Source organism: Hibiscus syriacus, unplaced genomic scaffold, assembly GCF_006381635.1.
Source record: "Hibiscus syriacus cultivar Baekdansim isolate YM2019G1 unplaced genomic scaffold, ASM638163v2 tig00014626_pilon, whole genome shotgun sequence".
Taxonomy (NCBI): domain Eukaryota; kingdom Viridiplantae; phylum Streptophyta; class Magnoliopsida; order Malvales; family Malvaceae; genus Hibiscus; species Hibiscus syriacus.
Genome location: NW_024062330.1, coordinates 21,293 through 93,381, shown reverse-complemented (window position 1 = coordinate 93,381; position 72,089 = coordinate 21,293). Strand labels below are relative to the sequence as shown.

General features: G+C 35.4%; 2 protein-coding genes and 1 pseudogene across 2 annotated transcripts; 1 reads left to right on the top strand and 2 right to left on the bottom strand.

Annotated features, from left to right (window-relative positions):
- Nucleotides 1-22,487: 22,487 nt before the first annotated feature.
- LOC120207364 lies at nt 22,488-26,107 on the top strand (annotated as a pseudogene).
- Nucleotides 26,108-26,373: 266 nt separating this feature from the next.
- Nucleotides 26,374-30,164, bottom strand: LOC120207366. Its single transcript, XM_039206841.1, has 6 exons — nt 29,968-30,164; nt 29,658-29,843; nt 29,151-29,285; nt 28,468-28,890; nt 27,785-27,917; nt 26,374-27,686 (listed from the first exon to the last, which is right to left on the bottom strand). The coding sequence occupies exons 1-6, from the start codon at nt 30,133-30,135 to the stop codon at nt 26,503-26,505; spliced, it is 2,229 nt and encodes a 742-aa protein (XP_039062772.1). The 5' UTR covers nt 30,136-30,164; the 3' UTR covers nt 26,374-26,502.
- Nucleotides 30,165-30,411: 247 nt separating this feature from the next.
- Nucleotides 30,412-31,236, bottom strand: LOC120207365. The gene has a single exon (XM_039206840.1). The coding sequence runs from the start codon at nt 31,195-31,197 to the stop codon at nt 30,412-30,414; it is 786 nt and encodes a 261-aa protein (XP_039062771.1). The 5' UTR covers nt 31,198-31,236.
- Nucleotides 31,237-72,089: the final 40,853 nt, after the last annotated feature.

Genomic DNA, 72,089 nt, shown 5'->3' with positions numbered 1-72,089 from the left:
ATTTCTTGCGTTGATTCCCTTTATGTTTTCCTTGCATGCATTGATGACATCCTTGTGTGGCCAAGGGAATCTTCTCTCCCTTCACCCTGGTTGTTATTTTTTTATTGCAGGTATAACCGAGGCAGTTGAGGCATTGGCATGTGCGTGGACGATTTGGAGGGTCGTGCATGCATCTTACGTGTGGGATCTGAACGTTCGTCATCCTCAAGTGAAGTTGGGTCGTTGGATCGCTTATCAGATCCAACGATTAGGCTCTTCAGGTGGAAACGACTGATATCCTTTAGGGTAAAACCCTAATGTTCACTGTATCTGGACCGTCGAATCTTTGGGGCCAAATCTAAAGGCCAAAATTCGGCTGCACGAGATTTATGGTATAAAACCCTAATTATCTATTAATTGAGTTTAATCTGAACCATCAAATTGGTAATAGATCTGACAGTTCAGATCTTTTGGTTGCGCTGAACATAGAAGCTAGGGTTTCCTCAACTACTTTGGACTCATTTCGATCAGCCTCTCAACCGGGCTCCAAGTAATTAATTTTTTTGTAACTTGGGCCTGCAATTGGTTCGGCCTTGTTTTATTTAATTTTTGTAATTTGGGTCTGCAAAAATAAAATATTTAATTAGTATTTTACTACTTATTTTATTATAATAATAATAATAATAATAATGGTTATATACCCATAATAATAATATATATGACCGCATGTATCACTAATATAGATAATTAAATAAGTAGTTCATATGTAATCAAACACACACATATAACTACAAATATACCTAACTAATGACAATATATATATATATATAAAGAGTCACATGCAACACTTGGTAATGATAAATAATTAATAAATCCTAGTAATATACATATAAACCCAAATAAAGTTCGAGTGAAATCCCCGGACAAAACGAGCATCTACAACTCTCCATCTTTGCTCATCATCGTGTAACGAAAATAGAGAAAAGATCCAAGGATGGTCATATTTGTCCGGTTATGAGGAACTTGAAAGGTTAATCCGCTCCACTACAACTTCAAGGTAGGTCGGACTTGATCTGTTCCACTCTTTCGGGTAATCAGATCTCGTAAGAATTTGATTCACTTCACTGCTCTTCAGGGAAGACAGAATTACACTTGATTTGCTTCACTGCTCTTCAAGAAGACCAACTCTGAAAGAAGAAGAATATGCTCCGTTATTCTTTATGAGAGGCCATACTCGAGAAAATTTTGATTCACTTCGCTGCTTTTCAAGAAAGATTGAATCGAATGTGATTTGCTTCACTGCTCTTCAGGAAGACCAAATTTGAAAGAAAAATAATATGCTCCACTACTCTTTAGGGGAGGTCAGACTTGAGAAAAACTTTGATCCACTTCACTTCTCTTCAGGGAAGATTGAATCGAATGTGATTTTCTTCACTATTCTTCAGGAAGACCAAATCTGAAAGAAAAAAAGAATATGCTCCACTACTCTTTAGGGGAGGTCAGACTCGAGAAAATTTTGATTCACCTCACTGTTCTTCAGGGAAGATTGAATCGAATGTGATTTGCTTCACTATTCTTCAGGAAGACCAAATCTAAAAGAAAAAGAGTATGCTCTGCTACTCTTTAGGGGAGGTCAGACTCGAGAAAATGTTGATGCACCTTAATGCTCTTCAGGGAAGATTGAATCGAATGTGATTTGCTTCACTGCTCTTTAGGAAGACCAAATTTGAAAGAAAAAGAATCTGCTCCGCTACTCTTTAAAGGAGGTCAGACTCAATGAAAACTTTGATTCACCTCACTACTCTTCAGGGAAGATTAAATCGAATGTGATTTGCTTCACTGCTCTTCAAAAAGACCAAATCTGAAAGAAAAAAGAATATGCTCCACTACTCTTTAGGGAAGGTCAGACTCGAGAAAATTTTGATTCACTCCACCACTCTTTAGGAGAAACTAAACCGGGATCGATTTGTTTCGAAGATAGAACCTGAAAATCAAACATTACCAATCATTAGTGTTATGCTTGAAAATTTGAAAATATTACACCCGAAGGTTTAGGATTTAAGAGAATTTTTTAAAATCAATCTCTCTTGTGGGAACTTGTTTCGTAACCACCAGATATGGAAATTTTCCTTGGTTCGAGTGTTAGTTGAACATCCCTCTTTTTAGGATTTTGAATTGGTTACTCATATCTTGAGGTTTCAATGTCTTCAATCTTCGGCTTTCTTTTGGGAAACCTGTAAATACTTAATTCATCATGCATTTATGAATGTCATGGCCCTACTTATGCCTAAAATGAGTGTAATGATACAATTTTAGTGTATTTTCTTTTTCAATTAAGAACCCTCTCTCTTTAACCTCCTTATGATTCGGTTTCATCTTGGGCACAGAAAACACGACCGGTTCACCCCAGCTGACAATCTTAATCCCATAGTCTTCAGTCATTCATGACCATAATTTTCTTCCTTCTTGAAACCAGCTAGTACCCATGCCCAACTACTCGATTAGTGACGAATATTTTGGGTCATCCTCTAATGGCTGAGACTTTCTGTGTACTCCAAGGTTTTAGTTTCTCGTAACCATGCAAACTTACATGTTAAAACCATTGTCAGCTTCAGAACACCTGCACTTTTCAAAAACCTTTTGCATAATAATGCACAATGATCTCATGTACTTCAAGTTAAACTATATGTTTTTACTCTTCAAAGTAATATGCTTGCAAAAGGGAAATTAACAAGAAAATACCTCTTTTTATTTATATAAATATAGAGAGTTTTTTAGTAACGACATGGCAAACTTTTAACTGGAAAAATCAAAAGAAAGAGGAAGTAGGGTCCTCAGACATCACTAATACAAATGCTTTTGAACTGGCACGCCGCAAAGTAACTCAAGTGTAGCTTCTGTTAAAAGGATCTCAAAAGTTGTGACAATGTGTAAGGGTGTGAAACTCCTTCTAAACTACCAAATCTCCATATGTTGGATGCTATAAACTAGTATTGAATCTCATATGCATTCAATTTCTTTCCTGGATGTTTCAATCGAGACTCATTAATCTTTAGTCACAACCTTAATCACCACCTGACACTGTTACTACCCATATCATGACCTATTTTGCCTTAAAATCCATTCAGAACCTCCACCATGCACACATTATGAATTTAAACAAAACTCAAGTCACTCTTTGCGGGTTTTCAACTTGAGACCTCATTTGGTTTCAAGACGACCTTTTCAGATTTTCATCTTGAACGCCCCTTTTATTATTTTTTTCTTTTTATTTTCTCTTCAGGAAAAATATCTCTTAACCGTATTGGAATTCACTGTGTAGGGTAATTCTGACCCGTCCATCACAGTAAGAACCAGAGCTCCTCCAGAAAAGGTTTTGTTTACAATATAAGGTTATTCCCAGTTTAGCATCCATTTTCCTCAAAAAAATCTTTTTGAATAGGTAGGATCCTTCTAAGCACCAGATTCCCTTCGTGGAATTCTCGTGTCCCAAAAATTTAACCTATGACTAAAATGTAAGTTTTGAAAGTTTAGTGGCTAAAGTATAAACTTTGAAAAGTGTAGGGACTGAAATTTGTAATTTTTAAAAGTTATATATTTTAGCCCGTAAATGAACAGTTTGTCTGAAAACAATGATTTTAGTGGGAATCATATTTTCGGTATGAGATTTGTGTTAAAGGCTATAAAGCGGTAAAGTTCGGTATTAAATCGAATAATCAGATCGAATCAAAATTTCACAAAAATGTGAATGATGCTAGATAAAGGTTGGAAATATTATTTATATATTTTAGAAAAGTGATATTTAACATGGATCAATGGAATTAAGGTCGATTTTCCATGTTAAGCCAAAATTTTGGAATTAGGTGACTAAATTGTAAATTTCAAAAATTACAAGGACAAACATGAAAAATTAGAATTAAGATATTTTCTGAATTTGATGAGGTAAGGGATGATGTCATGGACTGGCGTGGGTGTAATTTTGAGAATTCATTAATGGTAAGTTAGTTTTTTAGCCTAAAATGAAAAAAAATAGTTATAATTGATTTTTTAAGGGTTAAAGTAAGAGATTTTTTTTAGAATGCTCGTGAACTTCTCTTCTCTCCTCCAGCAGGTTGCTGAAACCCATAGCCAAGGTAAGCAAATTTATTTTCTTCCATTTTTGACCAAATTTAGTGAGTTTTTGGGACTAAAACGTGAAATAAGAAATTCACCTACACTAATTTATGTGGATGAAGGGGAAGTGTGATTTTTGACCAAATGTTTGAATGGTGGTAATGGGTGATTTATGTGGATGAAGGGGAAGTGTGATTTTTATGATTAAAGATTGATTCTTGATATTAGAAGTGTTGTAAGAATTGATGAAGAACCTAAGGATGCAAATTAATGAAAACTGTTTAGATGTTTGAATTTAGCAGTAAGTTTGAAAAATCACCAGAAATTCTATAAAAATGATTATCAGGTAAATTTTATATATTGTGTTCGTATATCAATCTAGTTTCGTTTAAAACAAACGGGGATCAGTTTCAAGGTGTATAAAAAAAGATATGAATTTTTAACCGAGGAAATGTCATAAAAACAGGCAGCAGATTCTGCACAAAACAGATTCCGTCAGTCAACTTTAAAAATTCACCATAAATTGTACAGATTGAATTAGAAGGAGTTATTTATATGGATAGATTCTTATTCGAGTCTAGTTTTCAATGGAATAAAAGAAATCAAATTCCAGTGTGTACATCAATACAGAATATTGATTCTTTAAAGATAGCACAAGTTGTCTGAATATGGAAATTTGTAGAATTTAAGTTTAAATGGATTAGAAGATGAAGAATAATGTTTAAATGTTGAGTATATTTTTGGATTCTTGGAATTGAAGTTAAATGGCAAGAGACCATTTTGAATAAATTGGAAATGTTGAGAAGAATTCTAAAAGAATTCATTTTAATGGTTAGATGGTGGAATTCGAAAGGTTCCAAAACTTTGGGGACTTGTTTACAAGTTCTTAAATGAAGAAGTATTATTTGGGTATTTTATTCAAGTTATGGAATTTTAGTAATTAATGTAAAATTATCATAATGGCGAAGGACCATTATGAATTAAAAGTTGAGTTGAATTTTATAAAGAATTCAAAATATGTGGTTTGAAGTTATAATGGAGTTATGATTTAGGTTGATATCGATTTAGTTATCGATTTTATTTTATAGATTCTCAAATGTCAAAAATGAGCTTATGTTAGAACGATACTAATATGCAGTTTAAACATTTTGTGTTATAATTTCGTATTGTTAGATTTCAGTAAAACTAGCAATCCGAACAATCTGAAAGGAAAGGACAAAGCTTGTGACTAGTATTATTGTATACAAGTTCTTAAGTGAGGCAAAGGTGAGTGCAATTTATTTATTTAATTATTTTGATCGAGGACGACTTGCGATAAGTCAACCTCACCTTATTTATTTCAAAGATATGAATTATGTTTTGATTATGAAATTATATCCATAATTTCTTTAATAAGTTTTATGAAAGTTTTTGGACATGAACTGTCCATGTCACATTTTAAGAATGTGAATTAAATATATTTTTGACTCTGATATGATGTTTATCAAATGGTTAAGAAATGAACTAAAAGCCCACTGTATGTTATATTGAGAGTCAAAGGTACAATTGGCATGCCATGAGGTGGAGTGATTATCTGTTCTGATTTTGATATACTGTGGTGTACCGGAGTGTACACTAGTATATATATATTCTTATATGAATGCACCTGGTGTGCATATTGTTATTTCTGATGTGATAGCACTATGTGTGCTTATCTGTTCCGACTGATGATATGATATACGTATTGCGCACACTCGTCTGACTCACGTATCTTATATTCTCTTAAAATATACTTTGGGCTATAAAAATGAAATAAGAAAGTTCTGAAAAGTGTCTGACTACAAAGAATTATGAATTTATTATTCTTTCTGATCTGATTATTTATGATCTTGTAAAAATTATCAGATGATTATTTTCAGGTTTATTATAAAGTTCAACATGAGATATCTGGTTTGAATGTTCTGAAGAATTTCAGTATGTTTTATTTTAATGATTTTATATATTTTGATATTGTATTTAATTATTCTCACCTTTAGTATTACTGCCTCACTAAGTTATACTTAGCGCGTTATGATTTTCATGCGTAGGTTCTAATAAGGATAAGTACGATCAGTAAGGAGCTATCGGAACATCTTTTGGAAAGACATACATATCATCAGTATCAGTAAGACATCTATGATGTTTCTTTTCACTTATAGTGGCATGTATAATTATGTTAATAGTTTCTAATTATCGTATTTATTTTAAATAAATTGTAATAGTAAACTAGAACTATTTTAGTTTATTTTATTTAGTTTAGTTTTATTGGTAACTATGTATGACAAGAATTTATTACATTATTATGTTTTTAAAATGTTTTACGAAAAGACATGGATTAGTAAAATTACTGAATAAATAATGATTTTATTTTCCTGTAATAAAGAAATAAATCATAATTTGAAATATACTTTAAAATAGTTTTTTTTAAAGTTAGAACAAGAGTATTTTCAAAGAAACAATTTTTTACGGAAATTTTAGTTTAGTAAATGTTTTCAGTTTGATGTGACATCTTTAACTCATATATCGAGTCATATATGGGTTAAGGGTGTTACATCTCGGAGGTGAACTTTCTTATCGTGTGCTCGTATTATGCGTTTTTGGTACATCTGAACATGACAAATAGCTTTCAATCTCTTTTCTTCAATCAAATTCAATTGGTTATATCTGCCTTGTACCCATTCTGCCTAATCTAGCTTCACCACTGGAAAAACTCGACGTGAGAGGATTTCTAGCTCAATGGGTAGGACAGCTTCTATCCCATAGACTAAAGAAAACAGAGTTGCTCTAGTCGGTGTCTGAACTGAAGTTCGATGAGAAAACAAAGAAAATGGCAACTTCTCATGCCAGTCCTTATAAGTTTCAGTCATCTTCTCTATAAGCCTCTTGATGTTCTTATTAGCCGCCTCTATTGCCCCATTCATCTTCGGGCAATAAGTGATGGAATTATGATATTTTATTTTGAACTGCTCACAGACCAAGTCCATCATATTATTATTTAGATTCAATGCATTATCGAAGATATTCCTCTCTGGTAAACCATGTCGACAGATGATTTCCTTTTTCAAGAATTTACATAATGTTGACTGGGTGACATTTTCATAGGAAACCGCTTCTACCCATTTGGTAAAGTAGTCTATTGCTACCAAAATGAAGCGATGGCCATTTGAAGCCTTGGGCGAAATTTATCCAATAACATCCATACCCCACATAGAGAATGGCCACGGAGTTGTCATCACGTGCAACGGATGAGGAGGGGTATGTATCATGTCTCCATAAATCTAACACTTATGATATTTTCGGGCATAATTGATGCAATCAGTTTCTATGGTTGACTAATAATACTCAAATCTCATAATTTGTCTAGCCATTGCATGTCCGTTAGCATGGGTACCACATACTCCTTCATGCACTTCTTCGAGAATTATTCTAGATTCTTTGGTGTCCACACACCTTAATAGGACCTAATTCGGGCTTTTCTTATATAGGATCTCACCATCGAGCACATACCCTGATGATATTCTTCTAATAGTTCTCTTGTCATTCTCACTCACCTATTTGGGATAAATTTGATATATGATGTATTGTAGATATCATAATACCAGGGGTTTTCATCTTCCTCTTCTTCAATGTTAAAGCAATGAGTTGGATACTCATAAACCTGCATTTCAATGAGCATCATATTCGAGTGCTCATTTACCTTAAATGCTACTGCCAAAGTGGCCAAAGTATATGTCATTTGAATCTTTTCTCTGGGGAGGTAATTGAAAGTTACATCTTCAAATTATTCGATAAGTTCCATGACCAATTTATGGTGTTCTACAAGCTTGGTATCTTTTGTCTCCCATTCTCCCTTGAGTTGATAAATTACCAGAGCTGAATCCCCATATACCTTGAGCATTTTTACCTTACAGTTGATAGTAACTCTAAGCCCCATAACACAAGCCTCATACTCAGCCATATTGTTTGTACAATCAAAATTGAGCCAACTGGTGAAAGGATAATGTTCTCCATTTGGTGAGACCAAGATTGCCCTAAGGTATTTGAAGCACCATAAAAGTTCAAATTCCAATGTTTATCAGTGGATGTAACTGTTTCTTCCTTCTGAAATAGCTATTAAATCTTCATTAGGGAAATCAAATCTCAACAGCTCATATTCTTTAGAAGCCCAACTTGTAATAAATTCTGCTATGGCACTCCCTTTAACCGCTTTCTGGCTTACATTCTGGATATCAAACTCTGACAACAAGATTTTCCAACGAGCTAATCTTTCAGATAGTGCAGGTACACCCATCAAATACTTCAAAGGATCAAGTCTGGATATAAGCCAAGTGGTGTGATATAGCACATACTGTTTGTGCCTTCGGGTAGCCCATACTAAAGCACAACACAATTTTTTGATTAGCGCGTATCTGGCCTCACATTCAGTGAACTTCTTACTGATATAGTAAATAGATCTCTCTTTCTTCTCAGTTTGGTCATGCTGTCCTAGTACACCCCCATTGAGTTTTCATAAACTGATAAGTAAAGAATTAAGGGTTTACTTGATATGGGTGGTATTAAGATTGGGGTATTTGATAAATATCGCTTAACCACTTCGAAATCTTCTTGGAAATCATCACTATATTCCTCTAAGTTATTCTAGTGAAAGAGGCGAAATATATGATCACATTTTCCAGTCAACTGTGAGATAAATCGAGCTATATAATTCAATCTCCCCAAGAATCCTTAAACCTATTTTTTTGTTCGTGGGGATGGTAAATCTTGAATGGATTTGACTTTATCTGGATCTATTTCAATTCCTTTTTTGCTTACTACAAATCCCAAGAGCTTCCCCGAAAGTACACTTATTTGGGTTAAGTTTCAGCTGGCATTTTCTTAGCTTTTGGAAGAGCTTTCTTAAATTATCAATGTGTTCTTTCTCTTTCTTGTCTCTGAAAATTATATCATAAACCTCTATTTCTTTATGTATCATGTCATGAAACAATATTACCATGGCCCTTTGATATGTTACCCATGCGTTCTTCAGTCCAAACGGCATCACTTTATAGCAAAACGTTCCCCATATAGTGACAAACGTTGTTTTTTTCATATCTTCAAGGTGCATTTTAATTTGATTGTAGCAAGAGAAACCATCCATGAATGAGAACAAAGAATTTCCAGCAGTGTTATCCACCAAGGTATTTATGTGTGGCAAAGGAAAATTATCCTTCGGACTGGCTCTATGAGATATTTGTAGTCCACACATATATTGACTTTCCCATCCTTCTTTGGTACTGGGACAATATTTTCCACCTACTCAGGATACTTGACCACTTTAAGAAATTTGAAATAAAATTGTTTCTTCACTTCTTATTTAATTTTTAGAAGCATCTCGGGTCTCATTCTTCTCAGTTTTTGTTGCACAGACTTATATTCAGGCTTTATCGGCAATCTGTGTACCACCAATTCTATATCCAAACCTGGCATGTCTTCATATGACCAAGCAAATACGTCCTTGTATTCTTGAAGCAGTTCAATCAAATTCTATCGTTCTTCAGCATATAGAGTGGTTTCAATCTTTACTTCTTTCTTATCCTCATAAGACCCCAAATTCAAGATCTCAGTAAGCTTCTCATGAGGCAGAATCTGTTTATCCTCCTTTTCCACCATTTTTAGCAGCTCAGAAGGTAGGCTATATCCCTCATCATCATCACAATCCTCGGCTTCCACTTGACATATAGGCAGCTATAAATCAATTTTTGGGTCAGTGTCATCAGCATTCATGTTATTGATATCTGAGTTCCTGAAAAAATAACGAACGACATGATATATATACATATAGACATATAGGAGAATCTTATCCCATATTGAAATAGAAAGAAATAATATATACATATAACAAAGAATGAAAAAATGCATAGGAGAATGTTTGCCATTTTGAATTAATAAGAATGCATCTTTCATTGAAAGTAAGAAAAATAGATAGCTCAACCCTTTAAATAAAATCACCAATTACCCATGGTATAAAAAATAGGGAAAGTTTTCGTGTATTTCTCTGTAAAAGCCTTGTAAACTACAGGTAATTCCTCTGCAGTCTAATTGTTCAACACAAAGCCTGGTGGTGCAAATGCACACATCTTTTTTTTCCTTCAGATTCGCCATCCACTATAACATTAATACCTGGCTCCCCTAAGGCATTATCAATAGTCATCCCCTTGTTTCATTGAATTCCTTAGAACATATGTCCTCCGGACACAAAAGTGCTACACAATGGTGGGAAGGTAATGGGCTCCCAGCTAAGGTCTTCACCAGCTAGCCTTGTTTTCCTCATTTCCTGATTCTTCTTGATGCCTCTCAGTTTCTCCCTTAGAGTTGGTTGATACCCCAAACCGAAGCGATCTCTTTTAACAATAGATAAAACTGGATTAATCGGTCCCTTCAAACAACTTCCTAACCCTTTTCCAACTTTTACTTATCTTCCGAAGGTCAACTTGAGTTCCATTTTAGTGCAATTTGACAATCTAGGCTTAGGTATCTTTTTGCCTTCGGCCACGAATATAGCATTAACAAACTCCAGTGATCTAAAAGAGTATTCAATAGCTTGCTCATCCATTTCAACATATGGAGCAGTGGTAGAGATAAAAGTGATGATGTCCTCTTCAGTGTTAACACATATCAGTCTTCCATCAATTACAAATTTTAGCTTTTGGTGCAATGTGGATGGAACTGCCCCTGTATGGTGAATTCAAGGCCTCCCCAATAAGCAATTATAAGTGGGCATGATATCCATCACAAGGAATTCCACCTTATATGTAGTTGAGCCAATAGTTAAAGGAATGTCGATTTTTCCTAACACCTCTCTTTTGGTTCCATCAAAAGCTCAAACAACGTTCTGACAGATTCTTATGAATACACTATCAACTAGAAGCTTCTTCAAAGTTACCAATGGCATTACGTTTAAAACAGAGCCATTATCAACTAACACTCTAGACATAAAATGTCATTTGTACCTAATTGTGATGTGTAAGGCTTTATGGTTGTTGACCATACCAACGGGCAACTCTTTCGGCACAAAACTTTGATTCAAAACTTTTAGCAGGGCATTTCGATGTGCCTCGGAGCTCAAAACAAATGCCAAGACCGAGATATGGGTGGGCAACTTGTGCAATTACTCAACAATATTATACTCGATGTGTTTCATAAATTTTAGGAATTCCACAACTTCACTCTCAGTTACTGGCTGATTGATGACATGTTCATATTCTCTTATATGTAGGTCAACATTCTTTCCTTTGTCAACGGTAGCCTTCTTCTCAGACTTTTTAGGTTGGTTAAGAGAGCAACATCTTCCACTTCTAGTAAAATGTCCAACTTCATCTATTTCTTCATTTTCTTTTACTGCCTCTTCCATCTTGCAGTCATATTTCCATGGTACCTGCTTGTTATCTTTATACAGGAACGGGGATGGAGGTGTGATGACCACCTTTGGAGCTATTTTCTCTGAAATACGAGTCCTTGGAGTAATGATTAGAGGGTAGTTAGCGTTGTAAATCCCTCTAGAGGAACCCTCAGAGGTATAAATTTCTACTTCCTCTTCTTCTGCAACTTCTTTGAAAAACTTTATATCTTTATCATCCATCATCTTTTGTACCAGTGCTCAAAAATTAGGACACTGTTGTATAATATGTCCTTCGTAGTTGTGGTAATGGCATGTATTTCCACTGTTGAGTTGTTCAGCTGACAGACTGGAATTAATAGACCGACCTTTATCATTTAACACCACACCCAATACATAAGTGATTCTACCTCGTTAACCTTTGTTATAATTTTCTTCCCCTTCTCATCAGTAACTACATTAATCCCTGTTCCTGTGATTTGGCAGTGGGTTTTGGACCATATTTGGCTACTCTTTGTTACCAAAATTGATGACATTCTTTGTTCTTAGGCTTTGGATGACCTTCTTGAATGCATTGCAGTTCTCAATAGAATGTCCGAGAACCCCTGCATGATACTCACATTGAGCACTGGCATCATACCACTTAGAGTAGGGAGGTTGCAGAGGTGACACATGATAAGGTGACACTACATGTCTGTCATACAATATCTGGAACAACTCCTTATAGGTCATAGGTATCGGATCGAATTAAGGCCTCTCTCTCTCTTTCCTCGGCTCCATTACCCCTTGCATATTGGTATTTTGTGTTGACGACCCTATACCTTGAGGCCGAGACACAGTGATGTTATTAGAGTCATATTGCCTCACATTATTGACTTTATTTTCCTTATCGGTAGTCTCCTGTTAGACTCACCTCCATCTAGCGTTCCACTTTTGATTGCCATTTCAATCATTTTCCCAACTATAACCAAATTAGCAAAACTTTTAGAAGAATTTCCTATAAGGTGAGTGATAAAAGGAGCCCTCAAAGTGTTAATCAGAAGCATGTTTGTCTTCTCTTCTTCTAGTAGCGGGTGAACTTGCACAGCCACGTCCCTCCATCTTTGAGCTTATTGTCTAAAGCTCTCGTTAGATCTCTTTTTCATACTCTGTAGCATAATTTGGTTGGGCCTTACGTCATTCACATGTTTATACTGCTCAAGGAAGGCTTTGGCCAAATTCTTCCATGACCTGATATTAGTCCTGCTCAGTTGATTATACCATCGGATTGCCAACCCTGTCAAACTTTCCTGGAAGCAGTGTATCAACAACTGGTCATCTCCTATGTATCCAGTCATTTTTCTACAAAACATCGTAATATGAGCAGAGGGACACCTAGTACCATCGAATTTCTCAAAGTCAGAAATTTTGAATTTTGGGGGCAGCACCAAGTCAGGAACTAAACTCAATTCTTTGGAATCGAGTCCATACAAACCGGTATCTTCATTCATAGCTCTGATTTCCCCTTCTAGTTGTTTCCACTTCTCCTTCATTTGTTTGTTTTGCTCTAACCTACCTTCTTCATCAAGATTTGGAACCTGGTGATGTTGATGTTCTTCCTGATGCGAACTAGATCCGGGATATAAGTTCGTAGAGGCACCAGTTGGGTTAATGTATACTTTCCCAGTATGAATAAGTGTTTCTTGAACGGTCTGAGATCGAGTTGGGGTGAACCCTGGTGGGTAGAGTGGTCCCTCAGTTACAGTTTCAGGCACAAGGCTCTTTCCATGCATAGGATTTCTTCCTTCAAGTAGACTAGTGAACTTAGCAAACATCTTTTTCTGAGCATTCAGTATATCTTCTTGCATCTTTTTCATATTTTCTTGTATCTCTAGCTGAGTTTTCTCAATTTAGGTAATTTTGTCATCCATGGCTTTCTTCCTAGTGTTATACGGATGTTTAGAAGTTTCAGTATTCTGTCACACAGTCTTTTTTGTTAATGTTGATATTTTATTAATGAATATGAAATATATAACTATGAATGAATAAAGATGCAGTGCAGAAATTAAGATGCATTGCGAAAAGTAAAAATGCGTATGCAAAATCTAAAAGAATAAGAATCGCCTGCTTGGCACTTTCAGAAACACAGAGGCGAGATAGGGGTCTAATTAGGGTAAAGCCTGCTTGGCACTTTTAGAAACGTAATAGGTAAAATTACCCTTGTAGTCCTTTATATGTTTTAAGCTTAATGGATATTTTAGTCCCTAAACTATTACTGCAATTCTCACCCTGCAGTTTGCCTCATGAAAAGGCAAATTATTGATTAATTCCATCTTGAAAAAATAAAGCGTCAAATCTCAGTCCAAAATTCCACCATCTAAACCTTTACATCAAAGTCCATTTCTAGTACACTTGAGAGTGGAAGGTGATTATTCCATTCAAGTTGAAAAGTGGATCTTTCTTTTTCGTCACCCCTACAAGTTTGATCATCAGGGAAAAGATTTTGGAATATTTAAAATAATATTATCTGATTTGATGGAAACTTACAAAAAAATTTATTATGGGTATCAAATATGGAGATGAAACTATTATTTTATAAAAGTAATAGAGAAAAAAATATAAAATGGTAATTATCTACACTTTATAATTTTCACGTTTATTTTTCTAAAATATTCTTAACTTTTTGCATTATTCACATCAATTATATTTAAATTAGTTACTCCTAATACAAAATCTTAGTAAAGAAACATCAAAAAAAATTATTCCTCCATTCCCAATTCATACAAAGTTTAATAAATATATGTCTTGAAGGGAAAGACGGCAGGTTTAAGCCCAGCTTGAAGACAGGGACAAGCCAACAATAACAAGTTGAGCGATCCAACTCCCAACACCAAAAAAAGCAGAGAACAGTGTTCAAATCACTTGGAGTCAGATCGGTAAGCGGTGACGCTTGGAGTGTAAGACAAGTCAGTAACCAATTACAACCCTAAATTTAACAAATCATTTCATGAAAAAGTGAACAGCCCAACTACTGTCATCTTTTTCTCATCTAAGATGATCATTGGTTGCGACTTTTATATGATTCAATAAAAAAAGGGGTTAAGCAACAATCATGATGACCGTCAATGATGTCTAAGACAACAAATGTTCCTCGAGAAAGAAAGAAAAAAAAAAGCTCGTTTATTTGGTCTTTTATTTCCTTTTTGATGTTTTTTGAGGATGAATCATGTCTTTTCATGCGTTAATTGCACGCAAAACCCCATATGCTTTGACCTGATGACATTTCAAGATGCTTATATTTGCACATCAAGTGATATGTTTTTTCTTTTATCAGTTTCGTATAATATTATGTATATTGCTTAATTTTCTTTTCACTTAAGAAATGAAAATTATTTAATGTTTTTTTCTGTTTTATATATTATATTAACAGTTTATCTATTGAATTAAACTAAATCCATAAATCATTTGTCATATTAAATGAAAAGAGAATGAAAACTAAAATTCATATTTTATTTTAAAAAATATTATCACAAAAAAAGTTATAAAATTATATTTTAAAAAAATTGGTATAATCTTATAGCATATAATTTATTAAATGATTGTTTTTTAAATAGTTTAGAAAAGTTATAAGATAATATGTATATGTCCAAATTTTCTTAATTTATTTACAACACACGCCTTACAAAGGTTTTTTTACAACACACACCTTACAAAGGTTGTTATTCGAACTCATAACCTTTAGGAATACTAACTTTCTCTTTTACCACTTATCCATCAAAGTTAAATATTATAAAAAAATATTACAAGAAGATTACCCCAAATCAAATTACTCCATTCACAATACTAAAATGCAACTATTAAATATTTGTATTATTTAAAAAAAACTAATATTTTATTTATTTAAATTAATAGAAATAACCAATAAGATTGGTTGAAGTAGTAAGTAACTTGAAATTGCTTAAGTAATGTCTCGAATTCGAATCCTTGTATACGCAAAAAAAAATTGTTGAGAGGTTCACCTACAGAAATCAGATGTGCAACATAAATTAAGATTAATCAAGATAAAGCCTTAGAAGACAATTAAATAAATTGATAGTAATTAATAAACTAGATGTGCAACATAAATTAAGATTAATCAAGACAAAACCTTAAAAAATAATTAAATAAATTAAAAGTAATTATATAAATTAATCGTAATTAAGTGTCAGTGGTTCGAATCCTGACGTTTGCGAATAGAGCAAACTGGGTTGGGAGGGTCGCCCTCGCCTCTGCAGTACCCAATCTGGATTAGTCGGTCAATAGATCGGATACCAGTGATTATTTCAAAAAAAAAATAATATATATTTATGTTTATTTCATTTTACATGAATGCGTATCAAACATGGTATTTTTTTCCTTTCACAAAATAAATGTAATTGTAAAACATTAAAAAGAGAATTCATTAAGAATGACAGCGCCATCTTTTCAAATTTTCTATTAACATTATCGACAACCGATGTTCTTACAGTGACCACGTGAATATAAACCATATTGAAAATTATATTTCAACGACAACCACATTGGTACATTTAGTCATAGTCTACATCACCGCAGGTGAATCCAAGATATTTTTTTACAGTATTGCGGATTTGGCAACATTAATTTATCTTTCACTTCGAAACTATCGCCACTTTCAACTTTCAGGAAGTGCAAGCTACTGTCCGGACCTGTGGTTCATTCGTGTAATGTAAACATGTGAATACAACATATTAATATTCTAAATATATACTAAATATTAAAAATTGTATATTATTAATTGAACGTAAATTGAAATTAAAGGTGTTAGGTAGACCAAAATTCCCCAATCAGCTGCAAAGATAGTTGGGCAAGGACTTCTTATCCATAGTGGATTTTGGTTGAGGGGCTTACAAAACATTATCCATAGCGGATTTGTACTGCTGTACTATAACAATGTCCATGGCTGTCAATACACAAGCATTTATTGAATCCATATTCATAAAGTTAAAACTTCATGAATGTGATCAAAAGGAAGATATTTTATGTGCTGTCAATTTCTCTTTTTGTTATCCAATGTGGAATTTACGGTTTTATAATAAATGTTCCCCTCTGAGCTTGTAATGTATGTAATTTATAAAATATTAAATTATTACATTATTTGTATTAAAATTTATTAATCAAAATAGTTTATGTAAAAATAATATATTTTTAAAATACTATATTAATAAATTACTTCATATCACACAAATTAAGATTTATTTTGAGATTTACTTTTTAAAAGACGTGTAATTAACGAACTTAAATAGGGAAGAAAATAATTAACAGTGGGACTTCTGTTTGGGTCACGGGGCAGGGTTCTCAGTTAAATCGCAAAACGACGATATTGGGTAGCCATTGCGGCATTTTTATCAAAGCCATCTTAAATAAAAACCTCAAAACAATCAAATTGGTTCAAAGGCATTTGCTGCTGCCTCTCTGTCTCCCCTGCACGTGACTCTCATTTCACCTAATTCCTTTTCCATCTCTATTTTCCAAAGGCATCCACGCTCAAAATATAATACAAACGAGTTCAACTTTTAACTTTATCCCCAATTTCTGGAAATAACTGCTAAATTTTATAATTATTGGAAATATTAACGCCGTCCATTTAGTCAACATTAAGTCACAAACCATTTACCCAATAATTTTTTCAGACAAGATATTTGTATTCTCAAATTCCTAAATTAAAATGATGTGCACATTATATATATCAACTATGAAGACAAGCCTTTGAATTTATTTATTTTCTCGATAGTCCTCTCAAGAAATTGTCGGTGCACTCGTGCCACGTCGGACTTCCATGGAATTTTCGGGTAATCCAGTTTGAGTACGCTGTTTTGCACTTTCTTTCGTTGGGAACGCCAGATGCCACCAGTTAAATCAGCCCGGTTGGTTACTCAAGTTATCACACGGACCAATGCGACATTGCCACGTTGCTAATCGAGTATCTTTGACTTTCTTCTCATTTTCCTATTGGCTTTCCGACCATCGTGACCCCACCCCATACCATTTAAAACTAGAGGTGACAAACTCGGATTAAGTTTGGGTCGAGTCATTTCGGGTTTAGATTAAATTATGTTTAATTTTGTACGGTGAATCGTATCGGGTCGGGTGATTATTTGATAGGTTGTTTTTCGGTTCGGATCTATATCAGATCGGTTGATTTTTGGATCGGGTCGAGTCAATACCTGATCGGTTAGAGTTCGGGTCGGGTCAATATCGGATCGGTTGATTTTCTGTTTAGGTCAATTCGGGTTAAGTTAGTTATGAGTCTAATCAAAATCAAGTATATATAGAATAATTGATATATACTTGTAAAACATATCTTCTTATTTGTTAATTTTATCATTTAGGTTTAATTTCAATTCTAAATCGTTTTGTTGAGTTAATCGATCGATGGAATCGGCTAAGAGGAGGGTGAATTGGCAATTAAAATTTTGGTAGAAGCTTTTGAAGAAAATTGAAAGTAATTGCACATCGATTTAGAGTGGTTCGACTTTCTCAACCAAAGTCTACGTCCACTACCTTAGCTATCCACACTAAGAATTTTCCAACAAATTCACTAATTTGTTCTTTCTTTGAGGCCAAAGAGATAATCTTACAATTCCCTCAAGAATATACCCCAATTCTTGAGAACACTCTTTTTTCAAATAGAAGATTACAAATTTGCAAACTCACAAGAAAAACCTCACAAGGCAAATATGTTTGCACAATTCTAGAACAAAGAAAGAACACTCAATAATAAATACAATTGAGCACAATAAGTGTTCTTGAAAGCAAAATGAATATTGAATGAAAAATAGGCTTGAAATGCTCAAACTTGAGGTTTGATGCTTTCTCTTTGATTCTCTCTTGATTCTAGTTGCTTGTTGTTTCTTGTTATTGATCAATGGCTTCTAAGCTTGTTTAAATACACCTTCAAATGATTCTGAACGTTGGAGATGATTAGTGGAGTCAATAGAGCCGTTTAAGTGTGAAAACAATTAATTAAAGCAGTTGGGAGCGTCAGTGCATCGATGCATACCCATGGTGCATCTGTGTAAAATTCAAATATTTTGACCGTTGGACCCTTAGTGCATCGGTGCACTAAGAGTGCATCGATGCATCAAGTGCATTCGATGTTTCAAAATAGCCATAGTGTATTGATGCATGAAATGCATTCGATGTTCAATTTAATTCATGGTGCATCGATGCATGGATTGGTGCATCGATGCATGGATTGGTGCATCGATGCATGGATTGGTGCATCGGTGCGTCACTATGAAAAATTGATTTTAAGCTTGATTTTGGTTCAAAATACTTTGTGAAAATTGTTTCAAAAATATATTAAGTATAAAACATAATTTTACACATTTAGTAAGGTTTGAAATTGATGTTAAAAGGCTTGGAGTAATAATTTGATATTCGATTAATTGAATCGAATAGACTTAGAATATCTTTTGTAAAATCTTAAAATTCATTTAAACTAATTTGTTATATCGAAACAAAAAATGTTTTCAACACGTTTAATATTTTGAATTAAACCATCATTTAGAGATGATAAATCGATAATTTGACACAAATATGATCTTATAATACGTGTTAGAATTTGTTATCAAAGTTTTATATTGATCTCGTATGAAAAAGTTTATAATGAGAACTGTTTGATAAAGAAATAAATTTTTTATTAAAAAAATTTATTTTCAATTATAAATTTAATATTTTTATTAAAATTTAAAAAATAATACATAATTTTATTTGTTAAGTTTTAGTCGTAACATATGTAAATTTTATATTATTGTTATTATAAATATAATATTATTTCATTTGTTTTAGTTGTTTTCTATTATTTTATTATAAATCTAATATTTTTATAACAAGTAAGATAAGTAAACTTTATTTATTACTGTTTTCAATCTTACAATTAAAATTTTACTTTTATATTCCTCTTAAACTTTCTATTATTTTATTATAAATATAATATTTTCAATATGTTCAGGTTGCTTTCAGATCGGGTTAAATTTTGTTCGATTTACTTTCGGATCAAGTTAAAATTCGGTTCAGATTTCTTTCGGTTCGAGTTAATTTCGGTTCTGATTGATTTCTATTTCACCAAATTTTGGATTGGGTATGGTTCGGGTCGAGTATCAGATCAAATTTAATTATCATGTTCGGATTCATATCGAGTATTAGATCGGGTAAATCGATTCGGATAATCGAGTTCGGATCAAATTTATCAGGTCTATCTGAAACTAATATGTATACATTTAATTAAAATTAGGCGAATATGTATTATAAAATATTTAATACAGAACTAAACTCAGCCAATGGACGACTTTTAACAAATACTCATTTTAAGTTATTATATTACATAAAACAATCCATAACCTTCTTTTAACATATAAAATATAAATAAAAAATAAATATAGTGCCCTTAAACAAAAAGCCAAAGAGGTACCCAAAAAAAAAAAAAAAAAAAAAAAGCCAAAGGCCCCAAACGAGGATGAAAATAAGCAAAGCGGTGTTGTGAAAGTAACAACAAAACCATGGGTGGGTTGTAAGGTATGGGTCGGAGGCGGTATTGATGTTTTATTTTTGGCATAATGCTTATTTTGATCCTTGAGTTATACTATTTTTTATTTTAGTATTTTTTTCTCACTTTGAAATCTAAATAACATTTATGTTCCATTTTACTCTAAAATGCATGGGTTCCCCCATTAAAACGTGCTTGTTTCAAATTATTAATACTATCGTTTTTTCATATAGAAATAGATTACAATGAAAATGACAACAAAAGTTTACACATTTCTAATCTCCACCGTACTTAAATCAAAGTCCACTAATTTTATGGGGTGTGTTTGTTTTATTTTTGTGTTTCTTTATTGAGGGCATAAGCTAAAGAATATATTTTTTCCTCTTGCAATTTGGGCCTCGGGAGTTAGATTGGTGGGAAAACGATGTCGTACGACGTGGTAGGAGTACATCATAAATACCACGAGAATTTTTGTACGCTACAATTTTGTTATTGGATAAATTACATCTCGGGTTATTTACTATTAGTAAGATTATACACAATTCATTCGGATTTAAAAAAATTACAAAAGAGGCAGTTAAGTAATCGATTATTACAAATATATCACTGAAATATTAAAAATGAAATAGAAATCAGAAGGCATTCTTAGGCAATAGTTTTATTGATTTTCTTACTAATAAATTATACTAATTATACGACTATTAGTAAGATTAGAAACATATCATTCTACTATTAGTAAGACCATAAATAAATCAGTTAATTTCAAAAATTACAAATCAACCATTTAATTAATTAGAAAAAATATTTAAAGTTTTGGGCTTCATAAAGATCGAATGCCTTATCCGATATCTAACTGATGGAGAGGTTATCATTAACTTTAAATACTAAAATATGTGACTTGGTTGTTATAATCAATTAAGTAAACAATTTAATTATAAACTCTTTAAAATGTAATATTTTTATTAAATGAAATTTAGTCTACTTTAAAAAGCCGTGCAGTGTTTAATAATATAATGATCTATTGATTGGGCTATTTGTAAAAATTTGAAATTAAATATTGAATTTGCAATTGTAATTAGTGGAGTGGCTTGTACTGCAGTTTACCCTTTATTACATCATGTTAAAGAAAAAAGTAGAGACAATTTAACACAAAATCTGCATAAAATTTAACTTTTTCCTGAATAATCAAAAGAAAGTCGTGGCTGTGATGAATGATGGTCACAAGCACCTGCCTTTGACCCCACTCATTTTCCTGCAGTTTCTGACTACTTCATAAAGTATAAAATAACCAGTCAGAAAATATTGTTTATTAAAGCACACGTGTATGTGTACCTTTAATTGTTCATAGTTTGATTTATTTAAATAATTTAACCCACGTTTTTACTAAAATTTAATGTGATGAATAATTTTAGTAATACAAAATATTATTCCCTCAAAAAGTTTTAATTGAAACGGTAAGATATATATGCATTGTCTTCTTAAAAATTATAAAGAAATGTTACATTATATTTGACCATACTATTTTAAAGAATATTTTTTATAAAAATAAAAATAGACATTTTAACTCTTTTGTTAATTTAGGGGATTTTCTTTTGTTTTTGGTCCAACTAGCGGTTTCTTGTCTTTCCTGGTTCCTCTGATTTAATTTAATCTGCTTTCTTTCCGGGACATTTGACGTCTCGTCAACTTTAAAACTAATCTCGGAATTACCAACATGCTCATGAAGTTTCTTTCAAAATCATCAGATTCTTACACTTTTGTTATATTTTAATATTCTTTTTTACCGCAGTTACTTTAATTTCTTGAATTTATTTCTAAATCGATGCCATTTTTACTTTTACCATAATTTATCTGCCCTTCCTTCTATAAATTCCATCTCAAACTCCAGCTTTCTCCATTGCGTTTTGCGTTAAACCCCTCCCCTTATTTTTTGTTTAGGTGCTTTATCTGTTCCTTTTCATTCTCTCTTTAGTTCACTTAGTTTACTTTTTATGTTTGATATGTTCTTTATAGTTTAGCTGCTCTTGTTTTGAGCTTCTGGGGTTCTGTTTTTCTGGTCATTTTGCTCGCAAAATTTCCATGTTGAAGAAATAAAACTCTGCCAAAATGCAACCATGGCTGTTTAGGTTGAACGGGTGGGGTGGGGGTTCGACCCAGATTTATCTAGAAAAACAGTGCCGTATGATCCACTCAAAGTTATGAACGATTTTCTTTGAGCTGCATTAAGATCTAAATAAAAAAAAGGATCTCATATGATATGAAACTTAGTTGGACTGTAAACATAGTTTGATTAACACTACATATATTTCCTTGTGGTTGGTGGGTTATGGTGGTAGGTTTGGAAAATCTTGTAGTCTTCTAGAATTATGTTGGGTTTTTGGTGTTTATCCTCTCCATTTACAGTTTTGATCAGTAGGATAATCTTTCATTTACTTTCTTTTTACACTTACTCTGTTTTCTCTCCTTGTTTTTCAGTTCGAAGAAATGGCTGAGCGTGCCCTTACCCGCGTCCACAGTCTCCGTGAGCGTTTGGATGAGACCCTTGTTGCTCATAGGAACGAGATTTTGGCCTTGCTCTCGAGGTAATTTCAAAGATTACTTTCAGATTTGCTCTGCATGTTTTTTTTCTTCTTTTCGGAATGTTTTTATTTGGTTATATGGTTGTTATATTTTATCGTAGGATCGAGGGTAAAGGAAAAGGAATTCTGCAACACCATCAGATCATTCTGGAGTTTGAAGCTGTCTCTGAAGAAAACAGGAAGAAGCTCGTTGATGGTGCATTTTATGAGATATTGAAGGCTAGTCAGGTAAAATAAACCATTCCCCCCATTTTCTTTTGGTTACAGAATCTTGATCATGATCATGTTCATTTTCTTGTATTAATAGGAAGCGATCGTGTTGCCTCCATGGGTTGCACTTGCTGTTCGTCCGGGGCCTGGTGTTTGGGAGTACATTAGAGTGAATGTTCACGCCCTTGTTGTTGAAGAGCTCTCTGTTGCTCAGTATCTTCACTTCAAGGAAGAGCTTGTTGATGGAAGGTAAGATATGTACACTGTGGAGTTCATTTGATATGTTTATTCAAGCTCGTTAATTTTTCTAACAATTTTTTTGGGCCTTGTTTTGCAGTTCAAATGGAAACTTTGTTTTGGAATTGGATTTTGAGCCCTTCAATTCATCTTTTCCTCGCCCAACTCTTTCAAATCGATCGGTAATGGTGTGGAGTTCCTTAATCGCCACCTTTCGGCAAAATTGTTCCATGACAGAGAGAGCATGCACCCTTTGCTTGAATTCCTCAGAGTCCACTGCCACAAGGGCAAGGTATGCCCCATAAAAACATCAGTCAAATTTGTTGTCAGTGTATAGATCAGACATAGATTTCCTTACAGGTTGATACTTAGATTTAGTAGATTCATAATATAGGCTATTTGTTTTTGTGGGTTTAAAATACTGAGGGTTTTCGTTGGCTTTCTTTGTTTGCAGAACATGATGTTGAATGACAGAATTCAGAACCTGAATGCTCTCCAACATGTTCTGAGGAAGGCAGAGGAGTATCTTGGTACAGTGCCTGCCGAGACACCGTATGCCGAATTCGAGCACAGGTTCCAGGAAATCGGCTTGGAGAGAGGTTGGGGTGACACTGCTGAACGCGTGCTCGAGATGATCCAACTCTTTTTGGATCTTCTTGAGGCACCTGATCCTTGCACCCTTGAGAAGTTCCTTGGGAGGATCCCCATGGTGTTCAATGTTGTGATTCTTACTCCCCACGGATACTTTGCTCAAGACAATGTTTTGGGGTACCCTGACACCGGTGGCCAGGTTGTTTATATCTTGGATCAAGTCCGAGCTTTGGAGAATGAAATGCTCCTCCGTATCAAGCAGCAAGGACTCAACATCACCCCTCGTATCCTCATTGTGAGACTCTTGGTTACTGCTAGTAGTTTTAATAATTTGTTTCTTCTGTATATGATTTGGCCATCTTGTATGCTAATGTCTTTGTTTCTTTTTCAGATTACTAGACTTCTTCCTGATGCAGTCGGAACAACTTGCGGTCAACGACTTGAGAAAGTATACGGAACAGAGCACTCAGATATTCTTCGAATACCCTTCAGAACAGAGAAGGGAATTGTGCGTAAATGGATCTCAAGATTCGAAGTCTGGCCATACTTGGAAACTTACACCGAGGTGAACCACTTGAACCATTGATCTTCTCATGTCCATTTCTATGATGGTAGATCACATTTGTTTTATTTACAAGTAAATCTGTTTGTTTCATAGGACGTTGCTCATGAAATTTCCAAAGAATTGCAAGGCAAGCCAGATCTGATAGTTGGAAACTACAGTGATGGCAATATCGTCGCCTCCTTGCTCGCACATAAATTGGGTGTCACACAGGTTTGTGAGAAACTAATTAACTAGGATCTTATATGTCCTCGTATATTCGATCATAGGATCTTATATGTCCTCGTATATTCGATCACATTTCGGTACAATGACTTGGTTTTTCACCTTTGTGTAGTGTACCATTGCCCATGCATTGGAGAAGACAAAATATCCAGATTCAGATATCTACTGGAAGAAACTTGAAGACAAATACCATTTCTCCTGCCAATTTACAGCTGATCTTTTCGCCATGAACCATACAGATTTCATAATCACCAGTACTTTCCAGGAAATTGCAGGAAGGTATACATAGATGATTTGTGTTCTAAGTATTTGATTTTATATTTTCTCGAAATCCCGTTCTCTAACTTGTCATATAAAGATCATTAACTCGATATAATTCTGTAATGATTTCCAGCAAGGACACTGTTGGTCAATACGAGAGCCACACTGCTTTCACTCTTCCAGGTCTCTACCGTGTTGTACATGGTATCGATGTGTTTGATCCCAAATTCAACATTGTCTCCCCCGGTGCTGATATGGAGATATACTTCCCTTACACCGAGGAGAAGAGGAGGTTGAAGCATTTCCACCCCGAGATCGAAGACCTTCTTTACAGCAAAGTTGAGAATGAAGAACACCTGTAAGTGCAAGTTTTCCGCTAGAAAATCAGATTACTAAAATATATGTTGTCTGATCTAACATTTTGTCCATGATTATCCGACAGGTGTGTGCTCAATGACCGCAACAAGCCAATTCTGTTTACAATGGCTAGGCTGGATCGCGTCAAGAATTTAACCGGAATTGTAGAATGGTATGGCAAGAATGCAAAGTTGCGAGAGTTGGTTAACCTTGTAGTTGTAGGTGGAGACAGGCGAAAGGAATCAAAAGATTTGGAAGAGAAAGCTGAAATGAAGAAGATGTTCGAGCTGATCGAAAAGTACAACTTAAACGGCCAATTCAGATGGATATCATCCCAAATGAACCGTATCCGTAATGGAGAACTTTACCGTTACATCTGCGACACCAAAGGTGCATTTGTACAACCTGCATTGTATGAAGCTTTTGGGTTGACCGTTGTGGAGGCAATGACTTGCGGTTTGCCAACTTTTGCAACTTGCAATGGTGGACCGGCTGAGATTATTGTCCACGGTAAATCTGGTTTCAACATTGATCCATACCACGGTGATCAAGCCGCTGAGATACTAGTCAATTTCTTCGACAAGTGCAAGGAAGATCCATCTCACTGGGACAAGATCTCACAAGGAGGCTTGAAACGTATCGAGGAGAAGTAAGCTCCCATAAATTTTGTTTTACTTTTCATATTTGTGCATACGTTTTAAGCTTGTTCTAACAAAATACAAACGGTTGGAAAAATCAGATACACATGGAAGATCTACTCCGAGAGACTATTGACCCTCACCGGAGTGTACGGATTCTGGAAGCATGTCTCCAACCTTGAACGCCGTGAGAGCCGCCGTTATCTCGAGATGTTCTACGCTCTAAAGTACAGCAAGCTGGTAATTTTCTCATTCACATCCCCATTTGTGTTTGTTTCTTCAAGTTCTCTTGTTTTAACTATATTGCTACGGGATTGTGATTGTTACAGGCTGAATCAGTTCCTTTGGCAGAGGAGTAAACTGAAGGAGAGGAACAACAATGGGCGGCTTCTTTTGTGGAGAATAATAATTGTTGTTTTCGAACTTGAATTGTATTTCATTTTTTTTCTTTCTGCCGGCATTGTTTGAACATGGCATTTTGCGCCCCTCAATTCAAGCAACAAATTATGTCTTCTCTTTCATGTTTCATCTTCTTCTCTTAATTCTGTTTTTTATTTGATAAAAACATACTTTAAACTTACAAACTGTACACAGAAAAAGGGAACCACTGGTATACGTATTATATTATTGCTATATACCTTTACAAGATTGACCTTTCTAAACTTACAAACTGTACACTGTTATACAGTCGCCATGCTTCTCTTGTGCTCGGAGGGCATTTTTAACGGGACATTGTAGCGTAAACTATACATAATGACGACGATAATGTTGCCACAATATCTTCATTGTTCTTTTTTGCTTCAAATCTCCCCTCATGCAATTACAAATATTTACATAACACTCCCACAGAGTGCGAGAATCACAAAGATTGAATATGCAGACAGGCACGGATACACAACTATTGACCTAAAAATGCAGCACTTTGTGGCAAAGGCTGCTGCACTTTGTGGGGATTCCTTCTGCAGCCATTCACTAGTTGAGTCATCCTCCAAGGCTGTGCCATTGCCATTATGTGTGGGAGGATCATATAATCTATCAGAAATCATACTCGGGTTATTTTTCATGCCTTCTGTTTCTCTTAATTTGCTATCATTTTCACTGCCCTCTTCTTTTTCAGATGTATCTTGCGTCTCAGGCAGAGATTCAATATTCTCAGTCCTGACCTTGTGTCCAACGTTAGAATCATTTTCTTTTTCCTCAAATTGATCAATCATATTTTCTATCATGCCAAACACACTGTTAACAGCCACTTGGGTGGAATCATCCATCCCTGTCAGAGCCTCTAATGCTTGAGAAACACTGAAGGATTTAGTATTGGAATCAGTGATGGAGGGCTTATTTTGATCGGTTGAACGTTGCAGATCTTTTTTCTGATCATCATTCCTTTCCCCTTCCTCTGGTTTGGTTTCAGAAGATCCTGCAGATGCCACTTTATTCTGGTCAGTCAAAGAATCCACGACTTTTTCTTCCTTTTGCTGGGAATTATTATCATCCTTCGTTTCAGTTTGGCCTCCACCATCTTCGTCCGCTTTGGATTCACCACTAAGTATTTCGTTCGTGCTACCTTCCTTCTCTGCTTGGGTAGTCAAATTAGGCTTAGCACTAGTTTCTGATCCTGGTTCAATCAAGTCAGCATGTAGAGAAGCCTTTTCCTTATTGAGAGCATCACTTTCATTAATTTTTCCTGATTCATTTGTATCCTTCTTGACTGAAGAAGAAATATCACTGTGATCCCAACTTGCTGGTTGAGACCCAGACATTTGCATATTGCCTGAAGGCTGAGATTCTGATCCCTGTCCAGCAGTAGCTTTCTCCGTGCCAACTTGATTGGTATCAGTCCCATTTGTATCCTTCTTGACTGAAGAAGACATATCACTGCGATTTCCACCTGCTGATTGAGATTGACTTACATCCCCAGACTTTTGTATATTGTCTGAAGGCTGAGATTCTGTTCCTTGTCCAGCAGTAGCTTTCTCCGACCCAACTTGATTGCTACTGTCCCATTTGCCAAATCCTGAGCTCTTTTTATCTCATCTGTAGAATGAGCTTTACTGGCACTTTGTTGGACTTTTGACTCAAACCCTGTTTGCATTTTGGGAATCCATTCAATACCTTGTTTTAAGTTCGTGCCTTGAGAATGCATAATTACGGATACAGTTTCCATGAGTTTTTCACGAACATCTTCTGGAACAACATCTTGCAAAGCTTTCATAACTGTTTCTCCTTGATTAACAGCAGCCAATACCTGGATGTATATACTCAGATCATTTAACAAAACTATATTTTAAGTCTCAAATTCTTAATACCTAAAGTTCATATCTCCAAATTCTTAATACCTAAAGTTCATATCTCCAAATTCTTAATACCTAAAGTTCATATCTCCAAATTCTTAGTCATACCAGATTAGAATTGACACTTAGTAACCAAGCATGACACCAGAAAATAATAAAAAATCGGAAATAACATAATATAAGCAAAATTTTACATAAAATACTTCTAAAGGGAAAACAAATATGGATACCAACAGACCATGAGGAAAATCATAAACTGATTAAAGAAAGTCAAACAAAGACAAGAAATAATCACAAAACTTGTACAGTTTACATATTTCCTTCCCACAAGCACACATGCAGAAGCCGTCCTTTAACATTAGCTTATCATTTTGATGGTTCAAAATTCAGATTATACTTGATGCAAACTACAACAAACTGAAGGCTAGATATTGATGAATATGTAGTAACATTTTTTTAAATCCAGAATGAAAAAAAAGAAACTGCTATGTTTATAAGTCCTACCTTCTGCTTCTCTGCTTCTTTCAAAGTTCCGGGCATAGTCACATCAAGCATATTCATAACTAATTGTGCAGTTTTTAAAACTTGCCCTATTTCCTCATCTTCAGGTACGGCTTCCTCTCTGACCAGCTCTCCTTCATGAGGGTTGGTCTGTGCTGACACATCTCTGAGTGAATCTTGTCCGGACTGTAGGTGCATACTAGCAGTTGTACTACCATCTTCTAACACGTCTCTTGTAGGACCAACAGAATAGCCATTTATAGAATTTGATCTAGAAAGATCCAAAAGCATCTTAGTGTTTCTTCCTTTACCAGTCAACGTACCTTCCGTAAAAGCTACGCCTTTTGAGGGACTGATGGCGACATCAACATCTTTTAGAAGAGGATGACGGCCCTTTAGGAGTCCAAGCTCCACTGCAGTAAGCCACTATATAAACCAAATGATAATAATGAGGAAAACCAATTGCAACATTCATGAGGAAACTTTATCAAGTTTGATGACATAAGCTGCAGAACATGTCACTCCAGTCCAGTTAGCACAACTTTCAATAACCAGGATATAGTTGGCAAATGGAAACATTTTATCATGAAATATGAAGTAAATTTTGTATGACTTTAATTGTTCAGGGTTCAAAATACAAATGAGTGAAGGACCACCAATGAGAAGAGAGAAGATGAAGACACTACCTCAATAGTAAGATGCTGGCACCAAGATACTGTACCTCTATACGAAGAACAAGAACATAGAAGTAGGCTGGTAAAAGGATTTTCTGCAATCAAACCACGTGGAATGGAGAACAGTGGAACTGATCCATCATCACTCTGTAAAAAGAAAAGTTTGTAAAAAATCAGTTTGTAATCATCACTCTGCAATCAAATCTATGTTTCCTCCTTTCCCAAAGGGGGAGTTGGGTTCTGAACCACTGTACAAACATGCAGAGGACAGAAACAGAAAAAATACAAGTTACAATCTATTGCAAGGCAAGTCCTAAAATATATCATCCCAAACGAGAAGGCAAGATTACAATACCTTTGGTCAGTATTTTCCATCAAACTAGGTAAACTTAACAAGGTCAGTTTTCAGCATTTACAAATGAGTTTTTTGAAGCAATAATGCAATAATCGGAAATTTGACATGTATATTATGTACCTCAAAAGTGATATAGCATTGGCATCAGAAGTTCTAGAAGGTACCTGTATAAAAAGAACAGGAATCTTCACATTGCGAACTAAGCTTCGCGAACTAGATTTGGAGTAAAAGTCTTCGATGTCCTCAAATCCATAAGAGATCATAGATATTGCCTCATCAAAGTCACGAACAGATTTGGCCGATAAAGCCTTTTCCACATCAAACCCTTTTGCCCGGCCTTGAAATAGCTCCTAGATCATTCATGAATCAAATGAATTAGTACTGAATGGTCAATGTATAATGAAGTATACCTAAACACAAAAGGCTTCAAGCGATTTTGAATGAAAAGCTACAAAGTTTGAAGCGATAACCAACCTTATTAGATCGTAGAATATCTATAAGCCCACCAGTGAGGTTTTCATTTAAAGCGATTTGATAAGGAGTTGATCTTGTGGCCTCCTCCAAATCAAAAGGATTGTCTATACAAGTAGCAGCTGTCAAAGGTGTTTTCTCACCAACTTCTGCCAAGTATTTTGTCAACATGTTTGCACCATATCCCCAGCCAACACCCATTAGTGCATTCCATGGTCTTGCCTTGCTGATGAACTGTATAATTGTGGAGATATCATCACAGTCAGCAGCTGCAAACAACCTACATAAATAAAGTCGTTAAGTAGGCGTAATTCCAAATGGCTTTTCAATAAACTTCCAGGTAATAAGAGCACCTAACTTATATTACAAACATATTACAAACATTTTAAACATATGACAATAAACAGAAGAAGTAAAGAAATATACTCACTAAAAAAGTAACAGATTTCACTTCCAGAACTCAACAACATACCGCGGAGTGGTGAGTGGTGAGCTAGCGCAACCTCTAGGATTCATAACAACCGGAAAGAACCCACAAAAAACAGCGTCCTTAACAAACGCCTTGACCTTCTTGTCCATACTACCCTCCGCCGTTCCCGGGACCACCAGAACCGTCGTGTCCAATCCATGTTCTTTGCTCAAGTCTAAATTCGCCGGCCAATCAATTGAAACGACACCCCCATCCTCCGTGTTTATACAAACTCTCTGGTATTCCAACTCACTCGGCTCCTCTCCTCTGTTTCTACTCGCCCGTATCATCCTCCCGCTATCTAGCCTCACGAAATGTCTATCTTCCTTCACCAGCCTCTCGTTCACATCGTCCCTCAGCTCACTCCCTTCGGAGGATATGGAGGGGCATCCGAGGACGACGAAGCGATTAAACGGTGCCGGACTGGTGAACAGAACCCACTCCCCAATTTCGCAGGCATTGTTTCGATCTCCGGATGCTAAATTCAACCGCGACGACAAATAAAGAGCGAGGCCGGAAGTTAGACTCAAAACCGGAGCAAGAAAATCGAGGGAGGAAAGGTTCTGGAAAAGGTTGTTATCGAAAGAGAAATTGAATTGGCTTTGGAGAGCGGGGTTGGAGCGGGAAAGCTTGAAACGGCGTCGTCGTCTGAAAACGCGAAATTCGCGGATGCGGAAAGTGCTTTGTGGGGAGCAAAAGAAGAAGTCGTTGGAGCGGTTGGGCGTTAGACGGAGGCTGGTGGTGTAACTGGAATAGAGGCTCATTTATTTATTTTTTTCCTCTTTGGGAAAATGAAAATTTGAGTATCAGGAAGGAGGTTCTAAAGAATAGGCAAAGACCGGAGGAAGAAAATGATAGAAGGAAAAAGTGAGTTTTGGAAAAGGAGAGAATGGCGACGTTGATGGGGTGGTGGAGGGTGGGAAATGGAGGTTCTACAGTTTTGCCCGCGAACTAAACAGAAACATGTGGCTTCAGCTTGAGGGTGATGGATGGATCATGGATGGTGGATCCCACACCGGAAAGGTGGGTCCCTAGAAGGGTTCAAAAGGCCGTTGCTAGTTCCTACCAGAAAGTTTTGTATTCATGTTCAAATATTATTATATTTTTATATGAATGATTGACGATTGTGTTCGTAGCTGCATCGTGCAATGGAAATGGGATCCTCACGGCTTCGCTCCTTACGTTAAGGCGGCAAAGGTCTTTTGACCTAAATCTTGGGCATGAGAACTACCAATTTTGAGGGCGGAATTTACTCATTTAGGTAAGTGGGTTAAAAAAATTTAGTACATTACATCATTTTTAAAATTATTTTGGGATTTATAGTAAATATTGTAGTGTAAGAAAAACTTGTCATATTAATGTGACAAATTCAAATAAAATATAATTTTTTATTAAAATTTATCAGATCAAAATAAAAATTTTGAATAAAAAATATTTTTTATTCAAATTCTTCATATCGTAGTCCACGTAACAAGTTTTCCTACTATAAAATTTGATGTAGATCCTTAAATAATTTATTTGATGTTATATTAGACTAAATAATTAGTCAACATGCGGTATTAGGTCAATCTTGCCAATTTTGAGATTGAAGTTGGAATTATGGCCCAAAAGTTATTTTAGATGGGCCACTGTAAAATGAAGCTACAAAATTTGGAGAGATTGCTCCAGAGAAACCATCTCAATAGTCCGGGTATTTATAAAAGGTCGAATCCATTCGGAGTTGAAGACATACGCATCCTTTAAAAATAACTTTAAAAAAAAAATTAATATGGAGTAAGTACCTTTAAAAAAACACTTAAACAATGTTTGAAGGTTCCAACCGAACACAAATCTTCTGTCCCATTTATATGTCTCTATATATGCCCACCAATAGTTTAATGCCATGTGTATTAATGAATATTATTTAACTAATTTTGTCGTTAGTCTTTTTTAAGACTCAAAGAGGAATGATGATAGATAATCGGCACAGTGCACGAGCGCCCTTGTTGACGCTCAACTTGCAAGTCGAAGAACCAGCAAAAAAATCCAAGGTTGAGAATCCCCATTGGTCATATAGAGGTTGCTTTACGCATATTAGTCTGAAAATGAATGTTATGTGATAATTATGGGAGTTTGACGATGTTGCAAATAGATACAACATCAATGTTCCATGAAGCGATGTGTTAAATCAGGTTCTTGCATATCCAGGTTCAATCCTTTGTCCTCCTTACATGCAACACTCGCATGTAAGTAACCAAAAATAAAAACCCAATTCTTCTTTTTTAAAACATTTTTGATGAATAAATGATGGTAAAGAAAGGACTTAAAATGGTTTACTATTTTCGTTGTGTTGATAGAATGAGTGTGTATTTGACCTATTCTATATGTTATTGTTTGCTACCAAAATCACTCGAATTTTAAATCTCTAGATCAGGGTAGGCCTGTAAACGAACCGAACGCACACGAATGGAGGTATGTTCATGTTCGTTTATGTTCGTTCATTTAATAAATAAACAAACATAAACGAACAAATTTTTTTTGTTCATGTTCGTTCATTAAGGAATATAGTTTGTTCATGCTCGTTCATTTAATAAATAAACGAACATAAACGAACACGAACATAAACGAACACGAACATAAACGAACACGAACATAAACGTTGGAGACCCTACCTTCTATTGTTCTTTCATGAAAAATAGTCGACAATGCAAATCAACCAAATCTACAGTGATAAATAGCGTAAGAGCTGATTAGCAGTGATGAAATGTTTGAAGATATCAGATATTTCAATCGATCTTTTAAAGATATTAAATGATTCACACAACTTTAATTTAACGCTATAACATTTATCTTAGTGGTCCACGATTACATATGAACAATCATTTTCCATTAAGTTATTCAAATATATTCGCCGGCTAAAAGTTTTGTGACATCAATGTCAGACTTTAGTGAGATTTGTTAATAATGATTATTTCCATTGGCAGAGTAGAAAATTTAACAGCATGAAACGTTCGAACGGTCTGATGCTACATATCTAACTGATATTATTGCTAAACCACCATTCAAAATTTTAACGTACCTAAAGTCTACTCCACAACTAAAAGTCACAGAAGAACTATGAAAACAAAAGTTCATTGTCAAAGTGTATTTTATACTTATTAATGTGTTCTTCCTGGAAAACCCATTACTTCCGCTATTACACTCTTTTTCAGAAATTGCATAGAAGCCTTTGTTTTGTCTTTTGGCAAATTCTATATATTTTTCTCTTTATTGATGCTCATATACTTTCGATTGTTACCTTTATATTCTCATCTATTTCTAGAAAGAAGTATGATGTTTTCTTGAGTTTTAGATGTGAAGATACCCACAATAACTTTACATATCAACTATTAAGCCAAATAAAACACATAAAGAGATGAAAACAGACCTGTAAAACTTCAGATTGCACTATAATATAACTTGTTTTGAAGCTTTCACCGATCGTCTCCACTCTCTAGTGAACACTAGTGTTTGGGAAAAAAAGAGGGGAATGAATATAGGTGTGAGGTGCCTCACGGGTTAACATATTGGATTTAATCTCCAAATAAAATTGGGTTAATTATGGAGTTGGTCATCAGAATATCAGATTAATTAATATTTTTAAGATACTTACAAATTGGTCACCAAAATTGATTTAAGAAGATTGGGTTAAACATAAATGAACGAACATAAACGAACATAACCGAACGAACATAACGAACATAACCGAACGTTCACGAACGTAAATGAACGAACGAAACATATGTTCATGTTCGTTCATTTAATTAAACGAACACAAAATCTTGTTCATGTTCGTTCATTTAATAAATAAACACACATAAAAAAACTTCCCGCTGCACGGTTCATGAACGGTTCGCTGAACGTTCAGTTCATTTACAGGCCTAGATCAAGGTGAAGGAGACGACCAACCGACTACCAAAAAAAAGAAGTTAGAATACAAGTAACCTAACGGCAAACAGAAGTTAAATCATATTTATTAATACACATGGCTTTAAACTATTGGTGAGGTAGAAAATTTTATTCGTTTCAACTTTAAAAAAAATTAATTAAAATTCTAAATTAAGATGAATATTAATTAAATTATTTGATTAATTTACCAATAACCGATTCGTCTAGGAGATGATACACTATATCCTTAAACAAGAATAGAGCTTTGAACCCTGATTATTGTGAATGAAGCAAACTAAGTTGCGAGGGTCACTCTCGCCTTTATAGTACCCGATCCGAATTAGTTGATCAATAGATTAGAAACTGATGGTTATATCAGAAAAAGTATTTGATTAATTTTAATATTTTTAAAAAATATTATTATCACATGACATATATTCTATAATGTGAAATACATATATTAACGTGACAAACTAACTAAACTTAAGTCTATTCGAAGTTAAACTCATTCGGCAATAAGCAAAACATCTCTAATTCTTCATAAGCACTTCGATTATCTGATTGATGAAGTGTGTTCCTCTATCACTTATTATTGCTCGTGGTGTGTCGAATATGGAAAAGATAAAAAAAATTTCAGAAAATCAATGGTAGTTTTGCATCATTATTTCGGGTAGCTTTAGCTTCAACCCATTTCAAAACATAATCTACAACAAGAATAATGTATTTATTTCCAAAAGAATAAACGAATAAACCCATATAGTGAATTCCTCAAACATCGAAGATTTCAAATATGTGAATCGGGTTAAGAGATATTTCCTTTCTTAGACTCAAATTACTTGTGCACTGACATCTTTCACAAGATTTACAAAATAAATATGGATCACGACTATCATCGCCAGCGCCAATTCAATTTTAATATTTGGAAAAACTCAACTTAGACTATGTTGTCTCAATGAGAATCAAATCCGATCTCAATTTTCCTTAGCAGACCACCACTAAGTGAGTTCCCAGGATGTCGAACTTGCTCCCAGCTGATTCTTCCTCCAAACGTTAGATCTTAACAACATCTAAGCCAATGTGAACTTTTTGAAATGAAAGTGTTTTGATTTTTAAAGGAAAGGCCAATTGAATTTAACCCAACGGTATTAAGTGCTTTTCAATTCTCACGCTCGAAATTGGGTCATTTCTTTAGCCTTTGGCTTATTGAAAAATTAGCTAGGCATAATAGAAATCATACTTAGCATACTTTAAAGAAAGTAAAAACAAAATCTTGAAAAGTAAGAACGAAATGAAAAAAAGACTTCAGAAAAATAAGAAAACAAGAACAAAGCTAATTCGAGATATGTTTTAAGCTTACCTGAGAGGGTCAGACACTTTCATACCCCAAGTCATGCCTACTACTCCAGCCTTGAATCCAGAAAATAAAAACTGTAGAACTTCACCTTTTTAGAGTTGTTTCCAAAAATTAAAATTTTACATAGAAAATGAATAAAAATACCTAGATCAACAATAACAACTAATCAACAATGTGTAATTAACTATAAAATAATAACTAAATAAATCACTCATCATAGGCAAAGTAGTTCGGTGGTAGAAATTGAATGAGAAAATTATGACAAATGATTCCAAGAAAAACATCAAATAATATACCGAAAGAAATATACATTTTTGCCACATAAATTACAAAGTTTGTGGATTTTTTATTTTTTATTTTTGGGTTTTTAAATTATTACTAGGTGAAATCCGTTGTTTCATTATTTGTCGACTTAGAATTTTCTTTGGGTTAAGCGATTCTATCAGCGGTATGAAGGTTCTTTCAGTCTTTCAACAATGTCAATAGATTTTGCATATTTTTTTTTAAATAAACCTCATTCATTAATCAATACCAATTGCATCGAGTACGACAATATTAGAAATACAATTAGACACATCGCTTACAAACCAAGTGGGAGAGCCATTAGCTACAGCCCACCTTGCAAGTTCATGAGCTACACGGTTAGCATTGCGAGGGGTAAAAACACTTTGAAATTAGTTTTCGGCGAAGTTGGAACCCAACAAGCCACAGATCCAATTTGCTGGAGAGCAGCTAATTAACCACCACATAGGAGTCCCCTTCAATATTGACCTCGTTTCATCCATTTTCTATTTCCATATCAATCCCCGCTTTGAAAGCCGTGGCCTCCACCTGCTTCACCGTGAAATCCCTTCAAGCTTCCGAGCATGACCTCCAACGACAAGGCCATGATGATCCTTTGCAATAACTCTGATCGCCGCAACTCGACCTCCAGGAAGAAAGGCACCGTCAACGTTGATCTTTATCCCAGAAGAAACAGGTTTCAACTATTGTTAAAAACATGAGCTGACTCGATCTAGGTTAGAATTATCCAAAGATAGCTCAGTCGCAAGGAAGTCATTTCCCAACAGCCACACACAATTAATCACTTCTTTTGGCTTCTGGAGAACCCCGTCATTGATCCATTTGTTCCTTCGATTCCAGAGGTTCCATAGCAGTAGCAGAAAATTGGGAAAGATATCAATTGACAAAACCTTTGCTGCAGTTTCCAACCATTCCTTAGTCGAACTAAAATCCCCAACATACGATCGAGGGTTGAGTTGAGAGAGTTGGGGGATCTCTCGAGCCTTAGGATTGTCTTTAAGAGCGTGAAAAATGGTCTCTTGATTAGCGTTACACGAAGTGCATGTGCCATCGCCAATCCCCGACTTGAGAAGCTTCGCACCAATAGGGAGAGCACCATGGTAAACCTTCCAACCAAAAATCTTCACTCTAGGGAGGGTTTTGGATTTGGAAATATTGTTCCAGATCATGGAGGTGTCTCTATCCTCCTGAAGTTCCTTAAGAAGCCAAGCATACCCCGATTTAGTGTTGTAGGTGCCCGAACTATGGTGGCTCCATACCAAACAGTCTTCCATTAGGGGTAATGGGGCATTTGAGGATAGTTATTGCATCATCCATAGAAAACACTCTTTCAACCTTGTCACGATCTCACCTTACCTCTTTAGGGACCATGAACTCATAGCATTTAATAGGGTTAGAAGGACAATCTGTGTAGGTAGTGGATATCGACACAAGTTGGTCTCCAAACGTGTAGCATGCATGAGGGTATTTCTATTAACACCGATTCTTCAATGGAACCCGTTTTTAAGCTCCCTTTTCTTCGCTCCAAGCAAGTCACCATTAGGTAGCTTCATATTCATTAAGCACGGTCTTGAGCCTTCGAGCCTCTTGTTCAGAATTCTTGATAAAGAGAATGCTATCATCATCATAAAAAAGGTGGTCAATATGGGGGCCCGAAAACTCTCTATAACTCTTCTAATTCTACCTTGCCTTTGTTTTGACAGAAGGGTTGCCGATAGTCCTTGGTGTAGAAAAATAAGAGGTATGGCGACAGCGAATCTCCGTGTCTAAGTCCTCTATCTGGTTTGAAAAATCTTGGAACCTGGCCATAAATGTACAAACAATATGTGACAGTAGAGATGCATTTCATAATAAGGTTCATAAATCGAAGGTCAAACCCCAAACGACACATAACATAGATGAAGCTTCATTCTAACTCTATCATAAGCTTTTTTTCCATATCAAGCTTGATAGTCACCCTTTTATTAGGGTCATTATGAAAACCTTTCAGGTAATGGAATAACTTGTGAGCAACGACAAAATTATTAGAAATTAAATGACCTATGACAAAGGCAAATTGATTTTTAGAGATACATAAAGGCATAAAGGGTTTAAGACGATTAACAATAGTTTTTGACACTACTTTATAGATAACTGTGCACAAACTAATAGGTCCAAAATTTTTCAATAAGACCGGGTTTTCAACTTTTAGAATTAAGACAATGACAGTTCTATTGACCTCATCAAAACTAGATGGCTCATTCAACAGGTTAAAACACAAGGAAAGAACATCATCACATAAAATATGCCAAAAGAAACGAAAGAAGCTAGCAGACAAACCATCAATACTAGGGGCTTTTTGAAGATTGACTTGAAGGAAAGCATTGTAGACCTCATCCGCTGTAAAATCCTTGCATAGGTCAGCATTGATCGCAGGGGTAATGCACTCTTCAATGGCATTCAGAATCATGTCTAAATTCTCATTTCTTGAGGAAGTGAAGAGTCCGGTAAAGAAATCAAAGGCAACATCGAAGACGTCATCCATCTCCTTCTTCTACACACCATTCGTATTCGTAATACCCTTGATCCAATTTTTCTTTATACCGCCATTTGCTCTAGCATGGAAGAACTTAGTGTTTCTATCCCCATTTTTCAGCCAATCGACTCTGGATTTTTACGCCAAAGAATTTCCTCTTTGTTAAGAAGATCCTTGAGTTCTTCCATTGCTTGAGTCAAACGCTCAATATTTTGTTCACTAATAGTGTCTTCTTCCAGAGCATTCACAAGTCTCTCAAGATTAAAGTATTCGTTAAAGTCTCCCCCACGAAGCCACGAAGTATTTTGTTCACTAATAGTGCTTGAGTCAAACGCTCAATATTTTGTTCACTAATAGTGTCTTCGTCGGCGATTGTAACCAAGTTTTTGTTCTAGGGTGAGCAACGTAGATGGAGGAGATTTCGGAAAGAACAATGCTTAGGAGATTGTTTTTAGGGACCAAGATCGTATAAAGCTTATTAGGGTATTTGAGTAAGAAATCTACCAAGTTCTGAAGATATCCACGCAAAACTTCCATCACTTCAGAATTTCTTCGTTTGAAGATTGGGGGCATGTAAACCCTAAGCCACGATTTGTCTGGCTAATTTGTTGATGCGGTGTTGTTGAAAACAATATTGGTTGAATAATTTCTCAAAATAATGTAAATGTTACAGTAATTAAGAGTCGTAAAAAATACAATACATACTTTCGGAGAAGACACCGAAAACACAATGTATCTTCTCCATTGCTATGCCAAACCAAAATCTTTAGTTTTTTAAATTTCTGTAAGTAAAGGCGATTACCTATATCGCTACACTTTAAACCCTACACCAGTGAATCAGTCCAGTTTGTCTCTTGTGGCGCGGGTTGACCCAAAGAATTAACTTGTTAGGAATTTCAATCTGCAGGGATTTAAAAGGTGAAATTCCCGAAAAATCACCGGTGATCGGTATATTTACCGATCTAACACCGGTCAGATTATATTTCTCGATCTAACACCCGTAGCAGTAAAGAGCGCCTCCTGAACCGCGCTATATGTTGATTTGGCGCCACGTGGGGTATAGCGCCCCCTGCACCGCGCTATACGTTGACATGGATTACACGTGGGTATAGCGTCCTCCTGATCCGCGCTATACGCCAAGTAGGGGTATAGCACGGATCAGGGGCCGCGCTATACCTGGTTATCTGACACGTGGGGTATAGCGCGGTACAGGGGCCGCGCTATACCTTTAATTACCCACCCCTCCACACCCCAATCCTCCCTATAAATACTCCATCATCAATCACTTTCATCACACCAAATTCTATCAAATTCTCTTAATTTCTCTCAAATACTCTCTCTGTTTAAGGTATATTTTATAATATTTTTAATATTATATATTTAATTTATTTAAGTATTTTACTTTATTTAATATTTTACTAATATAATTCTTTTGCAGATATATAATGGAAGACAGTCTATTTCGCTTAGATGGAAATCATATATCTCGACACTTTGCTGATACGGTAACATTTTAACGTTTTAATTTAATTTAAATTATTAGTAATAATTAGTTGATTTATTTAATGCATGATTATTAGATTAAGAATTAATTTTTGTAATTATTTATTTTTAGGAGAAGGACCGTGTATTAGATCATTTTATTAGGAATCTTAAGTTAGTGATACCTATCTGTGTCTTGCCGTATTTAGTAGAGGCTGGATTTGGTTACATAGGTAGATATCAGAGTCACTGTAAGATAGAACCAGACCTTATTTCTGCCTTAGTAGAGCGGTGGAGGCCAGAGACCCACACATTCCATCTTCCGTGCGGAGAGTGCACGATCACGCTTGAGGATGTTTCTATGCACCTGGGGCTTCCGGTGGATGGAGATGTGATATCAAGGATAGCTTCTGGTTCTTGGACTACTTTGTGTCGGGATAATATAGGACGTGTCCCGGAAAGTTTTATCGGAGGTAGGATACCGTTAAATTGGTTAGATGCCAATTTTCGGGAGTTGAGCGCAGACACCTCTGAGGATGAGGTTAAGATGAATGCACGAGCATGCATATTGCAGTTGATAGGAGGGTTGCTGATGCCGGAAAAATCGCGCAACCTAGTTCACTGCATGTGGTTGCGACTTTCGTCTCGTCGGATCATTCAGTTGGGGCTCGACAGTTTTGGGTTTGTTATACAGGGAGATGTGTGGAGCCACTGACTACAAGCGTAATGCTATCGGCGGATGTCTCCTACTGCTGCAGTCTTGGGCATGGTATCGATTGCCCTTTTTATGTCCCGTTGTGAAGAACCCATTCGTATTTCCACTACTTCTGAGGTAATTATAAAACTGATTTTGTATATTAATAATTTTATACAGCGTATAATAAATTTTTTTCCTTGAATAGGTGGTCTACTGATAGGAAAAAATCATCAGGAGCTACCTGATGATTTAAAAAAAATTAGGGTGCTAATCGATCAGAAGGCTGGCACACAGGTATGAATTTTAATGTTTAAAAATCGATTTTAGATTATAGTTATATAATTAGATTATTATTTTGATAAAAATTATATATTATTTGTTTTAGTTTGAATGGGTGTCATATTCTACTGATGATGTGAGGGCGGTGATCCCACCTGAGTTGAGGGGTCCATCAGATGTTTGGACGGCGATGGTCCCTCTGATCTGTTATGCGACCGTCGAGTGGCACTCCACTGATCGCGTGCTCTGGTAGTTTGGTTGTTTTCAACCAATTCCGGAAGCACCTTGCAATATGGACGAGTTGCATAGCTTAGATAAACGCGGCAAGACAGATACAGATTGGCTGGTGAGGCATCATGAGTGGGTCGTGTTGTGGGAAGATCGATATGGCGCCTTCCCCGTAGAGAGCCCATTTTTTTATGACCTCTTGATGTATGCTGACGATTATTATGAGTGGTTCAACAGTAACGGGAAACCGTTTCTGCTTCCCGAGGATGCACGAGGACAAACCTTTCCACGACGTCGACAGAGACGTGATCCGACACAGCACCATCGTCCTCCGACTCGTGGACGGAGAGCAGGTGCTTCTGGTTCATCCTCAGCTGTACCAACAGGACCTTCACAGGAGCCACCATAGCCATTTATGATGCCGCAGCCCCATATGATGCCGCCATCGCCTTTCTATTACCAGATGCCGCCGCCGCCGCCTTCACTTGGTTTTATGACCCCGCCACCGTCACAGATGACCCCTCCTGGAGGCTATTATGGGTCTATGTTTGTAGATCTGACTTGGGGTTCATATGCTGGATATTTGGCGGGTTCAGCCTCATCACCTATGGCCGCAGCACAGACACCTCCTGTACAGTTTTCACAGTCAGCGATGTATGGGTTTTCCCAGTTTTCGCAGGCCGGTGGGATAGTCATTCATACACCTCCAAGGCCCTTATTCTATGGAGGTGCTTCATCGTCATCAGCTCCTCATCAACCTAATGTACCTGCTCAGGACGACGACAATGACGATGACGACAATGATGACGACGATGACGACGATGATGACAATAAGGAGTCAAAAACCAGTGATACGAAGAAATTCTCCTCGAGACCGACAGCCACCGCCCTGCAGAACACATTTGCGACGCATGCATCGATAGATTTTTTTATTATATTTGTATTTAATTTATTTTGTTTAATTGTAATTTTTTATTATTTCTCATTTAATACTTACTTTATTTTGTTAAATTTGTTGGACTTTTTTTTAATATATTTCAGTTAATTTTGTTTATTACCATTTAATATCAGTTATTGTAATTTTGTTATCATTTACCATTTAATTCTTATTGTAAGTTTGTTGTATTTAAATACCAAATTGTTATTAGTTTGATAAAATTTAATGATTGTGTTCGCTTTTTAATCTTCATCAGCGATTATCGAATGACATTAACTTGAAGTAAATGCAAATTAAAATACAAGAATTATTATTTGATAAACAAATACTTCATTTCCTCATCAATTGTTACTTGATGACAACAGAAGTGGACATGTTTTTCTAGTGTGTCCTGGGTTTCTAAAATGGCCGCATCTTCTGTCTTGTCTAGATCTTTCTCGAATATCCATATCGCAATGAATTCGATTGGATTTTGGACGACCATGCTCCCTCAATAAACTCGGATTTGGTACAATTGGAAGCTAATCTTGAACCTAATCAGGGTCTTTGTCATTACCTATGGGGGGAAACTCAAATTCGTATACCTTAAAAACTCTAGATAGTAAGTATACGGGATCCACAAAATGGTTATAGTCTTGACGTGTATGCGAGCAAGCTGCTATCACATGAGAGCATGGATACTTCAGAGCTTGAAAAAACCCACAGTCGCACATTCTGTCTCTTAGATTTACTCTTAATGACACAGCTTCAATCTCTTGAAGAGGTTGCGGTAACTCTGTGACACGAAACATTTCATGCCTTCTAGAGAAGCTTGGTACAGACATTCCATTTGATGCAACAATTTTTTTTCCTGTAGATCTGCAATTAATCTAGGGTAATAGACATGACCTCCTTGCATCCAGGTTTGAGCTTGTCCCCTGAGCTTCGCAAAAAGCGCCCCCAAACGAAAATATGTAGTTTTTACCAAAGCCGCTACAGGTAAGTGACGTGCACCCTTTAAGGTTGAATTGATTGTCTCACCCAAGTTGGTCGTCATGTGTCCATATCGATATCCACCATCATATGCGTTCGTCCACATTTCTTTATCGATGAGGCTGATGTAATCGTATCCTTCCTCGTTCTTCACCCGCAAATCTTGAAGCATTGATTCAAACATTCGAGGAAGTAGTTCGTAACCTGATCAAAAAATGTATAACTTACTAACTTGCTTTCACTTACCCATGTGCACAATTAATTGACGCTCATTATTCTTCTTGTATCTTCCATGATAGTTCGCAGTAATGTTTCAGAGACAATACCTATGTTGGACAAAGGGTGGTTGCCACATTGGACCCAAAGACTCCATTGCTGCTTTGATCCCAGCTCCGCGATCTGAAATGACACAAATATTTTCCCTCGTGATAACATGTGCACGTAAATTTTGGAGGAAAAAAACCCAATAATATGTATCTTCTCCTTCAACAAGAGAAAAATCAATTGGAAGAATGTTATGATTGCCATCTTGGACAACTGCCAATAATAAAACTTGCTTGTATTTTCTATACAAGAAAGTCTCGCCAATCTGGACCACAGGCTTGTAGTATTTGGCAGCATTAACACACTGTGGTTAACTCCAAAAAACCCGGTAGAATTGGCTTCGATCGCAAAGAACTCGATCATTATGGTATGCATAGTTTAGAAGTTCACAATTATCCCAGGATTCAACGTCCGTACCAGCCTAAAACAACCTGGAAGTTCGTTGTAAGATGCATCTCATTCGCCATGAAGTTTGACAATGGCATTTTGTTTTGCCAACCAAGCTTTTTTATAGGAGACAGTATACCCATACTGCGATTGTATAGCTGAAATCAACACCGCAACAACTATATGAGAGCTTGCTTTTACCATGAGCATGATGGCTTGGCATATCACTTCAGAGTCCAAGTTGGGATGATCTTGGTTGACCTCTCCAGCACAACATGTTCAACATATGTTGTTTTTCCTCTTCCTTTTCGATACGCGAACCATTCAATTGCATCCATTTTTTCGTCGGGCACAGTAGCATACATATTTTTCGGTCGTGGATTGGTTGACTCTGGACTGAAAAGAATTACGAATATTGTAATTTTTTATAGCCATCACCGCTTCTTCTTTGCTTGAGAACTCCATGCCTAAAGATAACTCACCATTATTTATTGATGAGTAATATCCATAGTCACCGAGATGAGGCATATCCGCAAATTCTGGCCCGTACATTGCACCATAATCAGCTTCATACATGTGTGCATGAGGGTCAATTTGTGCCACATTTCCTAGAACTTCATCATCATTGCAGTTGAATTGCGGTGATTCTGGGTGAATGAATAGTCCAGTCTCAGTACCATCCGCACCAGGCTCTTGAAGCGGTTCTTCTAGTGGAGATGATGGTTCCTCTATGCTCTCCACATTTAGGTCAAAGAACCTACTACTTGCACGCCTTCCCTTTGAACTGAAAGGCATATCGACATTGAGATCGAAAAAGCTCGCAGTCGAATGCCTCCCCATAGAGCTTGAAGCTATCGTGTCAAATGAAAATTGCACAGATGGTTGCGTCGATGACATCTCCATATGGTCAAAGAAATTTGCAGATGAATGCCTTCCCCTTGAACTGGACGCGGTGTTGCCATACGGATTGTTCGTGGACCCATCTCGGTATATATCGTAAGGAGTTACGGATGAATGTCTCCCCATTATGGCATTAAAATCATTACACATTACTGTAGTCGGGCTGTCAACTTGATCAACTTGTTAAGCTAGCCCATAGTGTGAGCTTAAAGATTGACCCCGAACAGCACGCACTTGAACAAAATGTGCATACATCTCAATAGCGGCGTCTGAATAATTACTTTGAGCTTCAACCATCATTTGAACATCATCATTGTTCGAAAGTTCGAACGTTGTATAAGTTAATGGCAACAATGATGTTGGAAATCTGTACTGCAAAGACGACATTCTTCTACTATTTCCAACATGAATCTTCCTCGAAATCTTCGTTATCAGCTCCTCAAGAGTTATGTTTCTCTTGAATGATATTTTAACACGCTCATTTGATACGAAAACAACACCGGTTTCATCTTCTCGAATTTCACCATCATAATAAACAACAGCTGAAAGTCGCGCCATTCTTTGAGTTTAAAAGTGCGACAATATTATATCTGCAAAAAAAATAACTGAAACAAACATGATTAAATAAATTATATATGTAACGAAAATATAACACAATAAAATTTTTACACATCAACGTAAATAATTTAAATAATATAATTTTATATTATTACCTGCACCGCAAAACTATTTCGACGTATGCTCCCGCTTTTTAATTTTACAAACATAAAAATGAATTGAAAATAATTAGTATAATATTTTTTCAAATAATGATAATAAACAATAAGTATAATTAAAAAATTATAACAAAATTACCTTATAACGAAAAATCGCACGAACTTCTAAATTAAATATGAAAAGATTGCCAGAATTATTACTCGTTGATGAAATTGTTGTATTAATTTATAAGTTGAGAGGAGAGATGCGAGGAGATGTGAGAAACTTAACCGGCGGAGGAAGGTATTTATAACCATATAAGACGCGGTACCTGCACCGCGCTATATGTAATTATTCAGATAAAAGATATAACGCGGACCAGGGACCACGTTAAATATAATTCACCCCTATATGGCGTATAGTGCGCGCCCTGATCCGCGCTATACCCCTACATGGCGTATAGCGTGGATTAGGGGGCGCGCTATACACACGTGTAATTCATGTCAGCGTATAGCGCGATGCAGGGGGCGCACTATATCCCACGTAACGTCAAATCAGCATATAGCGCGGTTCAAGGGAGCGCGATTCAAGGATACGCTTTACTACTACGGATGTTAAATCGAGAAATATAATCTGATCGGTGTTAGATCAATAAATATATAGATCACCGGTGATTTTTCGGAAAGTACACCGATTTAAAATGGCTTTGTATTAATTACCGCCGAAGATCGGGAGTTGTGCCTATCATATAAAGGCGATAGAATCATAGAACTCTCTTGTCCTGAGCTAAGGAGAAATCTCCATTACTTCCCGATATTCCAACTTGCCAGGTAACCGTTTTCTGGGTCCTACTAACCACGTGATGAACAGTTTTTCCTATCGTCCTACTACCTTCACGTGTTTCCTATGATTTATGACTGCACCACCTTGGTCCTCGTGTAAACTGTTAACTCTTAGGAGTGGGACACAAATCAATCAACAAGTCAAGGCTAGTGGGGTACAACATGATGACTCTACTCCCACTATTGGCAATGGTGAAGCTGAATTACATGATGATATAATTTCTGAGAATGACAAGGAGGAGGGTTATACTAATGATTCTGCTAAGGCACCAAATTTTGATGCCAAGGCAAAAGCAAATTATATTCCTGCAGTTAAGGAAGATAAACCTCCACCACCCTTCCCGTAAAGATTGAAGAAGCATAATGATGAAGTTCAGTTCAAGAAATTTGTGAACATTCTTGATCAGCTCCATATCAATATACCTCTCTTGGAAGCTATTGAACAGATGTCGATGTATGCCCAATTTTTGAAGGAAACCTGTACCAAGAAGAGAAAAGTAGAGACTGTTGCCACGGCAACAGAATTTTGTTCTTCAGTGAGTAAGTTTCTGCCAAAGCGAAATGATCTGGGCAACTTCATTATTTCTTGTTCGATTGGAGCTAATTTCATTGGAAATGCACTATGTGATCTTGGTTCAAGTGTCAACTTAATGTCGAAATCGATATTCTTGAAGCTTGGCATAAGAGATGCAAGACCCACCTCGGTTATTTTACAACTTGCCGACAGATCACATGTTAAACCTGAAGGGAGAGTCGAGGATGTCATAGTACAGGTGGATAAGTTTGTGCTTCCAGTCGACTTTTTAATTTTGGACTGCGAAGTTGATGCCAAGGCACCCATCATTTTGGGAAGACCTTTCCTAGCCACTGGATGTATATTGATAGACTGTGAAAAATGTAAACTCACCATGAGAGTGGTTGATCAATGTGCGACTGTCAATGTGTTTCGAATGCTCAAATATGTCGATGACACTGAAGAATGCCAAGGCATTTCTGAATTGAACTCAGTGATTAAAGAAGAGACTAAAGAGCTTTGCCAGAACAATTTCATTCAGCTAGCAGAAAATGATTATTGGGTGGATGATGAAAGCTTAATGGAGTACGACAACTTTTCAAGTTTGGAGGAGCAATCGAGCTTACTACAAGCTAGGTCAGGTATGAATTTTGATGAATTTATTCCTCCTAAGCCTTCATTACTGCATGCACCTACTTTAGAGCTTAAGACTTTGCCAGGGCATCTTAAATATGTTTACTTAGGTAGCGATGAAACTTTACCGGTGATTATTTCCGCTAACTTTACTGCTAACCAAGAGTAAAGTTTGTTAAGTGTTTTGATGCAGCATAAGAAAGCAATTGGTTGGACTATGGTCGACTTGAAAGGTATTAGTCCCACGATCTGCATGCACAAGATTCTACTTGAAGATTGCCATGCCAATTCAATCGAACCACAAAGAAGACTCAACCCCGTTATGAAGAAAGTGGTGATGAAAGAAATTCTGAAATGGCTTGATGCTGGAGTAATTTACCCTATCTAATGTGTTCCAAAGAAAGGAGGCACGACTGTGGTTACTAATGAAGAGAATGAGCTATTACCCACTCGCATTGTTACCAGATGGAAGATATGCATGGACTATAGAAAACTCAACAAAGCTACAAAGAAGGACCATTTTCCTCTACCTTTCATCGACCAAATGTTGGATCGATTGGCCGGTAAAGCATTATATTGCTTTTTGGATGGGTATTCGGGGTACAATCAAATTCTCATCGCACCAGAGGACCAAGAAAAGACTACATTTACTTGTCCCTATGGTACTTTCGCCTTTAGGAGGATGCCTTTCAGACTCTGTAATGCCCCGATAACATTTCAACACTGTATGCAAGCCATATTTTCATACATGTTTGAGGATTTTCTAGAGATTTTCGTGGATGACTTTTCTGTTTGTGGAGACGATTTTGAATGATGCCTTGGCAATTTAGCAAAAGTTCTCAAAAGATGCGAAGAGGCTGAGTTTGTCTTAAATTGGGAAAAATGTCACTTCATGGTTACTGGAGGCATTGTCTTAGGCCACAAAATTTCTCACAAGGGTATTGAGGTGAACAAGGCGAAGATTGAAGTGATAGAAAAGTTGTCACCACCAACTTCGGTCAAGGGTATAAGAAGTTTTCTTAGACATGTTGGATTCTATAGAAGGTTTATCAAAGACTTCTCCGAGATTTATAAGCCCTTGTGCACATTGCTTCAACAAAACCAACCCTTTGTGTTTGACGAGTTATGCCTCGGCACATTCATTGATCTGAAGCAAAGATTGATCTCGGCACCCATTTTAGTTCCTCCCAATTGGACATCACCATTTAAGCTGATGTGTGATGCAAGTGATTATGTCGTAGGAACTGTTTTGGGGCAACGTCTAGATAAATTTTTTTATGTTATTTATTACTCTAGCCGCACTTTAAATGAAGCATAATTGAACTACACCACCACTGAGAAAGAATTACTTGCCGTGGTATTTGCTTTTGATAAATTTAGACCTTACCTAATAGGCACTAAAGTCATTGTTCACACTGATCATTCGGCTATAAAATACTTAGTGAACAAAAATGATGTCAAGCCTAGACTTATTAGGTGGATCTTACTCTTGCAAGAATTTTACTTAGAGGTGGTAGATAGAAAAAGAATTGAAAATCAAGTTGTTGATCACTTATCTAGGCTAAAGAACAATTATGAATGACATGGCACTGTATATATTAAAGAGGAATTTCCTGATGAGAAAATTTTATATGCTGCGGTAATCCCGTGGTACACTGACCTTGTTAATTTTCTTGTTAGTGGAATTTTGCCTTTTGATTTAGACAGTCAGGCTACAAAGAAGTTCAAGCATGATGCAAGACACTATTTTTGGGATAAGCCATATTTGTTCAAGCATTGTGCCGATCAGCTCATTAGACGATGTGTACACGAAGAAGAACAGCGTGACATTTTGTACCATTGTCATTCAGCCCCATGTGGAGGCCATTTTGGTGGAGCAAGGACTGCTGCTAAGGTTCTTCAATCAGGCTTTTTCTGGCCAACTCTGTTTTGAGATGCCCAAGAATTTTATAAAGCTTGTGATCGATGCAAGCGGACTGGAAACATATCCAAATGTCATGAAATGCCATTGTAAAACATTTTGGAGATAGAGCTGTTTGATGTTTGGGGCATCGATTTCATAGGACCATTCCCATCTTATGGAGGAAATCTATATATCATGCTTGCTGTGGATTATGTATCGAAGTGGGTAGAGGCAGTAGCAACATCAAAGAATGACTCTAAGACCGTACTCAAGTTTTTGCACAAGTATATTTTCACTCGGTTTGGAGTACCTCATGCTATTAAAAGTGATGAAGGAACTCACTTTGATAACAAGTTGATTGCCAAGGCATTGAAGAGATATGGAGTTAGACATAATATTGCCATGGCATATCATCCTCAGAAGAATAGCCAAGCTGAGATATCCAATCGCGAGATCAAGCAGATTTTAGAGAAAGTGGTAAACCCAAGGCGTAAGGATTGGTTGCCAAAGTTAGATTAAGCACTTTGGGTGTAGAGAACAACATTCAAGACTCCTTTGGGGATGTCACCTTTTAAGCTGGTATATGGGAAAGCTTGTTATCTCCCAGTTGAACTTGAACATAAAGCTTATTGGGCCATCAAGCAATTGAATTTTGATGCTCAACTAGCTGGGGAGTAGAGATTACTGGAACATAATGAAATGGAAGAGTTTAGAGCACAAGCATATGAGAATGCTCGGATATACAAGGAGAAAACTAAGAAGTGACATGACCAAAAATTGATGCCACATCATTTTCATGTGGGCCAACAAGTCTTGCTCTATAACTCCATACTTAAACTCTTTCTTGGAAAGCTCAAATCTCGATGGTCATGACCATTTGAGGTGCATTATGTCTATCCCCATGGAGCTGTTGACATTAAAAATACAGACGGGACGATCTTCAAAGTCAATGGCCAGCGTCTCAAAGCCTATACTGGAGTTCCACCACCGTACAACAAGGCAGTTTTGCATCTGCGCTATGTTGAAGAGTACCCCAAGGAAAACCAAATTTCGATGCCACGGCATTGAATTTTTGTCTGTTCATAAATAATTTTTTTTAATTTAATCTTTTCTTTATTTATATTTATATTTTATTTTGTAGATAATTTTGATTTGATTCATGGGGACCACAGTGCTGTAAATCGTGCAAGGAGCGGTTACTAAAGGGATGAAAGAACAACGCATTAATTGGAGAGATATTATTTTGATTTGTTTCTTTTAAATTTATTTTATTTCTGACATTTCTTTTTCTCTTTCCTCAGATTTTTCCTATCACTATCATTACTTTTGACAGTTTTATTTTCCTTCCCCATACACGCATTACCCCCTATCCATTTATTTCTTAACCGTCCCATCACCCCATTTCCCTCTCAAATTTTAACTTTTTACTTTCTCTTTTGTCCTTAAATTTTTCTATTTCATTTTAACTTCTACTTTTTCTCTTTTATTTCCTCATCTTCTTCACTCTTTTTCTACATAGCCGAAACTCCCCAAAACTTTCAAAATCTAATTCCTTTTCCATTTTTCTTACTTCACAACCATTGAAAATGGTGCGCACAAGACCGGCTGCACTCGAAGGTTCCACTTTCCAATAGTTTGAGAACGAGGAAGCCAAGGCACGGTTCCAAAACTTCAAAAACTGGAAACTTTTCTTTGAGTTGGGTTTCATTTTTATTGAGGAGACCGATAATGGCTTTGGTCCCAACGTAATGGACATCGTTACACCGCTCAAATGGAAGAAATTTGCAAGGCATCCGGGTTCGGTGAATGCCTCGTTGGTTAAGGAATTTTACGCAAATATTTCCAAGCCAAACCAACATGCCATTTTTGTGCTAGGTAAATAAATCCAATTTACACCCTTTGCGATTAATCGATATTATCATTTGCAGGATGTGGAGGACTGACATACCGCATTTGAAAATGAGGGCGATAGCACCACCTACGATGGAATTCTTGAGGAGTTATGCTTTGAAAACACTGAGTGGAATGGCCGTTAAACCAGTAGATACTCGGTCAACCGAGAGCGTCTTCAGCCGCGTGCCAAGTTATGGAATCACTTCCTTAAACATAAACTCATGCCTACTTCCCACAATAAGACATTATCACTTTCTCGCTTACTGCTTTTACATTCGATAATGGTATCACGTACTATTGATGTTGGTCGTATTATTGTTCATCAAGTTCATGATTGTTTGGGTAAAAAGGCAAGTGCTTTAGTGTTTCCTAAATTAATTACTACTTTGTGTCGTAAGAAAAAGGTCAATAAAAATGCTTTTGAAGAGATTTTACCTGGATTATCGGGCATTACTAGGGCCAGACTACCACTTCTATTGGGAATTGAAAATCCTATGTCTAAAGACCCTGTTCATGAGCAATCTATATGTACTACACAATCAAATGGCGAGGCAAGGTTACTTGCTCTCGAGGAAGCTGTAATGCAGACTTAGACTCACCTGCATGCTTTACACGGTGACATCCGTAATTTCTTTGGATATGTGAAGCATAGAGATGCTGTGGTGGAATCGATGTTTCAAGAAATTATTCCCCATGGTCAACGGAATTTCCCTGACTTTCCAAACGGAATTCTATCGGCATTCAATAACGAAGCATCTCCAAAGCCCGAGTAAGATACAGCCGATCCTCCAGTTGATGACCCAACTCCTGATCAGCACCATTCCGAGACACCTGATCAGTATCGTTCTGAGACCCCTTGTAACAGCCTCAATACCGGGTTAGTGACTAAATTATAAAACTTCAGAATGTGGTGATTAAAATAGAATGATTGAATAGTGTTGAATTTGGTATAGGGTTGAATTGTAAGGAAAAATGAAATTGATGGATATAATGGTCATTTGTAAGGGAAATTAATTAAGATTTCTTATATTTATATTAGTTACACGTGGAAGAAGGAAGAAAAAACATAAGCTTCCAGTGTTCTCTTCCTTTCTCTTCTTGTTCTTCACGTGTGATGCTAAGCAAAGGTGAGATTTCTTTTAAGCTGATTATGTGCTGAAATTTAAGTTGGGTTTTGACTATTAGGTGATAAGTAAGATTAAGGAAATCTTAATTTGCTTCAAAACAACAAAATGAAGAGTGTAGGAGGATTTAAAGATTTGGAGTTTGTGAATGAAGTTTCGAAATAGAGTTCATAATTGGAATAAGAAGTTGAATTTGACTTGTCATCTATCTAATTAAAGGATATGAAGTGTTGAAATTAGATTTTGAACATGTTGGAATTGAGGTGAAATTCTTGAATTATATGTGGAAGTTTGGATTTTAAGTTTAAAGAAGTGATTATTGAGTAGTTATGAGTGTAAGTATATGTATGCAAGTTAGAAACATTTAAGGAAGTGAAATAAAAAGAATTGGGGAGAAAAAGGGATGAATTTTGTGATTAAAATAACAATTATGGGCTATGTGCATCGATGCACATTCAATATGCATCGATGCACTCTGATAAAATTAAAACATCGAATGCCATTAGTGCATCGATGCATAAGGAGTGCATCGATGCACCCTATTGAATAAAAACATCGAATGTGATTCGTGCACCGATGCATAAGTAGTGCATCGATGCACCCGTTAAGGAATATATTGATACACTGTAGAGTGCATCGATGCATACCCTCATTAAAGATAAAGTTATCCTTTCTTTTAGAATAAGAAGTGATAGTTTAGCATATATTAATCAGTATACTGATATGTATTAATGTATTACTATGTAGATATAGAACGCAAGTATGTTCCGGTACAATCAAAGGATTAATATCGAGTCAAAACGAGCAAGGCTAAGGTGAGTGCATCTTATGGTTTAAGTGTATGGAGATAAGACTTGTGATAAGTCTATCTCTGATAGTTGAATTCATAATTTCATATTCATGTATATGCATACATGCATTATTGTTATAGTGATTTTGTGCACAATTTATTACGCTTTAATATGATATTATGTGAACAAATGCCATTGCAAGGGTAATATGATACATGTATGTGAATATTGAAAAGAATCATGTGTATATGAAATAAATTATGTGCTATATGAGAAGTGATAGCAGTGATATGATAATAAGAATTTTAATTAAGCTCATGTCCTTTAATATGAGAAATGTGGGTATAATTGGCATGCCAAGAGTCGAGGGATATACAGTGGTCCTTCGGGACATAGTGGTTCTTCGGAACAATCAGTGGTCCTTCGGGACATAGTGGTCCTTCGGGACAAATACTGAACGAATGTTCGGTGCCCCATGAAGGAATTTATTGAGCTGTGGTGATAGTATTAGTGCACAACCTCAATTTACTCAAGTACCTCTGTTCTCAATAATGTACATGGGCAATTTAAAGATAAATGGAATGGAAAAGTGTATAAGAAGTAAAGTTCAAATGTGCATATCATGTTTACATATGTTATCATATAATATATATGTACATTAAAATATCATGATAAAAAGGTAAGGGTGCATATTCATGAATTTATTGTTACATGTTCATTTATTGCCTCACTAAGTCTGTGACTTAGCGTGTAAGTGATTTACACGTAGGTGCCAAGAAGCAGGAAGATCAGAATTAAGAGCTTAGTGGACAGTATACTTTACAGTAAGGATCAGATCAGGAGTAACTTGCAATGTAGGTATTTTGTTGTAATTAGTGTGTTGGCATGTAAACAATTTATGAGTTATAAATGCTCTGATCGATTTTGTGTAGTATGGTCAATTTTTGTAAATTAACAGTCTTTATTTTGAATGAAAGTTTTTAAATTTCCTTGTTTTTCAATAAGTGTCAAAGTTTGAAAAGTCAAGGTGACACCTCAGACTCATATTCGGGTCGGATACGGGTTGGGGGTGGTACACCCCTGAATATCCACCTATTGTCCCTGTCGAAGAAACACCAAGTCCTGTTCCTACACCATGTAGTGGCCGTCGTACCAAAACTATGGATGGACGTAAGAATATTGCGCATTATTACTCTACTTCTACATATCCAGCCCAGCACCCCTATGCAAGCGCACCAGGCGAGGAGTCGCTAGTAGCTCCAAGGCAACACCACCACGCAAATCCTGAGGTACCTCACTTGCATTCATTTTCATTTAGTTTGTATTTCATTGCATGTCATTTAGTTTTTCTTTAGGTTACTTCTCTTTAAGCATTGAGGATAATGTTTCCCTTAAGTTTGGGGGATGTAGTGTTCTCGGTAGGATATATGCATGATAGCATTAGCGTAGTATTATGTCATGGCATCAGTAAATAGTAGGACAGTTAGATAGAATGTTTTGAGGATACCCGATGATGATGAATTTGTTACACTATAATTTGAATGTAAATGACTATTGAGAATGATAGAACTCACTCTAGGGCTTGATGCTTTGTGAAAAAAAATTACACGATTTGTATGTTCTTTATACTTAGAAAATTTGGAAAATTTTTATGAAGGAAATCTAGTTAGTTTTGGCATTGAAAAATGGTATTGTGATTAAATGAAAAATAAAAAACAAATCCCTTATATATGAAACTGTGAATAAATGCTTTGGCATAGCTGTAGAGGGGCACTCCTCTTTGCCGTGGCATTGCCTGGAATTCTCTTTAATAAATGGCAGCCTTGTGCATATGAGTGAATGAAAGAAGTCACGGGATAACTCTACTTAACTAGCTCGGGGATGGAATGTATGCTCCCTTTCATCTAGAGTGTGGGAGAGTAGGTGTGATGAGCTTACTCCCTTTGTAATAGTGGTTAAAAAAAATCAGTAAAAAGGGAGTAAAACGTTCTTAATGAATAAGTAAATGCCTTGACAAAAACTAAGGGACTGGAGTAGAAATTGTCTAAATTTCCTAAGTATAGATTGGATACAATCACACACACACTACCACAAAGAATCTTGACCTAGGGAAAAGTACTTGAATTCTTGATATGTCTAGCATGTTGAAGCCTAGTGGTCTGAGGGTTGAAATTCAATTTTGTCCTACTGTTCTATTATTGAAAATTGCCATGACATTCTGCTTATGTAACTGCTATTCATTGCTTGAGGACAATCAATAGCTTAAGTTTGGGGGTGTGTTAACTTACTAAAAAGGCTACTTTTAATGCCTTTTCACTTAAGTTATTGTTTGTTTAAAATCTCACTTTAGTCATTTTAGGATCATGTAGTTGCATATAGTTGCATTTGTGGTGGTAGTGTTGTTTCATTTCTTAATGGTGTTGTATGAGAGGAATGTGCAATTGTTTGTAATGTACAGGGAATAGCAGACAAAAGGACTCTTTGGGAAGCAATGCCACGACATCACACGTTACTGAAGCATATTGAAATGCCTTGGCATTTCTGGCGCAGAACGACAAAAAGATACAGCTGTACGAGGACAATTATCTCTACCTGTGAAATGATTGTTGTAACCGCCTGCTAGAGGACCACTGCCACCTGGAGAATAAAGTTCATGCTTATGGTGTGATTCTAGGGGTATGAGCGGTATTTTGCACCCAACAACCTCATCATTACCCCTAGATATTTTTTTATTGTATATGACACCTCATTGGAGAGAGGAAAAGGAGACATATACGCACACGCATAGAGCAGAAAAATCAGATTTTTATTTTTCCTTTTCCCTTCTTCTTCCTTGGGTTTTCCCCCATTGATAAAGCTTCAAGGAGGGGTGAGCTAAGCGCCGAGAAGAGCTAGCGAGCTAAGGTGGTTTGTGGTGGCCGAGGAGACCTTCGGTGGCGTGCGTCGAAGGCTTTTTCTCACTTTCCTTTTACTGTTATTTTTATATTATTCTTGGGTTGTTAGAACGAATATTTTCATGATTTATTTTGTGGATATTTCGAACCCCACCATGAACTAACTTATTTGGTGGTGGTTGTTTTAATGGTTGTTTAAAATTTATTTTAATGGTATATTTATGTTTATCTTGGTTATTTGTTTTCTTTGCTTGTGAATGCTTCACCATCTAAGCTTGTAATAGGGCATGAGAGTGTCCATTTCTTAGATGAAGGTTAGGTGTTAGAGAAAAACCTAAGTTAAAAATACTTGTAGTATTCGAGAGAAACACAAGACAAGATCCTCATAAGCAATGGGCTATAGTATTTTCAAGGGGCTTTGAACCGGCCTAGGAATACTATATCCTAATCCCTTAGTACCCGAGAGAGACTAGAATAGGATTTCAACGACTAAAAAGGGTGTTTTTATCAATAGAGTGGGCTGTCAACATCGTTAAGTGAGAGCAGATGCCTTGGCATCCTATTCTGTTAGGTTCCTTTGACTAGAGATAGTGGGAACACTCTAGGAAAACCCTATCAAGTAAGCAAAGATTAGATAATATAAATCTGCCTGAGAAATAAGTTTAGCATCCTTAAATCAATCTCTACCATTCATTCCAGTGGAAGCTTGTCACGTGAGGATTATCTTATTATCATTTTATTTGCTTCTTATTTATTGTTTTTACCATTTTTCATTGCCTCGAAATTACACCATTTTCAATACTAAACATCTTACCTTGCCACTGCATTTCCATTCATTACACCATCAGACCATTCATCCACATCCACTTTCATACACTTATCATTTGTCGTGACATTTGTATATACCAAGACTAACTATACATAGATAGATTAGTGCTTAGCTTTGGTTGGACTTTTGTAATTTCACTCAATCCTTGTAGAGACAATATTAACTCATCATTGTATTACTTGAGCGATTGTGTATACTTGCACATTATTTGCGTATAATTTTATAGTACTCACAACACGCAACACACATCTTCTAAGGTTATCGTGTATTCTCTGCATGGAAAATGAAATGTATGTGTTTTTGGCCTCCAACATTCAATCAATGCACTTATCAAACCCGAGACCAACTTATACTCTCGAACAAATGTAACATAATAAAATCCAGCCTCTTCTAGTTGATCTTCAATCAAAGGGTGTGGCTTAGGTGGAATATTGATCCGATGACCGAGGACTCGCTGCTCATCTTCATACAATTATAATATTCATGAAATTAATCAATTAATCATAAAATAAACTTCTACCATTTAATTTAATAATAATAATTTTTCTCAAATAATAATATTTTATTAAATAATAATAACACCATCACTTCCAAATGGCTATAAATAATTTGAGCGTTAAGATGAAGTAGTTGATTTTGTTCTGCCACTTGAACGAATATGTAGAAAAAATAATTTTAATAACATTAATAATTGAATAACACATAAAGTTGTTGTTGGGAGGGAAATATTGCATAAAGAAACAAACATTACTAACTACAGCTAAGTATTCAACACAAATAAGAAACACATACAAGTTACATACAAAAGTAATATATATCCATGCATCTAATTTTGTTGGGATTTTCGATGAAGCTTGATAATCAATTGATTATTTTTCTGAAAGGGGTTGAAGTGGATTTGAGAGAAATTTATGGATTAGGGAGATTTAAGGTTGAGAAAAATGATGCACAAAGATTTATAGTGGTTCGACTTTCTCAACCAAAGTCTACATCCACTACCTTAGCTCCTCACCAAGGATTTTCTAACAAATTCACTAATTTGTTCTTTCTTTTTCAAGGCAAAGAGATAACCTTTACAAATCCCTATCTTTTCAAAGTCTAAGATAGAACAATTCCCCTTTTACAAAAGAAATAAACTATGTAAACAAGAAAACCTCACAAGGTAGGTGTTTACAAAATTAAGTTCACTTAAAACACTAATATTTACAAGAGAAATGAAAATAAGAATGAAAAACTCTTCTCTTGTGTTTGATTTCTTGGATATGTGTTCTAACCCTTCTTCAATTATCATCAACTTGTTTTTATAGTTTTGAATGTGTTTTTGGTCATTTCTAGTCGTTGGGGATGATTTGGATCTGTTGATGATTAATTTTCTACAAAATAAAACTACTCAAGACAGGGAGTATCGATACTCCTTTAATGAGTATCGGTATTACCTTTAAAATTTTTAAATCAACTAGTCGTTACTAGCCGTTGGGCTTGACTAGTATCGATACATGCTCATGGTATCAATACTACTATAACACCCCAACTCGTATTCGACCCGGATATGAATCCGATGTGTCACATTGACTTTTCAAATCATTGAGTTTTAAAAAGTAATTGAAAATTTAAACTTTTATTTCTATTAAAGTGGTGGAACCCTTATATGAAAGTAAATATGGAAAATTCAAACTCACATTAGAAATAAATAATTAATAATTTACATAAATACAATAAAGTATGTTTACAAAAACTGATCAGAACATTTCTATTTAAAACATAGTGATACATGACAACAATATTTACATAATGAAAAGAAACCTATTATTCCAAATGGTTCTAATCTGATCTTCTCGGCGTATGTTGTCCTTTCTTATTCTTCACTCTTTGGATCTCTTTTAACCTACGTGTGAAACATTCACATGCTAAGTCGTTGACTTAGTGAGGCATGATGTGCATAATAAAACATTAAAACATTTCATCTTGTTCTTAGTCTTTTATAAAAATCATAGGATAAATAAACCATAGTACATTTCATAAAAAAACATATATTATCATGCAATGTTCATTCAAGTCATTTCTTTTAATAGCCCATGGTATATCACTGAGAACTCAAGGTATATGAGTACATTGAGGTTGTGCACTGGGTTGTAGTCGAAACTGCCATATAGAATTGCACCAAAGTGTCGCATATAATATGCACCAAAGTGCCACGTAGAAATGTCCCAAAGAACTATGTAGAAATGTCACGAATGACCGCGTAGAATTTGTCCCCGAAGGACCACATAGAATTATCCCGAAAGACTCGACTCTTGGCATGCCAATTATACCTCTAGCTCTTATATCACATACTTTGGGCTTTACCATTTGTACATTTCCCATAACTTATATCATATATTCATATATTCACATAGATCAATAACAAATAGTATAAAATCCAAACAGTGCATGTACGCGTAGTAATAAAATCAAAACCATATTTATATTCATGTAAACATGTATTCAAAACATTTAATAAACTTTTAAAATATTAATTTAATCAAAACATTAAAAATAGACTCATTGCAAGTCTTGTTTAACAATATATTATAGTAGTATGCACCCACATTTGCCTCACTCAGTCCCTGCAAAATCCTTATCACTATTGGTCGATATCTTATAACATCAAATTGTCTGGAACTTGCCTTCGTTCAAAATCTACACAATAATACAATCGAGATGAATATCGAAGTTCGAATTACTATTAACTAATCATCAATAACTTAAGCTAAAAGAAACACCTAATTCATAATTTTAGGCTGAATAATATTGGTACTCTATACCCAGTACCGATACTTTCTCTATATGTTATCGATATTATCCTTTAGTATCGATACCCAACCTGTATTCTAGAATTCGTCTTCAAGAAATGGTACCGATACTTATCCACTAGTATCGATACCCTTAATATCGATGCTACTCCTTCGGCATCGATATTATTCTGCTGATTCATACCATTTCACCTATTTTTGCTTTGAAGTATCGGTACTTTTCTTCCAGTATCAATACCCTTTCCCATAAATTACCTATTTCATTTCAAAAATTAACCAAAACTCACCTAAATCTCCCATTTTTATCTCCTTTCAAGCCTTTAAACTCAACTACACTTATCAAAACTAACTTATATCACTTTAACACTCCTAAACCTCCAAAACCCACTAGAACACTTGAAACTAAAAATCATACCAATTATTCAATATATCCCAAATCATTTTCCAACACCTTAAACTTATTATTCTAACCTATGACAAGTCAAATATAGCTTCAAAATCCATTTACTAATCATTTCTCATCATTTCTCTCAAAAACCCTCTTTACTCAATCACTGATAACTTATCAATCTTTTAATTTATACTCATATTTAAGCTTTCTCAAGCTTCGCCAATACCCCAAGAATCAAAACCAATCAAAAATTACAAGAAATAACTAACTTAAAGTTTTCTTATCTTGGCCAAGAAGCTTACGGTGGAAGAAGGAAGAAGAAAGATATTCTCAAAGACTTCCAGATATTTCTATATTTTTACCTCCTTTTCCCCGCATGCTTTATTTCCTTTAAAAGGAATATTAAATTCCATTCTTTTAAAAAGACTATAATGCCCTTTCAAATCTTCAATCTATAGTTTAAGTCCTATACATAAAATTCTAGAATCAGTCTTTGAACTATTTGATTAATTTAAAATTAATCATGATGTTTTAAAATCTTACACTTTAGTCACTAACCCGATGTTTGGGGTGTTACAACTACAGTGCAAAGTAGTATCGGTACCCATTGAAGTATCGATACCTATTTTGCATTCTGAAATTTGAGCTATTTGAAAAACAAATGGTAATATCGATACTACCAAAAGAGTATTGATATTTCTCTTACCTATGGTATCGGTACCACTTGAACACTATAGGTATTGTTCATGCAGTATCGGTACTACGTACCTAGAAAAGCAATTTTGTGCTCAAATTCTAGTGTAATGGACTTTGAATTATTTTTGAAAACTTTGAACAAATTCAATCAAGTCCAAAAACATTTTGCATTAATTTGTTATATCAAAATATTATAAAACATAGTTCAACAATCTCTCATTCTTTATATAACAAAACATTTGAAAATTTGTTTTTGGCAAAACTCCCCCTTAATAAAATATTTAATAAAAAAGAGCAATATTTAAAAAAGTTAAAGCTCCCCCTTTATCATTCTTGAAATTGAATTTTTCAAACCCATATTTCTCCCCCTTTTTGTTATATAAAAAATAATTAAACTTTAAAGTTCAAAAATAAAAATGGAGAGTAAGTGATAATTTTTAGCATAAAATCATTTGAAAAAAAATCAAAGATCTCCCTCAATAAATGCATTCCAAACAAAAATTTAACTTTAAAAAGCATGACACTTAACAGACATTGAATTTCAATAAAAATGAACAAACATGTTATTAACATATGAAATTCAATATATCTAAGTGTAATAAACTTTATGTAATATTATTTATTGAATTTAAGAGCATGTGCATAAAGCCATCCAAAAATGTTATGCATTGAAAAAAATTGATATCAATTGTTAGAGATATGTCATTTGCAATAAACCGCATGCATAAACATTTAAATTTATGTCAAAAATTAAAATTTGTAAAAAAAAACATTGAAACCAATTTTGACCAAAATTCTGAATAGACATTTATGAAAAATCATTAAAGCTTTAGAAAATGTTCATCACAGCATTTTTTAACATACATGAGATAGAAAATATAAAGTAATTTGTTGAGTTAATCGAATGACGAAATTGGCCAAGAGGGGGGTGAATTGGCAATAAAAATTTTGTGGAAGCTTTTGCAGAAAATTGAAAGTAATTGCACAGCGATTTACAGTGGTTCGACTTTCTCAAACAAAGTCTACGTCCACTACCTTAGCTATCCACACTAAGGATTTTCCAACAAATTCACTAATTTGTTCTTTCTTTTGAGGCCAAAGAGATAACCTTACAATTCCCTCAAGAGTATACCCCAACTCTTGAGAACACTCTTTTCTCAAAGAGAAGATTACAAATTTGCAAACTTACAAGAAAACCTCACAAGGTAAGATGTTTGCACAATTCTAGAACAAAGAAAAGAACACTCAAAGATGAATATAACTGAGCACAAAAAGTGTTCTTGAAAGCAAAATGAATATTGAATGAAAATGGGCTTGAAATGCTCAAACTTGAGGTTTGATGCTTTCTCTTTGATTCTCTCTTGATTCTAGTTGCTTGATGTTTCTTGTTGTTGATCAATGGCTTCTAAGCTTGCTTAAATACACCTTGGATCACTTCTGAACGTTGGGGATAATTAGAGAAGATATTATAGCCGTTTTAGTGTGAAAACATTTAATAAAACAGCTTGGACAGTGGGGGGAATCGGTTCCCTCTCATAGGGAATCGGTTCCCTAAGTGTAAAATTCAAATATTTCGACCGTTGAACAAGGGGGAATCGGTACCCCCTTGGGGGGAATCGGTTCCCTCCGAGCATTCTGGAAATCTCGGAGCCAAACCATTCAGGGGGGAATCGGTTCCTCCTATGGGGGGGAATCGGTTCCCTCTGAGTATTCTGGAATTTTTGGCTTTGAATTGGTTCGAAATACTTTGTAAAATATTTTGAAATTGTTTTATGATTAAAACTTAATTTTACACTTAAGTAAGGATCAAAAATGATTTTTGAAATATTTGGAGTAATGTTTTGATATTCGAATAGTTATATCGAATATACTTAGAAAATCATTTGGAAAATCTTAAAATTCATTTAACTTAATTTGTTATATCGAAATATTAAAATGTTTCAACAATCTCCCCCTTTTTGATATAACAAAACATTTTAAGATTTTTGAAATCAAGTTTTGAAATTACTCCCCCTTACTTTAACACTTCTTCAATTTATCATGTAAAACATTAAACACTTATTCTTCTCCCCCTTTTTGTTAAATCAAAAGACATTGTAAAACAAGGTTTTGAAAATCATTTAGCCAATTGATTTATTAATTATAAGCTTAAGCTGCTAAGATCACAATCAAAAGAGAGGTTAGCCATTAGTTTCATAAATCAATATTCATAAATAATGTGATATGGCAAAATTGGTCATATTGCTAATGATAATGTAAATAATGCAGAAATGTATAAAACACACCAAACATATAAGTTCACACCATTCATATATCCAAAATCCACTAAATCAAACAAATCAAAATGTTGAAACAATATTCATTTTGTTCAAAGTTTTAAAGCTAAACATAAAATCAAGCATCCGGATCGGTAGGAGGAAAACGGGCTCGCATAGCGGCCATCTCGTGTGTGAGTTCATTTATATGAGCGTTGGTTGATTCATTGTTTGCACGCATCTCCCGAAGAATCTCTAATTGTTGAGCTCCCATTGTGGATAAATGAGACTCTATAGAGGAAAAACGCGAGTCCATGGTAGCGTATCGGAAATCGAATGTCTCCATAAAGGATTGAAAATATGGAGGCATTTGATGCGTTTGTTGTGCTTGCTCCTCGGGCTGCTCTTCGGGTAGTTCAGGTTCTTCTTCAGCTTCATCAATATCCCTCATTAATTGGTCAAACTCGGGATCTTCGTCAGCTTCGGGTGGAGCTTGTGAAGAGCTAGCTCCCGGAGTAGAAGAACGAACCCATTCACCGGTTTCTTTGTCCTTTACCCATCCCGCTCTCGTTAAGGAAAGAAGATTTATCTGTTTCTTAAGAGGAAAAACGGCATCTAGACCGACTCTAAGCCCAGCTTTGGAAAACAGATTACTCAAAAAGCAACCGTAAACTAGAGATGAACAGTGTTTCTTGTTAGGAACAAGATTTACGGTTTCAACAATTTCAGCAAAAATAATCTGAGGTAGGTTAATTTTAATACGGTTTTCGAAACAATGTAACCACCAAAGATCCAAAGCTCTAAGAGTAGAATAACGACCTCCGGATGGTCGAAACCACCAAGAAATCATTAGATGAAGAAAACGCTCATGTAGGTCTAAGACACTCGCACTATCTCTTCTTTTGTAACGAGAACCTAAAATTTGTTTTTCATTCGAGATACCATCATTATCTAATCCAAATGTATTGGCTATATATGCCGGGTCAATATATAAGAATTGTCCTAGGAGGTAGGAACGAATTCCTATGGTTTCGGTTTCAGCTTGGTTTTTAATACATATGGCATTAGAGTAGAATATACGAACAAGTTGATGGTAAACGATGGGTTCAAGATCAAATAGTTTATCAAATTTCCATTCTTGTAAAATGGGAAGATATTTAAAATCGATAGCTAACATAGCTTGACGAGAAGGAATACGTTCTTCCCGGATTTTGTAAGAATCGAAATATTGATAATACCAATATCGGTGATTTCTAGACCCAGGATGATTGAAACACGAATTTTGGATAGTCAAGTTAGGATCAGTGGGATTGGGATTAGAAATTGGAATAGAATGAGGATTTGGAGGTGGATTTGGTTGACGACTGGAACGACTAGATGAAGACCTAGGACGTTTAGGATTTGACATGGTGAAGGAAATCGGAATAGATATAATAACCTGCAATTTTAAAACAAGTGTATGCAATTCAATTAATCCCAAAACTTTTGAAAAATATGGTTTTGAGAAACAATATATGTATGGTTTTTCATAACAACAATATAATTTTGATCAAAACACAATAATTTGAAAAATAACAATTTTTTTTTTATTATTTCGAAATTTTTTTTTAAAAAAAAAAATTTGAAAAATTATTGTGTTTTTGATGAAATTAGTTGTAACATCTAGTTTCTAATCACTAAATAATCAATGCCCGATCACTATTTCAACCTAGAACTAATTGAAACTAATCCTATGTTCAAAAATAATGAAATAAAGAGTTTAGAAAAATTTACCTTGAAATATGAAGATTGAGGGGATTTAGATGTTGTTTGCACGATTTTAATGATTCCAACAGGTTTGGAAGATGATTTATGAAGCAAATTCCGATTAATATGGTTGATTTGAGGCAAAAATAGAGATTTGAGGGGTTTAGAGGGTGAGAACGGCGAAGAGAGAGAGGAAGAGGGTTTTTGGAGAGTTTGGGGTTATTCTGCCCGATTTTAGCAGAACCCCAGGGGGTATCGATTCCCCTGTGGGGGGAATCGGTTCCCCTTCAAATGGGGAATCGGTTCCCTCATGGGGGGGATCGATTCCCTCTGCACCAAAATGCTTCCGAATTTTTAAGCACAAAATGCTAAATTAATCTTTTCTAGTGGTATTGGCACTCTATATCAAACATTAATTATGTTCAAATAATTAAATTAATCTTTAATTGATTTTTGAACATAAAATTAATTTTCATTAAGAATCACAAACTCCCCCTAACTAATAGCAAGAATGCAATCAAATATTATTATTATAAGCATTTTTCAAGCTTTATTAAAAGTGCTAAAATTATTTTAAACACTAAGTGAAGATAGGTTGGTCAAACCTAATTCTCTCCTAAGTGTCCAAATCTTTCCTTGTCTAAGGGTTTTGTAAAGATATCTGCTAATTGGTGCAAAGTATCAACAAATTCTAGAACTACATCTTCCTTAGTGACATGGTCTCTAATGAAGTGATGTCTTATTTCAATGTGCTTAGTTCTAGAGTGTTGGATGGGATTTTTAGTGAGACAAATAGCACTAGTATTGTCACACTTGATAGGAATGGTACCTACTTCAATTCCATAATCAAAAAGTTGTTGTTTCATCCATAAAACTTGTGCACAGCAACTACCGACTGAAATGTATTCTGCTTCAGTGGTAGATAATGCAACACAATTTTGTTTCTTTGAAAACCAAGAAATCAACATATTTCCAAGGAATTGACAAGTACCGGAGGTGCTTTTCCTATCTAATTTGCATCCTCCATAATCCGCATCAGAAAAAGCATGCAATCTAAAGCTAGAGTCTCTAGGATACCAAAGTCCTAAACTAGGAGTGTCCTTAAGGTATCTAAAGATTCTCTTAACAGCTAGTAAATGTGATTCCTTAGGACATGATTGAAATCTAGCACATAAGCAAACACTAAACATAATGTCCGGTCTACTTGCAGTTAGATAAAGCAAAGAGCCAATCATTGACCTATATAATTTAACATCTACACATTTACCTCCTTCATCTAAGTCAAGCTTTGTTGAAGAGCTCATTGGAGTGTTATGAGGTTTCCCATTTTCCAGTCCAAACTTCTTGAGCATATCTTTGACGTACTTAGCTTGATTAATGAAGATGCCATCTTTTCTTTGCTTGATTTGGAGTCCCAAGAAAAATGAGAGCTCCCCCATCATGCTCATCTCAAACTCACTTTGCATTAGCTTAGAAAATTCTTGACAAAGAACATCATTAGTAGAACCAAATATTATATCATCAACATAAATTTGAACTACTAATAATCTTTACCTTTTCTCTTTAAAAACAATGTAGTGTCAACCTTTCCTTTTAAAAACCTTTTTCAATTAAAAAATTTGACAATCTTTCATACCAAGCTCTAGGAGCTTGTTTTAAACCATAAAGAGCTTTTGTCAATTTTAAAACATGATCCGGAAAATTTGAATCTTCAAAACCTGGAGGTTGTTCCACGTACACTTCTTCTTTTATAAAACCATTTAAAAATGCACTTTTAACATCCATTTGATATAATTTAAATTCATTGAAACATGAAAATGCTAATAACATTCTAATTGCTTCCATCCTAGCTACGGGAGCGTATGTTTCATCATAGTCTATGCCTTCTTCTTGAGTATAGCCTTGAGCAACAAGTCTAGCCTTGTTCCTCACTATATTACCACTTTCATCAAGTTTATTTCTAAAAGCCCATCTAGTACCTACAGTAGATTTATCACTAGGCCTTTCAACTAATGTCCATACTTACTTCTCTCAAATTGATTTAATTCTTCTTGCATAGCCATAATCCAATGTTCATCTTTTAATGCTTCTTTGATGTTCTTAGGCTCTATGCATGAAATAAATGCAACATAATTACAGATATTTCTAAGAGAAGATCGAGTAGTTACCCCTTTTGATGGATCACCTATAATTTCACCATCTTTGACATAGTTGTACTCTCTTGGAAAAGATACTTCCCTTTCTTCAATGGTTGGATTCTCGAGGGGATCATGGGTTTCCTCATCTTTTGTTTCTTCCTTTGATGATGATTCTCCAACGTCATATCTAACGTCATTTGCTTGTACAATACCTACATCATCATTAACAGAAGAATCCTTCCTCGGAAGGGGATTATCATCGAAAACAACATGTATAGACTCTTCTACAACTAAAGTTCTTTTATTAATACACGATAAGCTTTAGAGTTTAAGGAATAACCCAGAAAAATTCCTTCATCACTTTTCGCATCAAATTTACCAAGATTTTCTTTACCGTTGTTTAAAACAAAACATTTACATCCAAAAGGATGAAAATAGCTAATGTTAGGTTTTTTATTTTTGAGAATTTCATATGGAGTTTCTTTAAATTGGCCTAATCATTACTCGATTTATAACATAACAAGCGGTATTTGTGGCTTCCGCCCAAAAATATTTTGGCAAATTATTTTCACAAAGCATGGTTCTAGCCATTTCTTCTAAAGTTCGATTTTTCCTCTCAACAACTCCATTTTGTTGAGGGGTTCTAGGTGCTGAAAAATTGTGGCTAATACCATTAGAATTACAAAACTCAATAAATCCAAGATTTTCAAATTCAGTTCCATGATCACTTCTAACACTAGTGATAGAGTATCCTTTTTCATTTTGGATTATTTTTGAAAATGTGATGAAATTTTCTAATGCTTCATCTTTAGTACTTAAGAATAGAACCCAAGTGTATCTAGAATAGTCATCTACCAAGACAAATGCATATTGTTTTCCTCCCAAGCTAGTAGTTCTAGTTGGCCCAAAAAGATCTAAATGGATCAATTGTAATACTCTACTAGTTGATACATCATTAATAGATTTAAAAGAAACTCGTTTTTGTTTTCCTTTAGCACAAGCATCACAGATTTATCATTATCAAATTTAAGCTTAGGCAACCCTCGAACTAAATCACCTTGAATTAGCCGTTGCAAAACACTCATACTAGCATGACCTAGTCTCCTATGCCATAACCAACTATCATGCTCATCCTTAGCAACTAGGCATAAATTAGTCATATCAATAGAATCTAAATGCACCATGTAAATATTTCCTATTCTATGACCAACAAGCATAATCCGATTAGATGCAATGTCAATGACTTTACAACCATTAATTTCAAATAAGACATTGAATCCTTTATCGCATAATTGACTAATACTCAATAGATTATGCTTTAATCCATTCACATATAAAACATTCTTAATTTGTATGGAAGAGGTATTACCTATTGTACCAATACCTTCAATGTGACCTTTTGAATTGTCTCCAAAAGTCACTTCTCCTCCATTTTTGGCGTTAAGCTCAATGAACCGGCTTTTGTCTCCGGTCATATGTCTTGAGCATCCACTATCAAGGTACCATGAGTTTGAATTTGTTTCCCGTGCCTTGTAGCAATGCTCCTTTCCCTACAAACATAGATTAATTTTTGATTTTGGTACCCAAATTCTTTTGGGTCCATATTCATTAGTTTCCAAATCCTAGTCCCTTTAGGTATCCATTTGTGTAGGATATTTTTATCTTTAGTAGTAATGAGTTCTTTAGGAACACACACACTTCTAATGATTTTTCCATTAGAGGTTCTTTGGGGACCTCTATGATTGTAGTTTCTAAAACTTTTTCTAACAAAGTTGGATTTGAATTTTCACCTTTTTCAAAATGTTTTGTTCAACTTTATCAAAAGAAGTTTTAAGATCATCAATTTTCTTTTGATGTTCATCATTGATCTTTGAAAGTAAATTTTGCAAATCTAAATTTTTCTTTTCAAACTCTTCTAGTTTGATTTGCAAATTTTTGATTTTACTTTCAAGATCGTTGTTGGTTTTGGATATGAGTTTGTTTTCATTTTTCAATTTTGAAACATCATTTTTATATTTTAAAAACAATTTCTCATAATCCGAAGCCAACCCATTGTACTCCTCAAATAACTCATCATAAGATAAATCATCAAAATCGGATGAGTTAGAGGTTACCTTAGAATCTTCCCCGAATGCCATCAAGCACAAGTTTGCTACTTCTTGTTCCTCTTCATCGGAACCTTCTTCATCGCTCCATGTAGCCACATGAGCCTTGTGCTTATTCTTTGATTGACCCTTTTTCTTCAATTATGGGCAATCATATTTGACATGCCCCGGCTTTTTGCATTCATAGCAAATGATTGGGTCCTTCTCTTTTGGTTCATTTTTGAGGCCTTCATTTCGTTTGAATTTTCTTCCTTGGTAAGGTCTCATCATTTTTCTGAACCGTTTGGCAAACAATGCCATTTCCTCGTCATCATCATCATTAGAATCACTCTCATCTTTTGTGGATTTGAGAGCAACTCCAATGTTTTTCTTCTTCTCCTTCTCCTTTGGTGTCTCTTCAACTTTATCAAGGTCCACCTCATCTTCAAGCATCATCTCATGAGTGAGGAGTGAACCGATAAGTTCTTCAAGAGTTAAGGACGATAGGTCCTTAGACTCGATGATTGCCGTCTTCTTTGATTGCCATGATTTTGGGAGGGAGTAGACTAACTTCCTCACAAGCTTTTCATTTGAGATGATCTCTCCATATGATTGAGACCATTGACAATCGTTGAAAATCTATCCGTCATAGCTTTGATGTCTTCATTTGGTTTCATCCTGAAATTTTCATAGCTATGCGTTAGAATACTAATTTTTGATTTCTTTACCTCATCTGTACCTTCATGTGTGACTTGAAGTTTGTCCCATATTTCTTTGGCGGTTGTACACGATGAAACTCTTCTGTATTCATCTGGTCCAAGAGCACAAAAAATAATATGGATGGCTTTGGAGTTGAGCTGGAACATTCTTGTCTCTCCTTCACTCCACAACCTTGGATGAGTGAGAGGTTTGATGTATCCTTCTTCTACAGCATTCCATGCTCCCATGTCACTTGCTTGAATGAAGTACATCATTCTATTCTTCCAATAGGCATAGTTAGCTCCATTGAAGAAAGGAGGCTTGTTGACGGGCATCGAATCGAGACCGGAGTCGAAGTTTGAAGTGGAGGCCATTGATGACTTTGTAATCGATGTAACTCTTCCCGGATCGACTCAAGAGGCGATTAAACCTTCAAATGAGTTAGGCTCTGATGCCAATTGTTGAGTTAATCGAATGACGAAATTGGCCAAGAGGGGGGTGAATTGGCAATAAAAATTTTGTGGAAGCTTTTGCAGAAATTGAAAGTAATTGCACAGCGATTTACAGTGGTTCGACTTTCTCAAACAAAGTCTACGTCCACTACCTTAGCTATCCACACTAAGGATTTTCCAACAAATTCACTAATTTGTTCTTTCTTTTGAGGCCAAAGAGATAACCTTACAATTCCCTCAAGAGTATACCCCAACTCTTGAGAACACTCTTTTCTCAAAGAGAATATTACAAATTTGCAAACTTACAAGAAAACCTCACAAGGTAAGATGTTTGCACAATTCTAGAACAAAGAAAAGAACACTCAAAGATGAATATAACTAAGCACAAAAAGTGTTCTTGAAAGCAAAATGAATATTGAATGAAAATGGGCTTGAAATGCTCAAACTTGAGGTTTGATGCTTTCTCTTTGATTCTCTCTTGATTCTAGTTGCTTGATGTTTCTTGTTGTTGATCAATGGCTTCTAAGCTTGCTTAAATACACCTTGGATCACTTCTGAACGTTGGGGATAATTAGAGAAGATATTATAGCCGTTTTAGTGTGAAAACATTTAATAAAAACAGCTTGGACACTGGGAGGAATCGGTTCCCTCTCATAGGGAATCGGTTCCCTAAGTGTAAAATTCAAATATTTCGACCGTTGAACAAGGGGGAATCGGTACCCCCTTGGGGGGAATCGGTTCCCTCCGAGCATTCTGGAAATCTCAGAGCCAAACCATTCAGGGGGGAATCGGTTCCTCCTATGGGGGGGAATCGGTTCCCTCTGAGTATTCTGGAATTTTTGGCTTTGAATTGGTTCGAAATACTTTGTAAAATATTTTGAAATTGTTTTATGATTAAAACTTAATTTTACACTTAAGTAAGGATCAAAAATGATTTTTGAAATATTTGGAGTAATGTTTTGATATTCGAATAGTTATATCGAATATACTTAGAAAATCATTTGGAAAATCTTAAAATTCATTTAACTTAATTTGTTATATCGAAATATTAAAATGTTTCAACATAATTTAAAATCAAAACTCATGCATGCTTAACCTAAATAAGCAACCAATAATGCAAGATAATCAAAATAAGCTTAGAGGTTACTCTTTCTTTTTTCAATCTTGGCTAGAGCATTTGAGTATCTTCCAGTTCATCACCATTGCTCCCACACACCTACAAGAGATGTTCATTTGGATTTTGGTATTCAAATTGCTTTGGATCCTTGAACATTTGTTTCAATGCCCCTTGTTCCTTTTGTAACCCATACTTGTTTAATTTTAGAATGTTTTCCTTTCTTTAAAGGACAAGTATGTTCCAAATGACCATGAAAATGGTGATGTGACCATTTTGCCATTTTTAAAAATATTGAGTTGTTTCTAGAAATTAATTCTTTTTATTTTTGTTAAGCTTTCAAGCTTAACTTTGAAATCAAAATTTTCTTTCTCTAAATCATTGATTTTGATTTTTGAAAGCTCTAAATCATTTTTCCATGTTTCATTTTATTTTTCAAAATCAACTTTTGCTTTCAAAATCAAATCTTTTTCAAATTTAAATTTTGAAAGCAATTTCTTATATTTGGAATTCATAGTCTTAAATTCCAAATACAACTCATTATAAGCAACTTGTAACTCATTAAAAGAATAAGAATTTGATTCACTAAAGCTAGAAGTTATCATTGAATCTTTTTCGATGGCCATAAGGCATAGGTTGGCTACTTCATCTTCATCATTGGAGTCATCTTTATCACTCCATATCGCCACAAATGTCTTCTTCTTATTTGATCTAGTTTTCTTTAGGAGGGTACAATCATACTTGACATGCCCTGTTCTTTGACATTCGAAGAACATCGGGGACCCTTTTTTTCCTTGATTCATGCTTCACTTCCTTAGAAGTCATAAATCTCTTGAATCTTTTGAAGAGCTTGGACATTTCTTCTTCATCATCATCATCTTCATCT

Bases quoted from the DNA above. Each gene is read 5' to 3' on its own strand.
- LOC120207366 (XM_039206841.1), bottom strand. From the start codon at position 30,135: ATGTTGACAAAATACTTGGCAGAAGTTGGTGAGAAAACACCTTTGACA. The intron at 29,844-29,967 runs GTTGGTTATCGC...TGAATGATCTAG, and splicing joins ATATTCTACGATCTAATAAG to GAGCTATTTCAAGGCCGGGC. The intron at 29,286-29,657 runs GTACCTTCTAGA...TTCTTTTTACAG, and splicing joins TTCCTGTTCTTTTTATACAG to AGTGATGATGGATCAGTTCC.
- LOC120207365 (XM_039206840.1), bottom strand. From the start codon at position 31,197: ATGAGCCTCTATTCCAGTTACACCACCAGCCTCCGTCTAACGCCCAAC.